Below are 66,153 nucleotides of genomic sequence, written 5' to 3'. Positions count from 1 at the left end.
AACTTTTGCCTCTAGATTCTTAAAATACAAAAAAAGGGTAGATAAAATTCCCATTTCATTTGTGAAAAAAGTGAGAAAATCTTTCAGGTAAGGAAAGGTGTAGCTCAATTTGTATATTAAAGGCAAAATACAGATACTTAAGCACCATCTGGAAAAGAGGACATAGCCAGTGCTCTGCAAAGTATCCAAGATACTGAAGACCACACTATAGACCACATCAGATTGGTCAGGCAAACTTCTTTGGCTGCAGTGGAGTTCTGCAAACAGGTTATCTTCCCCAGGTCACACATGGAGACCCACCACTTCCTAATCTGACCTCTGCTTTGCTGGCAGATGTGCATGTATCATAGCTCTCTAAAAGGATTCTGTTTAGACAATAAAAATAGTCTTGCATATTGAATAATAACAAGATTTTCCTGCTTTAGGTAGAACATGATCTTCTGAAGGAAAGGAAAAAAAATTAAGAAAAGAGATGAGTAGGACTAATGCCTTAAGTTGTTAGTTTAACCTGACACAAATGTCATGTGAGCAGCACGTCCAACTCCAGCTTCAGTCTCTAAAAATTCTCAATAGCAATACTTTTACAGAGAGTAATTCAGAATCACAGAATCACCAAGATTGGAAGAGACCATCAAAATCATTCAGTCTAGCTGTCAACCAAGTACTGCCATAATTACCCCTAAACCAGATCTCCAAGTGCCACACCCAGATACCACCTGAACACTTCCAGAGGTGGTGGCCCCATCACTGTCCTGTGCAGCCCATTCCAACACTTTGACAACTCTTTCAGTGAAAAAAAAAAAAACAACAACTTTTCAATATCAAATCTGAATTTCCTCTGGTACAAATTAAGGTCATTTTATCTCATCCTTTCACTTGAAACATAGCAGAAGAGATGAAGCTCACTACAATTTCCTTTCAGGTAGCTGTAGAGAGCAATGAAGTCTCCTCTGAGCCTCTTTTTCTTCACACCAAAGACCTGCCTCAACTGCTCCTCATAAGACTTGTGCTCCAGATTCTTCCCCAATTTGTTGTGCTGCTCTAGACACCAGCACCTCAATGTCCTCTTTGAAATGAGAGGCCCAAAACTAAACACAGTTCTAAAGTTGTTTCTTCACCAGTGCTGAGTACAGCAATGGCTTCCCTAGCTCTGCTGGTCATACTAGTCTTCTCAGTAGCCCAATGAAGAGACAATAAAGGAATGGATATCTACAATATACACATCTGGCAGAAAAGGTTGCTATTTTCTAAATAGGTACAGGAAAAGGAAAGCATTCCTGATCATTGTTAAATGTTCAACCTGTAACAGTTAAATTTCTGAAACTATGCCAGTAATTCTAAGTAAAGAACATCTAATAAATCTTAGGGGTTTCACTTTTATTTTGAGCCTTAATTACTTCCTTCAAGCTGCTATGCTTTCTTTTCTTTAGAATGAGCATAAACCAGACAGCTCCTGTCTTTATCCCAGTCTGTACCTCATGTTAGCTGAAGCCATTAATATCATTGTCTAGACGAGGCTCATACACGCATAAGTTTTATGCAGGTATCACTGAGGCGTGTAAAAGTCGTTTCTTATTAAAACAGTCACACAAATTCTGTCAAATGCTGGCATAGCATATTCATGTTCCTTTGTCAAAATTATTGCATCACACTATTAATATTCTCATTAAACTATGTCCTTTCTTTTCTTGCATTATTCCACAGATAGTAACAAAACAATCAAATGTCATGGTGTGACATTATTTATATAATATATTCTATTATATATTTTTGCTTAGGTAGTTTGTTTCAGAATTCCATTGAATTTTTTTACTATATATCCTAAAACCTGATATGGATCCAGTGGAGTGCACTGAAAATAAAAATAAGAGTTCAATGCATAAACCTGACATCATAGCATATTTTCTCATCTAATTCTGGCCAAGGGCAGTATTATATTGTACAGCTTAGATGTGACTCAGCCTACAGCTAAGAAAATTGATGATTTTTTTTAACTGCTCCTGTGTCATCCAAATGTAGGAAAACTACACTGCAAAACCCTATCTGAACACATAAAGCATAATCTGTACAAGTATATGTTATTTTCATTCTGTATACTTGCAGTCACACTAGCCAGCCTGTACAGCTTTACCTTTGCTCAGCTGGCAATGGCAGTGCAACTTGAATACAAATAAATCCTCCCAATAAATGTGAGGATGCATACTGGAAGCATAATATCATATGCTCTCTCATTAGATTTCTGAATTACCTTCCTTATATGACAGAGTTAAAGTAATAGAAAAATAACTAACATAACTTCCCTTGAGAAACTAAATGAAAGACAAACAATTTCTTCACTGTTTCTTTGAAATAAAAGAACTGCTCTTGAGTTCAAGCAAGGCCCATATTAGAGAACATCCTCTCTCAAGACAGAGAACAAGCTTGATGAAATTTCACTTGTGTCAAAGTGAAGGCAGAAATTAAAAATAAAATGTGAAAATATTAAGCAAGCACTAAACCCAAGAAATTATTGAGAGCATTGAATTGGTACATAAAAATTAAGGCAGCACACTAAAACCTTGGGTCCCAGGACTAAGAAAACATAAGGTCTATCATTCAGGAGAAAATTCCCATCCAAAAGCCCTACCAAAGAATACAATCTTAAAGTTGTATTAGTAAACAGACATGAGGGAATATAGTTAAAAGGTAAATCTAATTGAAATTCTAAAAGAAACAGGGACATTCTTTATATCATAGAAATAAAATAATTGTAGAATATGTTGCCATTTCCTGGTTGATCCTGCCCCTGCACTACACTTTCTGTATTTTTTCAGTGTGTTCTTCTGTGAGCAAGTGATGAGAAAAGTTATCATGTTAAAAAATATTACTTTTTTCTATGGTAGGGCCCTTTTAATAAGTGGTTTAATACCCTATTTCAAGTCCATAGCTACACCAGGTCTACAAAAGCATTGGTGAAATAGCACGAAGCTGAAGTCTGGAGGATAAGCAAGTGGATGAGAAAAGACAAAGGAAAGGATACAATCCAAACTGCTATTGCATGGAAAACCAAATTTCTGATTTTCCCAGACTGCAGCCACATGATGCAAGGCTACCTCATCAAAGGAGCTGAGTTGAGCTTCCTCATGTGCCTGAAAAGTCACTGAAATTGAAGCATGGGAGTTATTTGGCTCACCACTTGGATTGACACTGTTTCTGAAAAGTCAGAGAGGAACATAATTGTAAGTGCAGACTAGACAAACCGTGTGACATAGCACCCATCACCTGGTGAGCTTTCTTGTTCAATCATCCAAGCACAGGTCATATGCATAGGATAAAGTAATGCCAATGGACTGCCCAGACTGAAAGAGTTAATAATTCAGCAGTGAGGGCAAATAAGCACCCGGGAAAAAAAGAGCACTGAATCCTCTCCCTTTCTCCATCAAAAACATGCATTTCAGAATCTTGAGATTTTTGTTCCTTACAAGAAGCAGAACACAACTCCATCCAGTCATAACTATGAGGTAGTTACATAATTGTGCCTACAGTAATTGTGATCAGAGAGAACAAAGGTATCTAGATCTTCCAAAGGCTGGTTTGATTAACTCTATCCATATCCATAGTAAAAATTATAAATTGATATCTTAGAGAACTTGTATCAGTATTATTAATTTGGACAAGAGTTAATCAAAGCTTGTAATACTCCTTCAGTAAAAACTGTTTATGTAGTCTGTTCTAGGGCAGGCATTTTGTATAAATAAAAAATCCCACTAAATTTTATTTCCTATTGATCTGAATGTCTAGTACATCTTATTTTTTTCAGAGAACAAAACTGTTGAAACTGACAAAGGGATAAAAAATTAAATACTTACAGCAAAAATAGAAAAGGGTCCAAAGAGGTAAAAAGAGTAATGATGGTAATAACCTACAAGTTGTAGGAAAGAAATATTCTAGATTGGAAGATTTGGATGGAAAAATCTTCTGACTTAATACATATTTTATATAATATTATATAAGATCACTGCTGTATCAAAATGAAAAGGAAGAAGCTGAAAGCTACAGAATACTGAAAAAATACTTTGAAGATACTGATATAGATGGATAATATAAATCTTTTACTAAATGTGTCTCTCATAGCATAGACAATATCTTTTTGAATTTCATAACACAGCAAATTAAAGCCCAATGACAGTCACTGAGGTTTTTGAATCATTGTACTATGCCGTGGTGCAGTAATGATCTTACTATCATAAAATATAACTAAGTTAAAATACTCTTATTAACTCAAAAGCATTAAAATTCTGTTAAATCACGTTCAAAAGACAAAATTAAGATTTGTGTCTATGGATGTCAATAACGTATCTGAAATTCCCAAAAATATTTACTTATTCGGTATTTGAAATAAGAAATACTAGTTTAAGAAAACTATGTATGTGTGTCTTTAAATTGTCATTGGAATGAAGAATCAGGAAGGAAATGCCAAACTGTGTTTTTTAATGAACACACTTTAACTGTTTCTCTGCACAAAACCTGCTATTTAGATTTTAATGTATCCCTGATATTTAGATGATCAAAGCTATAGAACTGTACTGCTGTCAGAACAGCATAACATTACTAGAATCCTTAGAAAAACAGTTTTTCCAACAGTAGTTAAAAAAACCCAGTGTATTTTAATGATTTTGTATTCTTTTTCAAAACCATTGTACTTCAAAATGAATTTTAGCTCTCTTATTTTTTTCCCAAATTGTTTTTAATGAAGATTAATTTTAGGGAGACTTTCCTACTATTAGCAATGTCTCTGATAGGTACAATTCTTCCCTTCCAGAGCCATTTCCATTCAAACTCCTCTATGGAGCAGCAGGCTGCAATTTCTGCATCTGTGCTGTAATTCTACTGTAATTCTTGCACAGAAGCCTAGTCAATCAACCCTGTCCTCCCCATGCTAGCCAACTGTCCCTTTAATACATCCATAGAATTCAATATGAATTGAATGAATAGAATTGCAGTGCTAGGGAGACAGTCAGCTACTACAGAGAGACAGGATTGATTGACATTAAAGCATCTGTGGAAGAGTTATAGAAGAATTACAGCAGAGTCACTGAAATTGCACCCTCCACACCTCAGGAGAGGGAAGAGAAGCTACAAGAGACACTATTAATAAATAAATCTGCCTTCCAACTAAAGCTGCATCAAAACCTTTTTTTTTTTTTCTTTTTTGTATCCCCAACTTCAATTTGTGAGCAGCTTTTATTAACTATGTGAAAATTGGGTGCAACTTCAATTCTACAGTGGTTACAATTCTAGTTTTAATTCAAAGTCAGATAACTTTTTTTTTTAAGCCAAGTTGTAGCTTTTCCAGTTCATTCTTCACTTTCCTCACTATTGATAGAGTTGGAAATATATGGGACTTACCCATTGAATTTTAGATATTTTTTAGTATCAGAACAGGAATACACACAGTATTGTTGCAAGGTAAACAGAGTTTCTACTTTTTGGTTGTAATATTCTATACAATTCTGTGATATGGTATTACTTATTGAAACAGCCTGATTCTATTTTGTTTCAATCAAAAGGTGAATATGTTGAATTTAACTAAACACAAGTTCCTTCTTTATAGTGAGTCTCACTCCAAATTTTGCAAACTTCATAATGAAGTTAAATTTAACAAAAAATTATTATTTGGTCTTTCATTCTAGTTGCATATAGGTTATTTAGAGACACTGATATGAGACTTAATGTACGTGTGTCTTGTTAGTTTTATTTTGAAGATTTTCATAGTTGTGCCTAAAGATTAAATTCTTCTTGGTGTAATGCACTGGCAAAAGATGGTCTAAGTACATAATTTTTAAAAGTAAACTATATTTTGTATGTTTTCAGATGTACAAATATGTTCTCTTGCCTTTGTCTTGTTTTTCTGCCACCCACCAATATGTTTCATCATCAGTAAAACCTTAACACGTATAAAACAATTTCTTTAAGTATTGGTTTCCTCGAAAATACTTTTTGAAAGTTTTTATAGACTGAGACAGATAATGCAATGCACATTTCTCCAGATCTACCTCTACTACTACTTCTAGAAGTATTTTCAATGAAATCATCAGATGTTGAAAAAGAAATTCATGGGAATTCAACTAGGCAGGATGGATAGTGGGCCAGCCTTCAGCATCAACTTAGGGCCTTGGGAAGCAGAATGCTAAGAAGGGAGACACCACTGGGTTAAGTTAGGGTGAGAAACGTGGAATTATGGGTACAGTTATGCTAATAAGGTAGTTCTGCATAAGGGACCCATCCCAATTATTTCATTTGCTGCTCCTGGCTCACCCAGTCCTGAGTCGTGGAGCTGAACCGCAACAGAAATTGAAACATTTTATTCCATTGTGAAGGCTGATGTTGGTAACTTGTCCATGTTAAATCATTTGGAGAGAATGTTTGGGCTTACTTTTATATTTTTTATTTTTTTATAATATCTGTAATAATAAATCATTACCAAAAAACAGATCTTTTGAAGTAACAGGATGTTTTGAATGGTCTTGAATAAATCCACTTAACAATTTTGCAGTATTCCAAAACAAAAATAGACACAGAAACTGTTTTACTGAAGTCAGTTACCATAGAAAGGAAGTATAATAATAAAATCCTTCATGAGCTCATACTTTATTGATCTAATCAGCTTAAAAATGTATGGATTTTTATGTGGCTACATTTCTATTTTATTTAACTGAAACAAATGTCTAAAAAATGTATGAATTATTAATGCTTAATTTTAACATTGTTTGGGGTTTTTTTTTCTTATACTGATGTCAATGAAACAAATCATCCATTGCAGGCACACAAATTACATAAATGAAAGGTACAATAATTTATATGAATAATGTAGCTCAAAAAATATTTTGAGCATGCTAAGGAAACCCTTACACTGCTTATACTCTTCCAAGTGCTAAGTGCAAAAGGAAGTGGACCAAAAGGAGAACAGTTAAGGTAATCGGTTAGCTTGTCAAGAGAACAGTTTGTTAGAGATGACAAGACTAATCTCTCCTTGCTCTTGTGTCCAAAGAGAAGAGGAATAAGGAACATCACAAAATTGCTCCTATTTGCCACAGAAAACGAAGGATGATTAAGAATGGATCAACATTGAAGACCAAAGAGAGTGAATGGCATCTTTTTCCATTGTTTGCTTGTTTGGGTATTTTTTGTTCAGTTAAAATGAAAATACTTAGTGCTGCAAGAAGTGTACTGATAATTTTCTCTTCCTTCCCAGTTGCCACAAAGTAAGAACTGTGTTCTGTCCTTGACACACAATAGACAAGGCATCATCAAGGTATTCCCAAATCTCATACTCTTGCTATTAAAAAGAAAACCAAACTGAGAGGTAGATGAAAACTTCTTGCTTAGGAAAACTCGGGTATGCAGCATATATTCTCATTTGCTATATTTGCTAAAGCACATCAGGATATTCAGACTGAACATCCATGCTGCCTGCAACAATCTTCTTATAATGCTGGTTCTGTAATTGTCTCTCTCTGCATCTCTTTTCCTTGGATATCCTTCATTAGACAGTGAGATAAAGTAAGATAAACACAACTTAAAGAACAGTGAAATAGTTTATTGGCTAATGCTCAAAGAACAAGTGACTGGAACTAATACCTTCTAGGCCAAGCATTTATTTGCTTACAAAGCCCAAAGAGACAACCAACAAATCTCTGTGACCAGGCAGTCATCTGCCAGATGGGGAAAGGTCAATCTTCATTGCTGCTAGTATGACATTAATCATCATCACCATAAGGTTCTTTGAGGAGCTTTATAATAGTTTATATTTTTTCAGATAACTCATAAAATCATAGAATATCCTGAGTTGGAAGGGATCCACAAGTATTTCTCTTATTTAATCCCTGAACTGTTAACGACTGCTGTCTGAAGAATAATACTATTGTATTTTTTTACCTTTTTCAGTATACTTCTTTCCTGGTTAGAGAGTATGGATATGCCTAGTGATATATGAACTTGTATTATGGGAAGGCTGGAATACATTTAACGACTTTTTTTCTCTATCATGAAATTTGTTCAGTTACAGGAAGAGATTGACCCTATTCCTTGGAGATACCCTTGGAAATCTTTATCTAAAGTTTTTCTGGATGCAGTCTTTAGCAATCAGCTGTCATTGAAACTCTTTGAGCAGTTACTTGGACTACATGACTTCCAGAGGTCTCATTAAACCTAAATTAATTTATGATTCTATGACATTTTCCAGAAAGGAATGCCCTGGAATAAATGTCTGTTGAAGAAGACAAAATACAGTTCACAGGTATAGGGAAAGGCAGTGAGAGAAGTCCTATAAAAATTTTACAGAGAGAAAGGAATTTGCAGAGGAAACTCACAGAAACAGACAAAGGTTTGGGTTGGAAAAGACCTTAAAGAGCATCTAGTTCCAATGCCCCCAACATGGTCTGGGACACCTTTCAGTACACCAGGTTTCTTAAGCCCCATCCAATCTGACCTTGAACGTTTCCAGGGATAGGGCATCCAAAACTTCTCCACTCCTGGAGCAACTTGTTCCAGAATCTCCCCACCCAATTTCAATAAGTTTAAAACAATCTATTTCTGATGTCCAATCTAAGCCTAACCTCTTTCATCTTAAAGCCATTACTCCTTGTCCTATGAGCATATGCCCTTGTAAAAAGTCTCTTTGCAGCTGCTACAGGAAGTAGTCATAAAGATAAAGCTATGAGAGATGTGGAGAAAAAAAGGCATTAAACGTTATTCTTTTCAGATGAATTCCAGACATAATTTCCCCGTGAAACCCCATTATTTTTGGAACCTCCTAGATGTATTCATCAGTCTTTATTTAATTCTATGCTTTGCTTGTTCAGATGAATGTTTCCTTCTTCAAACCTGGATGAGCCTTATGTAGAGGGAAAGACCTCAGCTGAGAGAAATAATATATACCTGAACAGGTCCACAAGATCTTGAAATCTGGATTTCTGTGCTGTTGGAAACTATAAACAAGTTCAATGTTGTCATCCATGTTCTCCCTCTAAAGAAAGTTGTTAATGAACAATTTGTTTAAAATCATGCCAAAAACATATTCAGGAAGTTGCTCAGTTCTGATCTTGATGGTAAAAATAATGTCATTTGGAGTAGATCTCATTGTCACTTAGGCTAGAAAGGAACATTAGCCTTGCTCTTTATTAAACTTGATGTTATGATATTTTTGCTATTGCAGCTTTGGAAAATGCTCAAAGGCAGAAATAATATTTCTTTCAAAGGGAGTACCAGAAATCTTATGTTCCCTGTATCACTATTTTCTTTCTTTTTTACTTTATTTATATTTTTAACTCATTCTCAGCCTAGAATATAGCTGTTTGGTTTTTCTTTGCACTTTAACACTGTATCAAGCAAATGGAAGCTTTCCTGGCACAAATAATAAAATAAAGAAATATTCTATAGAAAGAAAATATTCTTAAATTGCCCTTGTCAGTGTAAAATATTATTCCCTAAAATTTGACTGGTGTTCCCAGTCACCAAATTAAGCGACTTTTATTCCCAGTCCAGTAACATGAGGGTGAGTATACACAACTGAAGTAGAGATTCTATATTTTTTTTGTTCTAGTCATCCTTCTGATATCATATTTCTTTTTCTTAACTTCTGAGGCTGACCAGTGTATTGCATGGTAGAGAATAACAGCACAACTTTAACAGCAACTGTTGAGCTTTTCCATGTATATATGAAATAAGAACCTATCAGATGTGAAGATAATGAACAGTAGGTGTCTCGTGGCTGTTACCCATACAACAAAAAGGCTGGCTGGTGCAACACAGCCCAGCACTAACTGTCCATAAAGTTCTCTTTATCATAAACTTTAATAAAAGTCCATAAACAATGTAGAATATTATTAGAGATAATCAAACAAGGGTTAAGTACATCAATCTTGGATTTAGAACATGTTCAGCTATATTTATACAATGCTTCATTCAACTTCAGTGCTGAGAAAAAAAATCTCATTAGCTCAGGCACAGCACTGCATCAACAAATCTGTATTGGCTGTGGGAATCTGAGCTGGCATTGCTATTCACTGTTTTGCCACAGTACATCAATGTATGAGTTCTGGTTGCCTGCTTCAAGCTGTACTGAAAATACGGACCTCATGAATTCCTGAGAGTCATCATGCACTAGGAGATCAACAGATCACAAAAGGAAAAAATTAGTTCTAAGCATACTACAAAAAATAAACCTCTGTCAATTACCTCTGGACCTGCAGATGCATCTCACCAGGTCTCATGGACTTGAGCACATTCAAATTCCTTAAATGGTCTCAAACATGGTCTCCTATTGCTGACAGTTTTTCATTTTCCCAATCCCTGCTTTTGTCTTTTGTGGCTCAGGTGGTGCTGCTGAAACACTTCCTGGTGAAGACAAAGACTAGAAGGCCATTAAGTACCTCAGCCTTCTCCATATCCTGCCTAACCAGGTCTCCTGTTTCCTTCTGGAGAGGGTTCATGTTTTCTCTAGCCTTCCTCTTATCACTGATGCTTCTACAGAAGCTTTTCTTGTTACCATTAGTGCCCCATGCCAGGTTTAATTTTATCAGGGCTTTAGCTTTCTTAACCTGATCTCTAGCTGCTTGGATAATCTCTCTGTATTCCTCCTAGGCTACTTGACCCTGTTTCCACTCTCTCTAGGTGTCCATTTTTGTGTTTGAAGTTGTTCGGGAATTCCTTGGTTATCCACACAAGCCTCCTAATGTGATCCTTCAATATTAAGAAGCTTTCTTGATCCCCTCTTCTCTCCAAGGCTTTATCAAACTCTATCAAGCAGACCCCTGAAAAACCCAGAGTTTGTTTTCTAGAAGTCCAGGGTAGTGAGCTTGCTGTGTTCTCTTCCCACTTTGCTAAGGATCTCAAAGTCCACCATTTCGTTGTCACAGCAGCCGAGGCTGCCCTTGAACATTATACTCCCCACCTCAACAGCTCCTCCTTGTTGGTAAGAAAAAGTTTCAGCACAACGTCTCCTTATTGTACTTGGAGAGGGACATTGCCACCAACGCATTCCAGAAACTTGCTTATGCCTTTTTGTGTTTTCCCTCTGACACAGGAAAAATTGATGTGATATTGGGGTGGTTGAACTCCCCCAGAGGTGCTTGTGAACATGAGGCTGCTCCTATTTGTCTGTAAAGGGCCTCATCAGCTCTGTCTTCTGTTCAGTGGCTACCCCACACCCCCACTATAATGTCACTTGTCCCTGCTCTCCCTTTAATCCTCACCCATAAACTCTCAGGCTGCTGCTCATCCACCCCTAGGTGGAACTCTGTGCACTCCAGCTGGTCATTGACATGGAGGGCCACACCACCTCTTTGTCTCCTGTCTCCCTATCCTTCCTAAAGAGCCTGTATCCTTCCATTCCACAGCAGCCATTCCACCTCATCTCCATGACAATGAGATCATAGCCCTGCAAGTGAACGTGCTTTTGCAACTCCTCTTGTTTGTTCCCCTTCTATGTGTTAGAGGCATTTCAGTTGGGCCCGGGACAAAGCTGACGTCCCAGCTTCATTTGCAATTATTATTTTCAGGAAGCATTTTTAAGCAGGTATTTATTTCATGAAGTTGTACAGAGAAAAACACCTTACCTGTCACAGAACAGACTCTAAGCAAATAAAAAAGCTAAAGAATAAAGTCTTTACATATCTAAGATGACATGACAAAAGAAGCAATATTAAAGTGGCAAGAGAGATAAAGGGTAATAACCCAAATATTCTATATTTGAAATAAAGCATAGGAGGAATTTGGAAGAAATGCATGTACAATTCTCTCTCTAAAAATAATGTAGAGATGAAGGAAAAATTCAAGCACCCAAACCCATTTGAAAATACCAGAGGTCAGTTGTTCTCAGACTTACATTAATGATACATTTGTGTTTGTATCTCATTTTGCCCTCCTGCTCCTACTTTTTGTGTTCTAATCATATATTCACCTTCAAAATAGATTGATATCTTTTTAAAATTAGCAGTGAAGGATATATTTTCTTCTTTTCCTTCAGAGGTATATCTCTAGAGGGATACTGGCCTGAAGCTCAGGAGTAGTGCTACAGGCTTAGACTAATAAATCATTTTTAATCAGATTGTTTGTATCACTGTAGTAGTGTTAATTTCCTTTTAATATCTTTGTGTCCAAAGAACTCACAGTAGTTTCTTTCAGCTTCCACAGTTTCATCTTCTGAATTCAAAAGATAAATACATAAAGAAGAATCCTCCACATATGCAAAATTTTAGGTACTAATGGATTATTATTTGATTGAGCTTTCATTTCTAGATTCAAAGTGAGAGCACCACATTTTGCAAAAGAAAATTTAAAAGTATACCAAAAAAATCACTTATTTTGTATAGATACAACTAAAAACGCCATTGCCTGATATCCTCTTTGTTCATCATTATCTTAAAAATACTGAGTTTTACTAATGCTGAAAATATTAGTAGGAATTTGTATCTTCTCAGGTCCTTGTCCTTGTTTCTATTTGTGTGCATGCATAATCTAAAAATATTTTTTGCAATTTTTTGTCCTCAAAATATGTATAATATGTTCCCTCCTACAATAAAATAAATGAACTAGACAACAAAAGGGTATATGAAATCCCTGAAGAAGGTATATTCTAAAATAAATCAGAACATTTTAAGAATAAAGTAATGAATCCATTTCATTATTTCTTGCAATGAGAACAGCAATCTGAACATTAGGAAGTTCAGAATGTAATGCATCATGAACTTCCATATAGAGAGCAGAAAAGCAATTCTAATAAATAGGCAGATCATATAAAAATGATTTGTATCAATATCTATCAGTCTGAACTCTGACAGTAGTGCACCCACTGTTTCCCCCAAAGTAGGCAATAATGAAAAAGTGTCTCTTCCATTTATGCATTAATTTCAGGACTGATTGCACCTAACCACATTGAATCTGTCCACATCCTTTTCAAGCATGGCAACTAATGATCACCATTCCTGTCATGTAGATCAGTGCTTCAACATCCGGTTGGAAATTGTCAACTCTGCATACTACAAATCTATGTTCTGTCAATATTACAAATGGATAAGCAGACAGGTGCCATTTCAGAACTCCTCTCATACTCTTTTAAGCTATGCTGAGCCATTTTGTCAAATAAAGCTCAAAGATGTATTTCCCTGGGCTCAAAAAAATGTTTCTCTTCATTTGCTTTTTAATACACAATATTCCATATGTCCATTTCCAGTTTTTTACTCTGATTCAATTTTTACTTTTCAGCATGGTACAACTTTAAGGTATAATGTCCCAAAATAAAGCACTGAGAAATATCGTAACAATTTTCTATGCTAGCTTTTCAGTTAGGCAATAAGTCATACCCAGAGGACGTCTAATAGATCTTATGCAGATCAAATTTAATCATTTTACAGGCTGGAGAATTGAGAACAGTTCTACTGAGAAGGACTTGTGGGTCTCGATGCACGAAAGGGTGAACCTGAGCCAGCAATGTGCATTTGCAGTTCAGAAAACCAACCATGTCCTGGGCTGACCAGGAGGAGAGGTGGCCAGTAAATCTATGGAGGTGATTCTTCCCCTTCATTCTTGTGAGACCCCACCTGGAATACTGAATCCAGCTCTGATATCCTCAGCACAGGAATGACATGTACCTGTTGGAGTGAATCCAGAGGAGAGCCATGAGGATGATTGGAGGGATGAAATATCTCTTGTATGAGAAAAGTCTGAGAGAGTTGGGGTTGTCTAACCTGCAGAAGAGAAGGCTCTGGGGAAATTCTATTGTAGTCTTTGAGTAATTAAAGAACTTTATGAGACAGATGTGGACAAAGGTTTTCTCAGGGTCTGTTGCAATAGGAGAAGAGGTAATGTTTTTAAACACATAGAAGGTCAACTTAGATTTGATATAAGGAAAGAGTATTTTACAATGAGGGTGGTGCAACCCTGGAGCAGGTTGCCCAGAAGGGTAGTGTATTTCCCATCCCTGAAAACATTACTGGTCAGACTGGACTGGAGTCTTAGCAACCTCTGGTAGATCAAGATGCCCCTGCTCATTGCAATGGAAGTATGAACTAGATGACCTGTAAAAAGATGTCTTCAAACTCAAACTGTTCCATGATTCTATGGTTCTATGATTTTCATATTTATGTCTCTTGCCGTCTTCTTTAATGACTTCCTAATGCCAAAAAAAAAAAAAAAAAAAAAAAGAAATTAGAGTGAGGGGGGAAAAAAAGAAAGAAGCATACATCAGGGATAAATCGTTGTGAGAGAAAAATTATATTTACAACATAAGCTTCACTTTAATTATTATGCAGTAGTTAAAAGCTACAATGAAATAAAATAAAATATGATCAATAAATTGCATAGTGTTAATCATGTCAAATAAGGGACATTGCAGACAATCTAGAAAAGGTCAGTGATGATTTACCTACTACGGTAAAAATCTACTTGACAACAGAATGCTAGCTTTTCTGAAGGAATAGACATTTTAAAAGTTAGAGAAGAAGAAAGAATGCTGTCAAATTAGGAAAAAAGAGTACTTACAAACTAGGAATGACAAAGAGATAATCATGCTGACATCAAAACATGTGCATAAAATAACATCTACTGTTAAAAAGTGTGAAGAGTTTTGTTTGTAATGAATATTTTGACAGATATGTCATACAGGTTTCACCTCCCCTCCAAATTTACATTCTATTAACACAAAAGAACAAATCAAAGAAAAACATTTTTGGTAGTATAGTAAATGCACATATATATGCATACATATTTTAAGATATATATGTGCTCTGATGGTCAAGGAGTATGGGGTCTGACTTTTCAAGTACTTGCTGATTTGTTGCTTTCTTAATCTACTTATTTTTTAAAGTTAAACCCTACAGGAAACTTCCATTGGATTCCTATTTCCAAAAGATTTGAGGTATTCTCTAGCTACTTAAAAGATGTTGATCTAAGCCTCATAACAACAGTGTGAACAAGCGCCCTTTTCAGATTACAGACTTTTTTTATGCAGAGGAGAGATCTATAAATATTTTTAATTTTTTTTTCTAGACGGAAAAAATGTGTTTTCATTTCTATGCATATTAATTTATTATGTGACTTGTTTCACACCATGCTATTGAAAACCCATTTCAAAAACTGTAGAATAAACTCAACACCAATCCATTTATCCATATCTATGTGTGTTTGTGTTTGTCTACTCACACTTAGGCAGTCTCCCTGTCTGATCTTTTAGTCTGTGGTGGGTTAATCCCTCCCAGACACTATGCCTGGCTCTGGCTCCTCCCCATCTTCCACAGATTGGGATCAAAACAGAAGGAAGGCAAGAAGGCTTGTGGATCAAGATAATGACAGCTCAATAAATTAAGCAAAAGCCACATAAGTAATCAAAGCAGAAAAAAATAATTCTGTTAGTTCTTCCATTAGTAGGCAGATGTCCATCTACTTCCTGGGAAGTAGGGCCCTTAGCATGTATGACAGTTGGTTGAACAAAGACCACAAACACAAGCTTCCCTCTTCCTACTTTTTCCCTGAGCTTCTTACTGCTGAGCATGACAGCTGACAGTATGGAATATCCATCTGGTCAGTTTGGTTAAGTTCTATGTTCACTCACAAATTCTTGTCCACCCCAAGCCTACTTATTCTAACAGAATATAAGTTGGAGAAAGCAAGCCTTGGTGCTGTGCATTGCTGAGCAATAGATAAATGATTGCTGTGTTATCAACACTCTTTTAGCCTCATGCAAATCACATCATTGTATGGATTGCTGTGAAGAAAGTTAATTTCATTCAACCCAGACTCAGTTCAAAACCTCATTTCCTATTTGCAGATGTAAGGAAAGAGGTAGATTTTATGCTTCCTCCGTCTTTCTACTTTTTAGCCATATTTCAGAAAGAGAAAATTATGAGAATATAACAAGAGTGAACCTAAAGATAGTAGTGGACCAAGAAAAATTTGACAGCTCTAATCAGTTTTGTTTTTTTTTTTTTAAGTAAACAAGTTATGGAAACCAGAAAAGAGCCAGAGATCACAGAAGGAGCAAAGCATGAATTCTATTTGGTGAGGGCATTGGGACAACCTAATCAGGTCTTACTGTCTTAACGACCTTAACTTATATATAACTAGAAGATAGAACTAGAACCACGGAAATATATATATATATATATATATATATATATATATATATATATGTATGTATGTATTTCTAAGTATTATATTCAATTGTACTATTAATATAAATAGTTTAGATATGGAGAACACATCAGTCTTTAACAATATAATGGTCTTTCTGGGCATGTTGAAAAACAGATAGATATTGCACATTAGCATAAAGGGATGCACAGATGAGTTTTCAGTACAGCTTCACAATGAATTTTGAGGCTTTTTCTGTTCTACACCATCTGAAATGGTGAGTTATGTAGTTGGTAAAAAAATATTTCCATATCACTTAAATTTAATGTACTTGTCTGTGACTCTGGAAAGACTTCAGAACAGCTGGAGCAATTGACATTGTGACAACTACCTAAGAATTATCATTATATAGTAGAGCATAAAACTTTAAAACCACTTCTAGAATCAGAAGGATTTACACCTGCAAAACCTCGAACTTGCAACAACAGAATAGATAGCCTTGTGCACTTTAATGTCAAAGACAGGAGAAGAATTAAACTTTCCAAACAAATCAGGTACAAGTACCTATCAAGTACATCCTTCTACTATACAAAACACAATGGCAATTCTGTACCTTACTGCCAAGCCCCAAAGCTTGGTGGAGAGCTAGTACCTTAAAATCAACAACAAAAACAACATCAAAAGAGTTTTGAGCATACAGATAAATTATTAAAAGAGTCTTCATTATAGCATGAGTTTGTATTTTCCTCTCTGACAAAATGGAATCCCTTCCAAATCCCAGCTGTAGGTCTATAGAGCAGCTGAGTTTCTACGAATGTTTTAAGGGAAAAAATAATGAATTAGTCAAACCAAGTGAGAAAGTATTTTTTTTACAAGCCAGTTATTCAAAATCTAAATCAAGGGGATTTTATCTCAGTTTAGACTACTTGTAACAATAAATATATTTCAAGACAATAAATAAAACATCCAGACTGAACACAAACCCTTCATAAACAAAAGAATAACCAATATAAGAATATCAGAATGTCATTGGAAAGTTATGTGATGCTTAAGCACATTTGCAGAATGTTTCTATAATTAGGTTTAGCAATTTAAAACATATTTTCTTTAATAATGAACACTTAATAACAGAAAAAAGTAATAAATTTTGAAAAAAGAAGATAGGATTTTGTAAATAGGGGTAAAGTAAATTATTCTACTCGTGCTTCTTCGTTTCTTCTAACACTCAAATATCAAAACCTGAAACAGAGCAAATAGCTCATCCCTTTCCCTTGAAAGTAATTAAAGATAAAATAAAATATGCTCTACAGCTGTCACACAAATGAAAGAATGGAAACACAATTTCCAATAACAGAAAGAAGAAATAAGTTTTTCTATTATTAGAATTATGTCAAACATACATAGTACTTTCTTCTAATATGGAAAAGTCAACATCAGTAGCAAATTTATTTTCACTCCCTTTAAATACAGAGCCTAAAAGCTACATAGAGACTTAGTTATAGTGAGACTTGGAAAGCCTCTGGAATTTTTTTTTTTTTATGTCCTATAGTCTCCAGTGCCCTTATTTCTGTCATGGGAATGGAGTATTCATTCAGTTGATTCATTGTTACAGAATTCAGTGTCTGAGCCTTCTAGTGTTGAGAAGAGGAGATAAAATTTATATGTGCACAGCAAGAAGTAGAGCTTGAGTAGAAGAAAACAAAGGTTGTGTTATTGTGCAGAAATTCTGGCATCTTTGGTTAGAGCAGACAACAAGAGATCTCTTCCTTTACTTACAAAGATGTTGCAGGTGGTGAAACTATTTTCATTGCACGGATGCGAGCCATCAGCCTAAAAACCAAACTTCTTGGAGCAGAACCAGAGAATTCATAACATTAATTTTTAGGCTTATCAACATTCAGATAAAACAATGTCTAATGTAGCTCTGAGGGATAGTTTGCTGAGCTTTAAATCCAATTGTTTGGGTTCCAGTCACAGGTTAGCAGTTGAAACACAAAATAAAATTCAAGAACTTTCTCCACACATTTTTTTTTCAGAGGGTATGAGTTATGATTTACAGCTACTACTGAACTGAAAAAAATTCTGTATAGGCTGCAGTTAGAAATGGAATAATTAATTCAGTAAAAACATAACTCAAATCTTTCTGTACTATACTTTAACACTGCCATATCTTCAAATAAGTTATTAAATACACTGTGCAAGGCAAATCCGTGGTAGACATGCAGAAGTAAGGAAGACCAGGAAAAATCCAGTGAAAGATTTGGAGAGAAAGACTGCATGAAGGGAAGTGTAACACAGAAAACAGAACAGAGAAATTGATTAAAAAGTGTTGAAGAAAGGACAAATGTTTGCTGCAAATCTGTAGCTAAACTATTAGTGTAGTGTAGAATATGATATTATAGTAGAGATATCTTGATGGACCTGTTAAGAAACATCTAATGGCTTTTGTCTCTACTGATTCAGGAGCACTGACAAAGACTTTCCTTTGACTGATTTTTCCAGAAAACTACAGTTTGAGTAACAGAAAATATCTTGTGACCTGCAGACCTACCATAAAATTTTGAATTTTTTTCAAATCATGATTTGTGCCTGCTAAATTTGGTAGGCAAAAATTGTGAATGGCTCAGTAAAAAATAAAAAGCTTCATTTTTATCCCTGCTTTCATACTGTCATTTGGTATAGATGACTACAAGGCTACTTAAGATATACATAGCATATTCAGAATGGGGACTATAGCCCAAACTTCTTTGCAGCACTCCATGATACTCCTTGTATCACACATGCCTCAGAGAATTTTCACCCTGACACTCTAACCAGAAAGATGTGAAACAGTTGGAACTGGGAAAGTTGGAAACACTGGAAATCTGAAACTAAATAATCACATAATAGAAAATGTCACAAGTTGTCTTAAAAGGGGAAAATGAGAAAGGGTCATGGATAATGGAGAAGAAAACAGAAATTATTTAGAGGAAAAGTCCGTAGAATTGCTGGGCATTCAAAGAGAATGGATTTTGTATCAAAAACATTTTAACCTTTTCTTTTACTAAACAGATAATCTTCTACTCCTCTCTCTCTCTTTCTTTTTCTCTCTCTCTCTTTATATATAAAGGGTCATAGCAATGACACATATATTTCATGGGTTTTCCTAATTGCAATTTATATTAAATATGAAGTCAGCAGTGGTATTGAGAATACTTTTATTAGTGACTATGTGCAACATTTTACATTAAATGATTACACAGTGCTATAGGATGAAAAAAGCATTACCTTGTCAACATGTAGCACATATAGCACAGGAATAACATTGACCTGTTGGAGCCAGTCCAGAGGAGGACCACCAGGATGACTAGATGGATGGAAACACCTCTCCTATGAGGAAAGCCTGAGAGTCTTGGGTTTGTTCAGTCTGGAAAAGAAAAGGCTCCAGGGTGACCTAATTCTGGCCTTCCAGTACCTAATGGGGATCTACAAGAAAAATGGAGAAGGACATTTTGCAAGGGCATGTAGTGACAGGATATGGGGAAAAGGCTTCAAACTGAAATACAGTAGTTTTAGATTATGCATTAAGGGAAAAATCCTTACTGTGTGAAGCACTGGAACAAGTTAACCAGAAAAGTTGTGGTTGCCCCATCCCTAAAAGGGTTCAAGGTCAGGCTGGATGGGGCTTGGAGCAACCTGTCTAGTGGAAGGTGTCCCTGTCTACAACAGGGGGTTGGAAGTAAGTGATCTTTAAGGTGTCTTCCAACCCAAACCATTCTGTGATTCTATGACTCTATAAACATGCAGTTACCTTCCCAAAAATCTTTAAAGTCCTGAATAATCTTTTCCAAAGGAATTCAAGATTCTTCATGCTGTATTTTGTGTATATATGCATATAAAAAATTGCTCCTTGCAGCCTTTTTAATAATTATTCATAAAATTCAGTCCTTAAACAATGTTTCTTTGAAAAAAAAGAATGAAGCTGCATGCAGCAAATCTCAGTGCATCTTAACTGATCTTTTTTGCAGGAGGTCCATTTCCTCATTATTTGATGACTAAATAGATTATTCACACTAAAATAGACACAAGGTCATACTCTGTAATTTCAAAAATACACACAAGGTCACAGTCTGTAATTTCTGACCTGTAAAATATCATAATTTTACTGTTTCTTATGGATATCTTGAGGTGCTTGAATATCACTATATGCCATTTCCTTCTCTCCTGCTAATTGAATATTTCAGTAATTTCAACACACCTTGGATGTCAAATGTGAATACTAATGCACATTTTCTTCTGCAGGAAAGGTACATAAACATTATATATATACATATGCATGATTATTTCAATCTTTCTTTTTAAAGAAAGGTCTTTTCCTAAATCTAGTTGAATGCAAGAACTAGACTAGTTTGGGGGTGTTTCTGCATCAGCACACATAGCATGAAATCATAATGTTTTCTCAATAAACATTTTCTCATCCTCTACTCTCCTCCATTTGCAAGCATGACCTAATATTCCCCAAAAATATAAAGACTGTCAAATTCACTGGATATTTTATTGGCAAATATATTCAAAGAAAGGAAATTAAAAAGCAGACATATGGATAAAATATATTTGAAAATTTAGGGCTTTTTCCCTTCTATAAAATCTTATCTGGCTGCCATTTATAAGTAAATTTAATATGGATGGTGAAAAATGAAATAGACATTGTATACTCAAAATTTTGTATTTTCACAATAGTTGTGGAATGTTCCAGCAGCTGTAACCTTACTGGAGTGTGATCTTTTCTAAATACATAAGTGTAACAGAAATTGTGTGCACACCTTGACAGCATAGAAAGAGGTAAGAGGTACTAGCCTACATGGTTTCCCTCTCAAGTTCTAAGATGTAGGGTGTTATTTATTTCAAAGTAGTTTCTCTATCACTAATTCAACTTCTCATATATGAAAAGGCTAGCATTCCTCTCATATCATACTATTTTCTCCAAATTAACATTACTTCATGGCATAGTTACCTTTTGTAATTTTGTTGTAAAGTCTATTTAGCAAGACTGATATTTTCCAATTATATTTGACCTAGAAGATAAAAGTCATGAAGTGATATAACATAAAACACATCAACTATTCTATATCCAAATTTACTTAAGCATAAATTGTTGTAGAGTAGATACAGTACATAGAATGTCAGGTGTCTGTAAGTATATAATGGCTATAATTCCAGAAATTTCCATTTTGAAGCAAGGCATTTGCATGTAGCTGTCTAGAGATTTTCTAAAATCAACCCAGAAGAGGACAATTATTCACGAATTAAGGGGAAAAGATATTAAATGGAAATATAATTTCTAAAGTATTTTAGAGATAGAAGTTAAAATTTATGTAAGCAGAAATGGTGGAGCAGCAGCATGCATCCACATATACTCAAACCTCTCATTGAGGTTGCTACTAAGCAGTATACATCATGTGGGTTTCCTAAATGACTCCTGAGATTTTACCAAATCAGGAGTAAATTATTCATTGGCATGCATTTTGGAGATTGGTCTCACGTGACTTACAAGCAATAGTTCTGATTAAAGAATAATAAGGAGAAATGAAAGGATGAGTCTTCACAGACATGACTCTCAGACTCTTTTTTTGGGTACTCACTCAGAAGCGTCTTTATAAATCTAAATTGCCCAACAATACTAAGCATGCAATGAAACAAAACTGGATCATATATCCTTAATTCCACTTTGTACAGGTAGTGATAGCGCCTCGACTAGAATTCATTTTAGCCTACAGCCAGCTTACTGGTGTAACTAAGGTATATTATCATTTCAAAGGATAAAAGCTGTAGTTCAAAGAAATAGAGTTGTTAGAAGATGTTTCAAACTTATGGTCTTACAGCAGCAAAAAGGTTACAATCTAATAGCTATTGTTAGAGCAACAGTAACACTAAATACCAACAAGGAAGCCATTGAAACTTTTTATTAGATATTGCTTATTCTGTATTAAAACAATATGTAATTCAATGTCTGGCTTTTTCACGTTTTATTTCCCTTTTCTTATTTTCAGTTTGGTTTTTCCTATACTGGTTGCTAGAAACACTCTACTATATGCAAAAATGAAGAAATCATGAAGTCTGAATGGAGTTAAACTTTGGTACAGCAAAGAAAATGTTTATACAATGCTTACTTACCCGTCAGCTGAAGTTTGACTAAATCCAGCAGAAGCCCAGGCAAATATGTTCCTAAAACTTTAATATATGCCACAAGGAAATTGAGTATGCCATTCTCCCCATCTTCTAGACACCTGCCTCTACTTATTTTGTAATAAAATATGAAATTGCTTACTTATGAATCCATAACAATAGGAGAAATGAAAAGGAATTCCACTAGAAAAGTAAAGATCTTTTCACATTTGACAGCAGCTTTTTGTTCAAGGGAAACAAAATAAAAAAAATAATTTGATACATATTGCTTATTTTAGATAGATGTAGTCCATACAGTTTAAAAACAGAAGTTACTTCTAAGATTTCTTTGAGTAACTTATAGACAGAAGTTTACTAATAACACTGCTGACAGAAAATTACTTATAAATTCAAATGGAATACTAACACTATGAAATGTTGTTATCATAATCACTATACCAGTTAATCATTGTTGCCAGGAACAAACAAACAAATAAACAAATGAGCTATTTGAGTAATTTGATCTGCTTAGAAACATTTTATATTTTAATGCTACTGACTTAGAAGTATTTATTGGAACAGTGTTCTCAAAAACATGACAAGCAAAATCTGGTGTAAGGTAAGTTAAGCTATTTTAAATTACCAAACTTCTGAACATTTAAAATTAACTTTGTGAAGACTTTTAAAACAAGGAATTTAGAACTATACTTGGAGGAAAAAAATTGAGCTCTCCTCAGAAGCTTCAGAGAAAATTAGTGTATTTCAGATGCTAAACTATGCTTACCAAAATATTCCTTACCTTGAAACATTTTAAAAAACACCCCCATAGATAAACTAAACCAATTATGAAAATAATTTTAAAATTAATATTGATTCTATTTTGATTTATTCTATCAATTTAAAACACATGAGTAGAAATTAATTACAAAACTAGAAGTTAGTAATTCTTCTGGCAAGAGGAATCTTGAACAAGTCATATCCTAAAGTTGTTATAAATTTCATGTGACAACTTGCATATAGACATAACCATGGACATTGACATTGATTTGCATGTATACACTCACATGTCACTGTGCATGTGCACAAACAGTATCTTAAGAGAAAAAAACCCACAAAAAATTAGTGAGTGGAATGTAATTAATCAAAGGAAATTGAACATAAAAATAATATCCTTTCTGTTATTTGTTCAATGGCATTATATACATCTGCATCTCTCCCCTCTTTAAAAAAGAAGGCATTTAAGAAATCAAAAGCAACAATGAAATTCACAGCACTTAGTTTAGGATAAAAACTATTGCGGTCACAGAAGTACATATAATATTTTATTTTCCTATGTAGAATTCCTAAGAATTTTTTAAGAGCCATTAGAAAAAAAATTCTAGACCATTTTTAGGCTGTATGGTCTTAGAAACTGTAAAAGGTTTTTTAAAAAGTAGAAACTAATACTATAATGCTCTACTAATTCTCTGATAATATTTTTTTGTGTCTAACTGTGAGATTCAAATAATTCTGCCCTGGCATTTACTAATTTATTCCACTCAAACTATTGAAGGTCTGATATCATAAATCCATACTAATTTGCATTGACTGTAGATATAAAGAACACATGCAGATTAATATAATTAGATTAATATAAATACTAAAAGTTACCATGTCTGTACTGTAAACACAGTTTGTCCTACTATGTGTTGTATTGGCTTTCAGAGATTTAGAGCACCGTTGATTAAGATGAAAAGATAATATACTTTAGTTCTATATTAAATTTCATGTGACATTTTGAGTAAGAGGTTAAAATGATAGAGAATCAACACATTGCATATTTTCAAAAGCTGGATTTATTGAGAGAACCTATGAAGGATTTTCACGAATTCTGTTTCAGTGGCTTTTTAAAGTCAAGAATGTATTAAAAAAATGTATGCTGTATTTTAATATGCTCCATTTCAGTCACATTTACTTAGACATGACGTACCACTTAATTCACTGAAGTCCTATGGCCTGTATTGTGTCACATATGAGACTCGATTACACTGTTTCTTCTGGCTTTATGACATATGAATCCATTAATATCCACAGAATTAAGCAGTTTTATGTCTGGTAGTTAAAGACGCGTGACTGCATTAAAGGAAGCTAAAAAGTTACCATATTTCAATGTAAAATTCTTTCTAATGAACTCTTTACATAAGTAAAGATAATAAATAGAGTCTTTAGAAAGATGAAACCTTCAGTGTACCTTCCCAAGCTACTTAGCTGGAGAACTGAATCATTGGGAAGCTTAATGGCACCAGTTGCTCCCAGTGGCAATCTGCCTCTATTGGGGAAGAATCAGCATGCATAAAAATATTACTGTGATGACACGGTGATAATCCAAGTGTTAGCATGATTAACTATTTCCTTGCTTGATTTGATTTTTATTGCATATTTATCTCTGCATTTAATCTTTCTTTTCTCTCAAATCTCCTTATTATTAAATACTTATTCAAGTAAACAACTACAAATTTACTGAATTTTAAATTTTTTTAATATCCTGATGGGTATATGTCAGAAACACTGGAAATGCAAAACGTCATATAAATAAGTGAAAAATTTACCTCAAATTTTGTGTAGTTATTCGTCAACTACAATTTCCATTGAAATTGTATGTAGTGAAACCTTCAAAAACGAAAATATTTTACCCAACCTGTACCTTTAATTTTTTGCCTCTGAAAGTTTAAGTATTTTCAATGGAAATATTTTGCAACCATCTGGTTCACAGGTGGCAACAAATTTCAATTAAATAAGCATTGTTATATGTTTTCTGTTCAAGGTTCAGTCAAACTCCAGAATTAATACACTTCTTTAGTGAAATAAAACAGCAAATAATCAATCTATATTGGATATGGTCTGGTAACAGTAGGGTGGAAAAGAATAATAGTCATTCTACTGTTTCTTCTATTTGCCTATTTTCTCATTTCCCACTTTCTCCAATTTTTTTTCCCATTAAAAAAAATACACTGCCAACAACCAACCAAACAAGTCCAAATACAAGAGAAAAAATGACCCTAAATATGAACAATAAAAGACAGACACAGGAAAGTTCATCAATTATTTTAATTTTTTTTTCTTCTATGTCATAAGTCACTTTCTTTTATTTCAGAGCAATGACCTGTATTAATGCCTGTGAAACACTTAGTAATAACAAACAAATAAATAAATAATCTGTAGCATTTAATGAATTATTGGGAAAAAGTAACTCACCAGGTCATTAATTTCTACATCTGTATTTAGTTGATTATGTGTGACTGCATACATATTCTTCCATTACATTGAGTGGAGGCCTGGTTGAATGTTTATCTGGAGACTTTTTTAGATTGGTCAGAAAACACAATTTATCACTTGATTGGCTCAGTGTTTGCTCCGGTCTTGATTCCACTCTGTGAATTGATTAAGTCTACAACAACCATAATGGGAACTTAGGGATCTCCCTCCTGTATTTCCACCTGAAGAGGAAATCCAAAGTTAGGCAAGATGAGTCCCACCCAAAAGAGTTTAAAAGGAAGTAATGTTCTTTTATGTTAACTAAATATTTTCGGTAATAACTTTCACATATTGAAAGTGAATATTGCAGGTAATATTATTTAAATAATATTTCCTTTTCTAGTGGAAAAATACGCTAGGAACATTCATTTACATTACTTCAAATATTAAGCTTCAATTTCACATACAGTACCAAGGCTGTTACCTGAGTACTGTAGTATTTTATCAGTTTTTTCACTGTGCCCTAGTCCAGCTGGAGAATTCTCACCTGAATGCTCTTCTAAAAGCTCCTCCTGCACATGGCAGGGTTTTTCTTGTGTCCAGCCAACCTCTTCTTCCAGTTTTTTTATGATTTGCTTGCTTTTTAAGCTTAAAACCAGTTTAGATTACATGGTATAATTTAGATGGAAAAGCTTTCATTCCTGAAAAATATTTCTTTTTCTAGAAGTATCACATTTGAACCAAAATTTTATTCTATTGTTCCACTTATCTCAATGCTTTATTTCCTGTGTATTAATTACAGGGATGAAAAGTATAAGCACTCAAATTACACTGTTTTTTACACAGCTGTGTTGAGTCTCATGTAAAAATAAGTAGACAAACAAAAAGATATATCTCTATATAAATACATATGCAAGAGAAGAGGAGGCAGAGAAAACTAGTTTTCTTGAGTTTATACAGCTTTAGCAATAGAAAATGAATTTAATCCAAACTTCCAGAGTGGACAAGAAAATTACAGTAGAGTAAAACAGAATGCTAATATTGACAGATTGTGTGCATTTTTTTCCGTTTAATAAACACCAAGTAGCCTATTCCCTTTCTCACTGAAAGAAAAATGAAAAAAAAAAGGCTTTATTTTTTTCCCATGGACTCTCAGTTCGTACATAAAAAGGTGGCTCCTGTGAGTTCCCATGCTAATTTACTGTCATAAACTGGTGTTTTTCATGTTCCTTTATTCAAATGGTACTGTTCTTTTTATCTTTGCTGATACCTAAGACAAGACACTTTGCTATCTTGTGCTCCAAAGTCCTAATCTATAAAAATCAGTTTTATTCCCGTACATTTTTCCCATACAGTTTTATTCCAATACATTCAGAAATACACACCCATCTATACAAAATCTTAGTATTCTTTTAAAAATTGAATTAAATTACACATCGTTAGCAAAATATAACATCTCTGAATGTAAACTGCTAGATAAGAGTTAGATGGTATCATCAGAGCAATTGTTCATGCATTCTTTAAAATTCTTAATTTTTTTCATCCAGCAGGAATATCATTAGGTACTAAATAATGCAACTACTTTTCTCACTCCAAACTGAAGGCTTCCTCCACCCCTGGTGGATCAAGATTGCAACATCACTTTGACCAAGAGACCTCAAAATTTCAACAATCAGGTCTCATTTCTGGATCCACATGTGGTGATTTTCTACCTTTCTACTCTTACATTTTCTTTCAATTTTTTTTCCTTTCCTCTTATACATTTTCTCAAGTTAATTTTATGGTTTTTATTAATGTTTTTCTTACCAAAATGGCGACATTTACAATTTGACAAGTACCTTATTTTACCTTAAATGTTCTAAAGTTTGCAAGATATTGAACCTCCTGAGAATTCTGTTGTTTTTCCTGTGCACCACTCAGAGTAAATCAAGCAACTTTCCCCTTAACCCACTAAGTGGACCAGGCCACAACAGCTGAAAACAAACAAACAAACAAACAAACAAACAAACAAACAAACAAACAAACAAACACCCCACCAAAACAAAACAAAATCAACCAGCCACTCAGACAAATTCCATTCATTTGTGATAGGAATCGAGTGGGATACAGGAGTCAACACTACAATCTACAAGAGAACACTCAAGTCTGGTGAAAAATCTATAATGAAAAGGATGGACTCTATATTGTCATGCCTGCTGATAAGTTTATACTTCAAAACATTCAAGTGTTTTTTTGCAGGCCTAAGGTTCTTTTAGCCTTAAGAAGGGCTCTCATGTAATCTTAAGGGTTACCAGACTTAGAAAGAGAATGTATATTGCCTTTATGAAATTCTGACAACTGAAATATCTATCTGAAAGGGAAGTCCAAATGAATGTAAATCAATAAACATAAAATCAAAGGTTAAATCAAACAGAACCATGACACTCTCTCAACCCTTTTCTTGGTTCTAGAAGAAGGTACTGGCTGTTGTAGATTATAATGAAGATGACAAATTAATTTCCATTCCTTGTAAATGTCTGACTACAATTTTGAAAAAATTCAAGAAAAAGAACAAGATTATTTCCTAGCTTAAAAAATTATTTTGAGTTTGTGCATAATATTGATTATGCTTATCCTTACAGGGCTAATATAAAATTCTGAAAACGATAAGCACGGCAGTATTACGTTTACATCAAGGTTAAATTTCTTTCATTAGAGTTTGTTACTTTCAGTTTCATTTGATGTCTATGAGCAAAAAGTCCTTTGCACACTCATCAGTTTCAGCAAGATGATGTCATTTTAAAAACCCAGTTGTTGTAGCCTCATTGATTGCCAGTTTGCCATTACAGTTGTGCATCATTCTTCCACCTGCAACAAAATTTTCCATTAGACACACTTCTGAGTTTCCCAGAGCTTTGCCCAGCTTCATTTGTTTGGATTGAAATTTGTCTTGCTGAGTTTTTGCTCAAGACCAAATTACCTTGAAAAGTGTAACTGAAAATTACATGGATATTTCTAAGGAAGCTATTAACAAATAAATATGTGAGAGAATGTGCATGTAGGGAGAGTGAGCTATCATCTATCTAATTTCTACATGCATTCTGTTGAAAAGTTTTTGTGTCCTAGAGAAGGTCAGTGCTGTGCTATGCCCCTTACTTATCCTTGGGGTTTTTGCTACCTTGTTACTTCGCTATTAGAGAAACTGCTTGCCAAATCTCTGATCTCAAGTCAAACAATATAGAACAGCAAACAAGGAACCCCTTCACTGGTGTTACTTCTGAAAAATACCTATATAAAAAAGGTGAATCCAGTTTTACATTTAAGATGGATATCACTTGAAATCTCTTTTACTTGGAAGCAGGCTCTAATGCTGATTTTACTTGAAAACATTACTATGGCTAATTCAAATATTCAGCATTCCCAATACATCAGAATTAATGTTGCCAAGTATAATTTCAACCTATGCAAGCATATTTGCATGTTTTTAGATTTATCACTTGGTAATATCCCTTCATTTAAGCATCTAGCTTGTATGATATCTTTTATCATTTAGCAGACAAATACTTAAACATTTTGATTTCTTATAATTTATCTTTTAGTATATAAAGTACAATATTCAAGTGCTGATATGAATGAAAAATATCTTTCACTCTATCCGAGTTTCCAAAACCTACAAATTAATACTTATGTAATTCTTTTTAAAAATCATGGACACTGCACAAAACAGTTAAATCCAAAGCAAGATCCTGTAACAAACTTCTAGTCAGTTCAATGGCAAAGTCTGAATTTGAAACCTACAGATAATGCCTGTATACACCAACTTACATGACTTAAAGTGAGAAACACAGCTCACATTGTGACACAACAAAGAAGACCAAATAAATAAAGCCGTTGATTTTCAACACAATGGTGTCTGAGTGTTTCATAAATATCAGCATCCATGATATGAGAATACATCTCTATCATCATTTTCTACATAGTCAGCTGAAGTAAACAGAATTGGGAACATAGAGTAAAAGAAGATAAGGAGGGTCACATTAGGCAAAAAGAAATGTGAAATGCTTTCTATCAGAGCTCTCATTTGGGATATAGGAGAACAGAGATTAATTTCTCTTTTATTTTGAACTAACAGTTTGAACTAACATTATTATATGTTGATCTAAGAGGAATTGCTCTCTAGCCTGTCTTGTAGAGCTTTCCCCTTTCCACAGGCAAGTTTAGCAGTTCTTGAAAAACTGAGGGACAGAAAAACTTGTATGTGCTCAGGAGCTATTGTCCTACACTGCAATGAGAATGACCTTGGCACAAACTCCCAGTCAGACAGGACACAAATGAATATTGTTTTCTCATGTATTTTGTAAATCTTCTTTGTGAGGACCTTTAATTGTTCAAAGCAAATTAACATTGGCTACAGTTCTTCTTGGCAAAGTTGAGTCTGCCACAGATCAGACAGCAGCGTCTCACACTGGTTATTCAGAAAAATTTAGAGGTATTATCTTCATTATGTCTGAAGTAAAGGACGGGAAAGTGTCTAATTCTCCAGTTGTCTTCATCACACAACAAAATTTCCTAGAGTTTTCTTCTTATTCATAAACTATAAAACTTCCTATTAAAAAAAAACACAAAAACCCAACAAAACAAAACAGGAGCAAAGATTCAACTTACTTCAGTGTATGTCCTTGATCACTGCTTTTCCTGTGGTTCTAAGAAAGCATCATGGTAAATGACAGAATTTTGGCATAAAAATCAGACATTTTTAGAATTTGAAAAAAAAAAGCTGCTCATCTGAAGTTGTAAAGGTCGAGGGTTTTTTTATCTATTAATTATGAAGAATGGAAAGAATTAACTTTGAAAGAAAACTGTATTCCCCTACAAAACCATAGGGTTCTGAAAATTTTTGGCCCAGCTAAAACACAAAGCAAAATAAAATGTTTAAACCACATGCACAGAATCACAGGTTTAAAAACTTTGCAGTATTTTTAAGTCATAAGTCATAACCTATTTTTATTTTCTTAATATGCTGCGTCTTTTAAATATATGCTTCATTTCTTAGTCATCTGGCCCTGTCCCATGTTGGAATTGCTCCCTGCTGTTAATTAGAGGTGACCATGATTTGATTAATCTCAAACATGTGTTATATATGCACACTATGGAAAACTGTATTCTATATTTTCTACTTTAAACATTTTTGAATGTAATGGAAAGAAGCCAAACATTTTTTAAGGACCTAATCTTATCTTAATGAACAATATGGATACGATCAAATAAGACATTCTAATCCATTTAAAGTGTTAAAAGTTCACAGAAATATGCACTAATCATGTACAGTATTTATCAATGTAATACAAACAAGGTTTCAAATGCATACCACCTGAGCATCATTGCTATCTGTAAATCAGAAGTTCTCTCAATTTAGACAAAGGTTTGTTACAGTTTGAAAATGTGCTTTACCTGACCCCACATTGTTGGATGTTACCTATGCAGACTTTTTTAAAGATATTAACCATATTTTTTTATACCTAAAGAGCCAGCAGTCAAGGATAGCTATAACATTTCCTTATGATTTTATATAGCTCTTGGTCTTGAAATGTCTTTAATGACTAGAGTACAAACGTAAGATTATTTTTTAGGACAGGATAGTCCATATATTTAAATTACATTTTAGGGTTAGTAATTATACCGTCATATAAGAAAAATTCACTGTATAAGGAAAGCTAAGCATATGATTAAATATTGTATTGGTTTATAAGCATCTATAAAGACCACAACTAAACAGGAAGTTTTGAATATTTTATGTCACATTAATATAAACGCCTATGTATTTTTGTCCAAGTAAAAGTCCTGCAAGTATTAACAAAAGTTCACAATTTCCTCCAGCTATTCGAAAGAGATTATTTCTAAAAAGTTAAGTATAACAATTTTAATTTTTAAAAATGACAACTATTTAATTTGCTGGCTCTAATTTTTTTTTTGATGTACAACTCTGTTTTTATTAATATACAACCTCCGGTGGTAAGTGAAATATAATTCCAACTAATTTTTCCTACAGCTGTATACAAATCAATAACCATAAGAATCCCAAAGGAAAAGAATACTGTATGGCCCTCCAAGTTCCTAATGAATGCAAATAAGCTGACCTTTCTTTGACAACTATGAATATGGTTTTTCACAATTTTACCACTGAAATTGCTGTAATCAGCAATTCATACCGAGAAAATGGAGCCAATAGTAGTTGTAAATAATTATGCATTACAAGAGAGTGTATGGCACAGTTACCATAGTGAACAAACTTAATAATTTTGGGAATCAGTTGCTCTAACATATTTTGTCAAAAAAAGATCTTCAAAGACAACACAAATACACACTTTACTTTTTCTTTTTTTAATATATTTTTAATATACTTGAAACATTCTAGTTTTAGTGGTCCTTTTCTATTATTTAAAATGCAAATACCATCATATCTTGAAATATTAATTTCTAACAATAACACCATTTTTATAGGTAGGGTAATGAGCCTGAAAGTAAAGGAAGATTACGGTCAAAAATAAAGAAAAAAGAAGTATTCTCCATTTTAAAGGGGCAATATATCCATGAAAATGCAGTGTTTCTCATACAATGATATAATAAAACAGTGAATGAAAACAATGTATTAGAAACAATGAGCTACTGTAGTACTTCCACCTCTAGTGTTTCTTTCTCATAAATACTCTTTGAATAGTGCTGGAAAAATTAATGTATAAATGAAAGCTATGGCATATTTTTAACATCTATTTTAAAATGAAAAGCTTATACAGGTTTAGGAAAAAATGAAATTTGAAGCACTTGTATTACAGCATTGTATTTTCTACAGAATATTTAAAATGTCTGTGAAAATGTTATTTCGCGTAGATCTGAAGAAACAGCATTCACATTAAACTTGTTAATTTCAGGTGCATGTTGATCTTTGAAAACACCAAAAAGGTCAGAAAAGAGAAACAACACGAGATTCTGGTTCATCGTTCCTATTCAGCAAAAACTTGAAATACATATGGCTGGAAAGTAGGAACACTATACTAATTAAGATAATTTAAATTTCCCTTGTTTCAAAGACACAGTTGACTAAATTCTTAGAACTAATTTCATTAAAATAATTCGTACTTTTTTTCCTATTTTTATGTTTTTCAATAAATAAATTTCTGATTTAATAAGCTTTGAATGCTCAAAAATCATAACAGGATCTCAACTAAAACTATGTTCATATAATACGTGTGATATTTAAAAAAACAGCCCTTCCTTGATGACATTTTCTCAGGATCTCTATGCTATACTTGTAAGTCTTTCATGTTCAGAATGAATCCCTGCTACCTCTCACTCAATATTGATCTTCAAGGCATTTCTTCCAATCCTCTCCCCAGTGTGGTCACTGAACAGTATAAAAGTTCAATAGGAAGATCAGCTGCTCATCCACTTTTTGCTAAAGCAATTTGTATTATGGATTTATTTTAGTAGTCTACAGTGGCAGTTGCTGTTTTTACTATTTAAATGCTTTGATTATCTGACCTTGCTTACTTTATCTTTTTAAGTGCTGTGCATGGGCTTTAAAGTTGATCAATAAGTGGGGATTCCTCCACCACATTATGTTGAAATCAATCCTGATTCAGACTATTTGTATTTCACTCTTATGAGTCCATCTGTCTTTCTTAATTTTATATTCTCTTTTCTTAAATAATTTTGTCTGCCACTGCAAATACATACTGTCAGGTAGATTTCCATTGCAATCAATTCAGCTATTCTCAGTCATAACTATAGTGTCTGGGAATACACAAATGTAAAGGATCATATCCTATACTTGAACAGATAATAATTTTTTGAGGTTTTTAAAAATATTTATGTCATAGATAATGTGAAAGTCAATGAACACAAATTTTTAGTTACTTAATGTCTTACTTTTTCCAGTTATAGTTCAAAATTAAAAATCAAACTAAATGGCACAAGCTTATTAAAATACTTCAGATTTGCAAATTCTCTTAGAGAAAAAAATAAAGCACTGGAGTCAAGCAGCCTTCAGCTGTGTCGCGATAAACCTTAGAATTTTCTGATTAAAATTGCGAACTATAATTAGTCCTGAATTTGTGCAGTGAAAAAAAAATGCTCTAAGAAACATTTTGTTATATTTTGCATTTTATTTATTTAATAAACATTTAAAACATTTCAAATTTTTACTTCTTAAAAGTTTTAAAATTTACCTTGCTTAATTCATGATGAAAAGGTTACCACAACTGTAAGAAGCCTTAGCAGAGATATGTCAAAACAGAAAAGGAGAAAGAAACTAAATAGAAAATCTAGAAATCCAGTTAACACGCTATGCACGGAGTCCTAAGCATTTAGGGGATTCTCTACCTAGAACATATGAAACTTACTGAAATACTACTTTGATCTTATTTAATATCTCCACAAAAGTTCAGAAGAAGTAATACCATTTCCCTGTTCTTTAAGTAAATCATACACACAACCATTAATTTGGATTTCCATTAAATTAATCTAAATTAGAATACAGTCAGATATTTCAGAGATTTCCTGTAATTTTTACATCATAATTCATGACTTTTATAATAAAACATCACAACTACAAAACAAAATCATAAGTGATCCTTAAAACAGTTTTCATCTTCAATCTTGTAAGCTTGTGAACAGCTTTTCACATGTTTATAGGGTAATTGGTTTCAGAAAACTGTGAAACTGTGACTTGCATACACATATGTTTGAAAGATTGGGGCCCAGGATGCCATTAAAATCTGATATTACTATTAATCAGTTTGCTAAATAATATTTTATTTTTTGTTGAAAATTAATAGGAAGAAACTTACCTACTTCTTCAAATTTTCTAGTTCTTCACCTGATTGAGACTATTTCTACTTATTCTAGGACCAGTGGACACTGAGGTCTTGAGAAAGTAGCTACTTATCCTCTTTTTTTGATGTTGCTATTCTTACCTTTAAGCCCTCCACACTTTTCCTGATTCTTTTAAACGAAATAGGAATTATTCAGTCATAAGTTTGACAATGGTAAACAAAGTAAACCTTTAGTGATGGATGGGAGAGCTTCTGCCTCAGTTGTAGCTCCATATGGTGCACACCATCATGTCTCTGATGAGAGGGGAAGGACAAAAGGAAACATGACCACGAATATCTTAAGCATTGTTGTAATTAGAAGATGTTAATAGCAACACAGCATAGAAAAAGTAGTGGGATGACAGACGTTTAAATCATATTAGGACTAGTGATGATGGGGTGGTGAATATTTAGCCTACGAGGCATTATTAAACTTATGTTAAAAACATGGTTGACATGAAAGTAAGCACATAAAAAACTAATAATAAACAGCCACTAAAAGAATAAAAGTGGATGAGGATTGTCACTGGTAATTTTCTAAGTGCATGAAAGAGAAATGGCTTAGGAATCTAATGCACAATGTAACCCGTACTCAAGAAACCAGCAAATATACTACAGTCTTTTCCACAATGGCACAATGCCATTTTTGTTCTTTTCTGGAAATTAATAGTACCAGAAATGAAAAAAGAGAAATGTTTTTTGGGATTTGTTTGTATAAGACTTCAGTACATCTATAGATTTTTTAAAAAATTGTTTGTAACTGTACTGAAATCTGGTCCTCTCAGTAATCTCATAAGCAATTTTAGTTAATGCAGGATGTCACTCCTGAAAATGAATCAGATTTTACTGATAATTACTTTCAGATTTGCAAGTGAACATTTTGTCTTCTCCTTTAAAAATTTCACTAACTAATAAAAACATCTATTTCATTATGGGGCTGTTCTGGTTTTCCTTTTAAGCACTTCTGGAATCTGTGGATGTAAAGAAGCGGGTTGCTTTTGCCAGAATATTATCCATTTAAAAAGTAAGAATGAAAATGCAAAGGAGAAATAGAATTACTAGAAGATGTTACAAATAGCATCTAATGGGGGGGGTAGAGAGGATGTGGAACTAGTTCAATACTTGCTAACATCACTTGTGAAGATTTTCATTTTATTGTGACAGCAGAGGCGAAATTTAAAAGAATTCACTACACCAAATATTATGCATTTCTGCAGAGCACAGCTTAAAAAAGACAAGTCTGTACTGTTTCTCTCAAGTGGGTAAATGTTAAGAGAGAAGAATCCAAGTTTCATGATGCAGCAGCACAAAGCTGGGAAGTGAAAATTATGTTGCAGCAGAGTCCTGAAAATATGACTGTAAAAGTTAATCAATAAAATGTCTATTCCTGTCTATTCACTAGAGGCCCCAGCTGCATAGCTTCACACAATCGATACTACAAATTATTACGATTTCCAGGTTCCCACTGGACATTCCAAACAAATCTTTCAGGTGTAACAGGCTTATAGTGGGGGGAGGCAAGTAGGGTGGAGGGCCGGGGAGTGGGACTAGGGTTGTGTTACCTTGGGTTTATTTCATCCAGGATAAGTATACAGCAAACAAAGCCTTGGACTTCTAACAACTTTCAGTTGTTTCCCTACGAAATAAGTGTACTTGGGACACCCTGTGAAATTAGCAGACAATGTTTTTACCCTGTTATAAAAATAAATATTTTTATTTTGGTTAATTAATGAATATAAGGGATGTTTATTGTTTTTAAATCCTAGTCAACCATTTCCCTTTTTTCATCACTTCCATGAAAAATAATTTATAACAAGGACTTCACAACAAGGACATAAAAGCATACAGAAATGAACCTTTCCCCTCAAAGGCCTCACAACAGCTATAGCAGAATCTCAGGACTCAGTGTAATTTTAAGTGACCAATTTATGCTGTGCTGTATTTTTCTTTGTATAGTCCTGTGCTCTCGCTTTGATACCAGCTGCATTTTCCAGATTCACTGAGGAGGAGGGTAGGAATAGTCCAGGATTGTATGACTTTGAATAAGTCAGCACCAAAGGGATGTTGCTTTATGACACATGCAGTACCCTTCCTAGTGACTAAATATAACCCTTATGACATTCCCTGTCCCAAAAGACCCAGGGGAGAGAGATCCATTGTTCTTGCTGTCTCCCAAGGAACAGAACAGGGCAGATTCTGGCTGGCACAGCATTACTGCATATACAGTATGTTGTTTTAAAGGCAAATTTCAATATTTAAATGACTTTGTTGTTAATTTCTTAGACTTATCAGTTCCACTTTATTAAACCTATTGTTCTGAATTAGCAGTTTTAATTTTCCAGATTCAACAAATAATCTGGTTACTGAAATTCTGCAGCAATCCGTCACAGTACATTTGGAAAGCAATGGCATCAAAAATCGAAGTAAAAGTTTTACATAAGATTAAATAGAAAACAATTTTGATAAGCTATAGAGCTAAGAAAAGGTTTTCCTTACTCGAAGTTTATTATGTTCATATGCTGAAGCAACAAACTTCCAAAGTCACTGAACAAGTGTAGAAAACAGAACAGAAAAAGGTCGGTTAGTTAATAATTTTTGCATGTGAAGAGATTCATTCAAGTTTTATTTGTTCATATAAAAGTATAAAAAAAAACTATGTAAAAGTTCTTCTGAAAAGTCTTTTAATGATTATCGTTTGGCCTTCTATTCAACCTTAGTGAAACTCATTTCAGTGAACTTTTGCAAAATTCCTGCTTTCTCAAAAGCTATATTTCATGACACAATCAATCAGTTACAGCTGGGAGTTTCAATTCCACTTCCCCCCTCCTTCCCCATCTCACACTAAGTTACCACAATCAGTAGTCCTAGAAGTTTGTATCTTTTTTATTTACAAAGAACTATCTACAAGATTAGGCATAACATGGCATTTTGTAAACTGAGGAATAACTTCAAATGGTTAAGAAAACCTACTATGGCAAAAGATTCAAGCTGTGTTAGGAAAGTAAATCAGTGACAGTGTTTTCCCTAGAGAAGTACTAGTAATGTCTTTAGAGATATTACTACAGGTTGAAAACCACCAAGCTATTTTATTTAAAGAAATGAAGACACATTACTGAAGACTGTGTTTCTTCCATGAAGCTTTTCCCAGCTTTCAGCATAAATATTAACTTAAAACATTTGAGCTGAAGAACAGATCAGTTCCAGTCTAAAAGTCATTTACACTGAGCATATATAATATTTTGCTTTAGATGCGTGATGTTTGTTGCATCTGAATTTAACAAGTCTTCCTAAGACAACATTTGCTGAGGTAATATTTGATTCTTGCCACAAATCTGAGATAAAACATTTAGCTCTAAATGTTCCATCCACCTCCAAATGAACAGACTTTATTTTTGCAGCCAAATTATCTTGTATAAAGTGTTCATCATGCTCTATGACATTACAAAAGAGCTTGAAATTCAGTCTGTATATATAGGGATTGCTTAATGCAACATAACTTTAATAAGAAGAGAATGACTGCGTGAAAAAAGCATCAACTGAAGTGAGTAATTTTTAGCAGTCTGAATCTCAAGAATTCTAAATAATGAATCACTTTGTGGCTTAATATAAAAGATAGTTAATATTAAGCTAAACTATAAAATTTAATTTTTAACATTGTTACTTTTTGATTAAATCCTAAGAGTTAGCCTTCAATCTAACATACTAAATTTGACTGATTAGAGCAAAAGTACTTTTTTCAGTGTAAACTCTTCTACAGCATACAGTTTGCTTTTTTTTGTTTATATGAACAACTTCATATATGCCTTGCTATTGTGACTAAAAGTTCAAACACTAAATTTTCTTTAATTTGGTAGCCTCTTGCTTAGAGGCAGCTTCTCTAACAAAAAAAAAGGAAAGACAATAAGACCCATATGTAACCTTTGGTCTCTAAAAAGACGAAGATGAAAATACCATTAACAGATAGGTAATAAACAATTACACATACTATTCTACTTCAACACTACAGAATATTAATTTTTAAAATAAACCAGACTCCTAATCATAGAATTTTTCAACATTTAATTTTTTAAGTGCAGAACGTGTTTTAAAACATACATTAATCAATCATTTAGATTTAATAGTTTATTCAATAGTTACAGAACACATTTACACTACATCTTACCTGAGAGAAATGATTAATACAGTACATATTAAAAGGATTTACTGCTGACTTAAATGTCTTTTGTTTCTCAAATACCGAAAAAGAAGTAACTCACTTGTAATCACTAATTTCTTCTTCAGAAGTTAGAATATGTTTTCTCAGGGTCTTCAGCTCTCCGTCTGTGATTTTCTACTGTTCTGTTCTTGGTGAACTGTTTCTGCTATTTGCTCACTTAGCTGCTCTTGAGTTGCTTTCAAGCTGGATTCCATTAGAAGAAGTTTTTCATCTTGACTGGCAAGTTCTTGGGCTGTAAGTTAAAAAAAAAAAAAAAAAAAAAAGGAAAGCTTTACATTTTAAGCTCAAGCCGAGTGACATTTTTGTTTTAAATGCAATGCAGTGCAACCCTCTGCAAGAGCTGGGCAAATACTGTTTTCAGGAGAAGAACATCATTCCGTTCCCAAAGCTTGAGAGGAAAATATAATATAAATACATTAATACCTCGCTTAAGTCTCTTTCATTGTATTACAGTAAACTTAAATAAAGAAACTTGGATTCAATATTCTGCAAACATTTAAACTGCTACCAGAGCTTACTGTATACATGCACATCCAGTATTTCGTTCCTTCTAAAGCAAACACCTACTGCCTTTGTATTTTGCAGCATAAGTCAATCTAGAATTCAAAATCACAGTTTCGAAAATAAACCATCTTTTATACCATTTAACAATAGTAACATGCACAATTTAAGCTTGAATTCTTCAATTTCATTATATTTTTTTCAAGAATTACAGAGCACATGCATAGTAAAAACCCGTTCTTTTCCAAGGTCATCCAATAGATGGCAATCTTTCCTTAGACCAAAAGGAACCATAGCCTTGCACTGCCAGCTCTCAGAAAAATAAGTGATTTAAGACAAAGACATTTTTCCTTTGTTCTTTGTTGACCATTTTCCTAAAAGATATATGTACTTAGGCTTTGATTTAAATATTTAGCCCTTAGTATGTGCACACATGAGTTTGTGTTAGTGTGCAGGTGCATGTGTTTCTGTGCAGACACAAATCCACACACATGTATTTGTTTTTATACTCTTTCATAAATATATGGCTTTAGATGTATAGGCACATGTACTTTACAGGTCCAGGATGTCGTGGAATAAAACTAAACATTAAAACAAGTGCTTCAAAACAAGCATTTTATAGCACGCAATTCCTTTATTATGCAGTATTCAAATTATTTTGAAATTTGACACCAGAAAAAGATAAGAAATTAGAAATTTTTTTGTGATAGCAGTTCAATAAGTATAATAACACAGGGATTTATCTGATCATAAATTTAAACCCCTGTTTTTAATGTGGGCTAATATAATATTAGAGTGAAAATACACCAGACTTCAATGAAGTCAGGAAACAGTATTTTCCAGGCTTAGATTGATAGAATCCCTTAAAGAAAAACGTTTGTGCTCTGTTAACATGATTCTGCATTTATTGTCTTTAATGTCTGACAACGTTCACCATATGCACAGGATCTAAATTCAGCTATCATATCTTCCTTTATGAATTCAGAATATTCAGAAGATCAATTTCCTTATATAAAAAAAATTGCTTTGTTCTTTTCTAATTGACAGTAACATAACCCGACTTCTCACAAAACACAACAGCAGCCACCATTTCCATGAGTAAAAGTACAGTATATAAACTGCTTATATTTAAATTTGTGCCTGAGAAAGGTACACAGCTAACATTAACAGCTAAATGTTTAACAAGCAGTAGATATCACACAGAGCTCATCCTTACTGAATATCAAGTAATTGGAATCTTTGTGAACTAATGAGTTAAACAGTTATTAGTGTCAACACGTGTTTAAAAAAATGTACAGCTTAAAAAACAATGTATAACTGACTTTTCTTTCATAGCTAAAAAATAAGCAGTACTGCTAAAGTCAAACCTAAGCTGCAATCATTCAATAAGAATTATAATATATAAAAAATTATATTTGCCAGTGCATTTCGAACCAATTTTTGCAATATATTTTAAAATAACTTTAGTGTGGTAGATGGTCTCACTGCAAACAATACGACTATTTATTTGAATAACCTTATTTATCTGTGGGGTCCTAGTGTTCAGGATTTGAAATCCAAAGAAGGGTAAATATTTCACATGTAATATAAACCTCTGCCATTAAAAGTTCTCCAGTTGTTGATCTGTTTAATTGTTTTTCCAGAAGACAATCCTTTATATAAAAAATGAAGCTTATTTGAATTTTAGAACTTATTAAGTTCTTGTCAATTTTATAAGATGGGATTGCATGTATTATCCAGAAGCAGGTCTTTAACAACGCTTTAGAAGTTCTTAGAAGTAGTTTAGAGCTATGATCTGTTGTGTGGAGACAGACTAATCTTCCAAAATTTATTTCATTTCTATCTGCTTTGATTTGTAAACAGATCTAACGACATATTTTTTTGTAATTGCATAGCTATTTAAACATATAAGAACTGATTTATCACTGCTTTTAATAATCAGGTTTAACTCACAATGTGTCCTGGTAAAAAGGGGTTAAATTATTTTAAGTTTACCTATGCCTTGGACTTGAGCCTTGGTTGATCCCAAGCCAGAGGCGCTAGCAGCTGCATGCTTTATTTACAATCCCTTTGTCAGACTTACAACTGCCCCAGGCTATAACATAGTGTACCTAATGTTCAAACTGGCAGGTAATCTTATGTCAAACATACTTCTTTGATTTAAAGTGATCAATAGATTCTTGTAAAGAGGTAATTTCTCTGATGTTTCCACCTTGCCTTTCTTACAGGTGATTCACACAAAAGCCTGCTTATATGATGTACGAACAATAACCAGAAAGCTATAATCATGTTTTTTCAGATGTTTCCGGTGCACAACGATTTTGGATCAATACCCTGTGTAATACAATTATCTGCAATGATCTGGTTGTATTGAAAAAGAATTTGCAGCAGACCTCTAGGGGGTTTTATCCAGAAACACGTATCTGGCAATGTTGTGAATAGTGGAAGAGAAAATTAAGGGGTTGACACAGGCTGTCTATTATGTTCCAAATGACTTCATTAATATTTTATTTGGTAAAAGTAGTATATTTCAAGCTCTACTATACTGTGACTTCAAAATATTAATAATGCAATTTCCTTGTTGCATTTGCTTATTTTGAAAACTAGTTCTAGCACACATGTTCAGTGTGAAAACCAAAAGTACGGCCAAAAATTATTTAAAGCAGTTTATTGCCCATAATGAAATGATTCCTTGTTTTTTCCATCGTGTTTTGCTTTTGTGTACACTACTCTCCTGAAAAAAAATCAGTATGCATCAATGCACTATTGCTAAAGCTGTTAACTTATCTTTATAGGAATAAGTCATATCGGTTTAAAAAGTCACCTAAAATATTAAGAATTATATCAAACTTGTTAAGTTCAAATTACATTTTGCATTGCCAATGAATGAACAGGTGTTCTGTGCGAGAAATAGATGCTTCACCAAATCAATACAAGGATTATAGAAATAGAACGACCAAAAAAAAAAAAAATCAAACTGGTTGTGGTTTATTTTGACTTGATGAAGTCACAGTCTGTATCTGTAAATTTATCCTAGAGCTGAACACGGAACCTTTTATATTCATTTGATTGCAACAATCACATGCCTATATGATTGAAAATTCTATTCAATTAGACTGTAAAAAATTCATATTTCTGTAATATTACTATTTTTGTACATTATTACCCGTCTTTCTGCACTGCTTATGCACACCCTGCAGTTACTGATTTAGCTGCTGAATCTCAGTTCTCAGTATGGTGGTTTCTGTCTCTGTCTGATTCTTTTCTTTCTGTGTGTCCTGGATACTGGCTTTCAGTTTCTTGACCACACTGTCAAGGTGCTCCACCTCAGCCACTTTTGCTTTGATACCTTCCCTTGTCTGCAGGAAATCGGCTTCCGACTTTCTCAGAAGGTCATCTCTTTTGCGTATTGCCTGTGAAGACAAAAAGCATTCCAAGAGGGCCTTTTATGATGTACTTTTTATACTGCATCCTGCTATTTTTGAGCTATAGGATACATGAGATTATACAGAGCCTCATTAGCAATTGGGTCAAGTACCTGCATCTCCTCTAGGATCAAAAAGTTATGAGGACTTTAATTTAGAAAAGTCTGTTGAAGGAAAGATTCAGTATTACAATAAATACATCATTAATCAATACTTATAAGTTCAAAGGCAAGAAGAAATATTCCATCTAATTCTGAGAGAAAAATGGGAAATGCAGTTTGATCTAAATGAATACTTTTCCTTTAAAAAAAAGGAAAATGTTTGATGAATAAAAAAAAAAGGAGGAGGGTACTTAATCTCCTGGTTTCAACTGCTACAGACCTCTTTCATTTGGCACTCTGGCGAATGCTGAAGGTAGATATAGCCATAAGGATATCCCAAAGCATAGGGATATCCCAAAGGAAAAAAACTACCATGCTGTCTTTTTTCACCCCTTTCATTGTTTGAACATATTATTTGTGTAAAAATATATTATTAGGCTCTGTTTTGTTATTGTTTGAAGATGTCACACACTTTAGACTTTGGATTTAGAAGAGCCCTTTTCTTTTAGACCCAGTGCCATGATTTTAATTTTTATCTCCACAGTTGTTAAGTACATGCTACAAGTTTATAGGTATAAGTTTCATATCAATCACTATTGAGCATTCATGACTGACTGTGCTTTATTGGCTTGATGCCACACCTTGATTCTCTATCATGCTCCATCATGCTTCTTTTAATCTGAATATTTAGTACTCTTTCATGTCTTAATTACAGCAAATTGCGCACAGTTGGCACCATTTCTTGAAATTAATCCCAGAGTACTTTGTTTCTGTCAAGCACAGTCAAAGCCTTAGAGAATAATAGTAAATGTTATTGCAGATCTAAATTTAAATGACTGTCTATGTATTTAACTTAAGCCTTTAATTATTCGTGCTGCACTGTTTTTAGTTCAAATGTTAAATATTCCTTATTGAGAATGTAAAATTGTTTCAGACAGCTTGAAAACAGTGATGCTAACATGACAACAATTATTTGTATTAACATATTTTTTCAGGTGTGCAAAACATAATAGACAGGGTATAATATCCTGCCACAGTAATATGTTTCTATTTCTTTGTGTTTATTTGGTAAATAATAAAAAGGTTCTAATTACAAGGAAAAGATTGCTGGGAAGTTAATTCCCTTCTGTTGTTCTTTTTGTTTAACAAAAGATTAGACATTAAACAATCAGCACTACTTCCTCATTAGTTGATTTCAAAGCTGTCTGCAGATGTCTTATACCTTGTACATCTCTTTCATAAACCAAATAGAAAATTAAGGGCTTGTTAATTTTTATTGTTTTCAGGATATTAGTAAAAAATCCCAAAATATTAGCAGAAACAGAGTATCCTAAATGCTGTCAGTGCTAATTGAAATTATATATTTGGCAAAGTTCCCAAATAAGTAGAAATCATTTCTGCTCATTGTTCATTTTATTGATAAAGATATCAAGATATTAATAAAGCCCAAACCTTTCCATCTTAAGAACATTTCTTGTGCAGGAAGCATTCACAGAAAAAAGTGAAAAGAGTAAATAAAACTCCTATGTACATTTCATCCCAAGAAAAAGTATGACAAGATAGATTTCTGACATTGAAAATGTATATGAATGGGTTTTACAGTTAAAACTGGCAAATGCACTTATAAAAATAGCTGGAAACATAATGGAAGAAGTCATATTACTGTACTCATTTTATTTTTATCAGTATTCATTTTGTCAGCACTGCTATCACAAACTAACATATCTTGAATTTAGAGACAAAACCCAGAGAAATACCTACTTACAAAATTAGTAATAAAGTATTTTTTCCACAGAATTCATAACAAATGTGTATGAGGTATTGCCCAGCTCCTTCACATTTGCAATGTGATTTCTGAAGAGATAGCTGTTTTGCTCATTCTCATAGCAAAAGCATACCTGATCTTTTTGACAATAAAGTTCCTGGCATCTCTAAGGTCTCTTTCAAGCTGTGTTATCTGCTGTTCTAGCTGAGCAAGTTCCACTTTGTGTTTCTGCTAGGAAGCTATTACATCCAGATGCAGAGACTGTAAGGTCTTGTCTAGTTTTTCAATTTCAAGAACAGACTTTTTTTTTTTTTCTTTTGGTATCAAGTATATTAGCAGCTTCAGCTTTTTGTTCCTGTATGATCTACTCACATTCTTCAGCTCTGGAGGATTTTTCATTGTATTGATTTTTCAACATCACAAGCTCATGTTTTATATTAGAAATTATTGTGCATTATACCAGATGTCCTGATTCGGTTATCTATCATTTAACAAACATAAATTATAGCTCTATTTCCAGATTTCAAATGTTGAACATGTCTCTACTTTTGATTTGTATTTTATTTTCAGTGAACAGAATATTTGGAAAGATTTATTAAATTTATATGTAAAAGAAATTTCTCATTGTAATCCTAAAAAGCAGAGTTATATCTTCATTATCTGCAAAGACACAATTAGATAATGGTACTATTATTCTGACTCCAAAAAGTCTATATAACTACTTGATTAATTTTATTTAATTCTTGTTGGGTTAATTAATTTCTGTAATTATGCAATGTATTTACTTATCTTTTTTTTAAAAGTCAAGTGCATAAATTTTACATGAGATATCCACTGAATGGGTATCTGCCAAATCAGACTGAAGTTGAAATGCAATATTCTCTTTCTCAGAAATCTTTTAAAAGTACAGGATATATTCTGATAAATACAATTCAGAAGATAAACTATTAATTAAATATGGTTAAAAATCACAATGTCGACTTCTGGTTTAAAAAATAAAACTAAATAAGTTGCCTTTTGAAGATATTCCTCGAGCTTTTGCATTTTTAGGTATATTGTTTGTAGCATTCTTTAGGAATGCTTGTTTCTTAGGGTTTTTTTATGATCCCTCTGTGATAAAGACAGATCTTCAGTCAGCTGGTCAATCAGTTTCAAATGTCTGGTGTTACTAGGTGAGTTCAGTTATCAGGATGCCAGTGTTGTTCAATTTTACTGGTTTGGTAGTTAAAAACATGTCCAGTCATATATAGCAAAACATACATAAGCACAGTTGCAGGTATTTCATCCTCATGTTTAGCCTTGCTCCTAATCAAACTCCAGTTACTATGAATGTAAATAAAACTTTGGATGCACCAGTTGTCGGCTCCTTAGATAAGCAATAATATTTTTTTTCTAAATCTTCAGTGATTAAATATTAAGAAGGACTGGTTTTATTATCCTGGATACTACTTTCTCTAAAATGTGTATTTTTTTCATTATTTAGTAAATGCAATAGGAAAAATATTAACCAAATATGTAAATGCTGTATCTTTGCAAAATGTTTTGCCATTTCACAGCTCTGTAGTTATGACTGAGTTATTGCTAAAAAGGGCAACATTAAAAGAAACTCAACTAGCCATCAAATTAGCTATCCCAGTGGGCTGATTTTTATGCAATTTAGAGAAGACAACAAGTTTAAAGACAACCAGAAATTACTCTAAGACTGTTTTGCTAAGTTCAACAATTGATTTTTTGGACAAAGGATGGATATAATTTCTATTACTTCCCTGGATTTTGGATCTTTCAATCTGGGAACACAACACTACAGAGTTTCTTAAAGTTCAGAATTACCTCAGTTTGGCTATTTAATCAAAAACCTGTGTCACAAACACCCCTCACGCTGCAATTTCGAGATAGAGACAGACAGAAATAGATACAGAGAGAGAAGTTTCAAGTTATTTGGCCATTTCTTTGAGATGTCATTTCTTTGAATTCTTTTGAAATCTTACTCACTGAATTCTCTTTGTTCAAAGAACACAGAGAGCTATGTGACAGAGAGTTTAAAAAAATAAATTTTAAGGCTAATTCCCATTTATTGTTTATTCTTCAGAAGTGAAAACGTGTTAGGATCTAAGACAGCATGTGGTATTCATTTAGCCCTCTAAGGTAGCTTGAACTTGCTTTCTGTAGCCTTAAAAAAAATTCAAAACCTGCTCATGTGTATTCAAAAGATGCCCAGTTATTCCTAAAAAGTATAAAATCCTATTCTTCATGTTCAAGATCATAAACTAGTATTTTTAAACTAAGAATGGCAATTGTATCTGTTTTATACAGAGCAATGAATTCCGTAAAGCACTTATTTTGTCCTATAGCTTTTCTTCTGGGTTATGTTCATTATTTAGAAACATATGGAATTTAGAACTAAACAATTTAGGTACATGAAGAATCTGCTCTAGCATCTGGTAAGCTTATTCAACAAGAAAAAAGAAAATGCCTGATTTCTGATACTCATTTTTCTAGCCTTCTCTCTTCAACATTCTTGAAACACATTGCCTTCTGCTACATTAAGAGGGCCTCTAGTACTAACTTTCTACTTCTATAGTTGCTAGAGATTGTGTAAAAATGAACTCTTCTTATATTTCCACAAAGATTAATGTGACCAGATTTTTCTTATGTCTCTCAATAAGTTACTTCTCAGGCTTCAAATATTTCCAATAACTCTTCTGAAACAGTGAACATTTGCTGTTCTATTCTTCAAAGTATCAGACAATCAATAAATAAACAATATTGAACTAACAGCATCCTCTCTCTTAATACAAAAACTGGCAACCTCTCTGTAACCGTATTAAAAATTTTCCATAGATTAAAAATCTTGCCAGTACTGTATCCCAACAAAAGTAAATATTAAACTACATAAAATCCAGCATATTTTCTTTCTACTATAATTTTCTAAAATTCACAACTCTGCAAGCATATTTTTGAGATCTCAACAAAATTCAAAAAAATCAGTCAACAAAAAAAATCTAAAAATTGCCATTTAGCACTTCAGCATTTTTATTTCATCTACACATTGTATCAGCAATATTCTTGTTGTCTTCCGCACAACTGACAATGTACAAAAATAGGTCCTTCTGAAAATTCACTAATGCTTCATTAAATTATATTTGCAAGTTTATCATATTTGATTTCTCAGGTCACTGTTACTGTACTTGGTGCATTCTACTATGACTGTGCATAGTCAAAATAAAGGTCGTATTGAAAGGCTGAAAAGAATTTTTTTGGTCTCTCTCATCTGAAGTCCTTTTTAATGCATGGTGAAGTGTCCTCATCTCCCCACCAATCTGCCAAGAGATTTTTATGAAACACATATTTTTGTCTGCTTCGTAGTTTCCTCACACAGATGCTTCTCTCATACTTACCAGAAGTACGAAAAACATTGTCCCAGTGGGTGGACAACTAGTTGTAACACAATTAATGCTGATGATCCATGAGTGTATTTCTGATAGCTTTTCAGTGATGATCTGACAAAGTGTCAGATGCTTGACAAGATGTCGAGCACCCTTTCCTGTACCAAATGCCCTTATCTAGATGGTATTTCAGTAAATTTGATTTTGACAGAAAACACAAAACAAAGTTTGGTTTGTATAAGGAAGATGACCCAGCTGAAAATTCCCCCTGCATTTTCTTTTTTTCCACTTCTGAGAGCTCTAAGTAGTCTCCTTGACCTGGTTTATCCTATGGTTGAAGAAACAGCAGTGTCTGAACAACACATGGAAGAAACTCAAGGAAATAAAGCTGCAAGAGAGATGAAGCAGCCTTGCCTAGAACATAACCACCACCTGGCTACTCAGAAAACCACAGCCCTATTCAGCTTCTTTTCAGATACAAACCAAATATATTTTAACACTTACAGCTATCTGTATAATAATGAATCTTACCTTCTTCATCAATTAAAAAAAAATATTACAGTTCGGGTTTTTCCCTCTTAAGTTAATTGTATTTTCACAACCTTATTTTTTTATTCTTCAAATTTAATCTTATTTTTCAGCTCTTTGTAGTCTCCTGTCTCTTATCACTAATTTCAATGCTTTTCATCTCTAACCAAGGTGCCTCCCAAAATAATAAATATGTCGTTTTTTATTTTAGAGGTGTGAATTTGGCACACATAGTAAAGTTTGATGAAAAAATTCCCACTTACTCTTTACTGTACCGGTCAGCCTCTGTCCCTGGTGAATCCAGTGACTAGATTGAAAAGAGCAGGGAAGGAAGCAATTTTGGTTTCTGAAATGGCTACAACAAATACATAATAAATAATTATGTGTTAAATGTGGTTTATGCTCTACACACAAACAAAACTAAAGGCAAAGAGGATTTGTAGCATCTCAGTTTGAGATGTCATAAGGAAAAAAGGAAAGAAAACATAAAAGAAAAAGCTAAATGCTTTTTTTTCAGATAGCTTCTTCAGGCAAAGTCAAGACAACTATTATCTTGCTTGCTATTGTCTATTGTGTCAGTGCAGCTATGCTTACTATGCAAGATGTAAATGTGGTAAAGGCTTAGTTTTTCACGCAATCTACTAAGAATTTTTAAAAACGAAAAATTAAGAAAGTATTAAAACTAAAATACTCAGATTAATTTTTAAATTATGTGTACTGAACTAGAACTATATTATTTATTCAAATTATCATCCACTAGTTTATAAATTAATAAGATAGAACTATTAGGTATGAACTATATCTTTATATATGAGACTTAAATTAGGTCGGGTTTTTTTGGAAGGGATTTCATATTCTAATGGTTAGTCTAAATTTTAGCATGTGAATGGTTTATCTGAAACAGAGTAGCAACGTAGTACTTATAGGAGCCTAAGGTTTTGGAATTATTACAACTAAATAATGGTAGCATTGGGAAATTGTGCTCCAGGTAATAATATTAGTTCTGATACAAAAGTTTTCTAAGAAATTCTGAATTTTTTTCAGAGAATTTAATGAGAAGCTTCAATCAAATTGGATTTGTCACAAATTTGGGACAGGGGATTCTGTTAGGTATATGCTTTGAAGAATTTTCACAAAGAAAATTCTTGTTAAGCATTTTCATTAACAATCTGGATAATGGGGCAGAATGTGCTCTCTGCGATTTTGCTGATAATACAAAACAGCAAGAAGTGTCTGCTACACTAGTGGGTCATGCTGCCATTCGGAGGCATCTTGACAGTCTGCAGAAATGGGATAACAAGGACACCACGAAGTTCAACCAGGGGAAGTACAAAGTCCTGCACTGAAGGAAAAAATAACCTCATTTACCAGTTTATATCAGATTGTGAACATCTGGAAACCAGTTTTGCAGAAACCTGGGGTTCCTGGTGAACACCACTCGAACATGAGCCAGCAATGTGTCCTTGCTGCAAGAAAGGGGAATGGATTAGGCAAAGGATTGCCAGCAGGTTGATGTAGGGGATCCTTCCATTTTAATCCATGCTGGCGAGGCCACACCTGAAGTGCTCCATCCAGTAAAAAAGAGCCATGGTGATACTGGAGTGAGTCTAAAAAAGGGCCACAGATATGATATAGGAACTGAAGCACCACTCCTATGATCAGGGACTGTTCATTCCAGAGAAGAGAAGGCTCAGGAGGTTCTTATCAATACCTGCAAATACTTGGGAGTGTAAAGCAGACTCTTCTCAGTAGCGTTCAGTGGCAGGACCAGAGGCAACAGGCACTGAGTGAAACACGAGAGGTTCCCTCTGAGCACCAGGACATTTCTTTTACTCTAAGCACTGGCACAGGTTGCCAAGGGATGTGCTAGAGTCTGCATCCTTGGAGATATTCAAAAGTTGTCTGGAGGTGGTGCAGTGCAACTGGCTCTAGGCAACCTTACTTGAGCAGAGGGGTTGGACCAGATGAACTTTGGAGGTCTCTTCCAACATCCATCATTCTGCTTTTGTATCTATTCTTCCCATATGTGAGTTACGTAGTGCTCGCACATGTTTGATGAAGTTTTCCATTCTTCATAGTGTCCTCAGAAGATTGCTCTGGACAGCAGTAAATTCCAATTTTTTGCCCTATGGAGCCATGAAATACTAGATTTAAAAGTAATAAATATTTTCACACTTTGTTATTGCAGAGCTAAAATTTTTCTGTTCTAGGTCTCAGAAGAAGGAAAACTTCCTCAGATTTTTGTCCTTGCTTCCCACAGAAAGCAAGTATGGAACAAGGAAGGCAGTTGTCTTCAAACCAAGAACAAGATCTAACTTATCAGGAAATGAGGATTTAATGTCATGGCTCAGGTTAAATTCAATTTAGAAGAGTTCATTATTTAATCACATTAACTAGGAGAATCCAGCTGATGAAGACAGTACTCATACAGAGTTATATGCATGTAGCTTACTAACATCTTTCACTTGTATGCCTTTGCAGTCACTTCCTGTCCACTTTGCACAGAAAACTCACGCATGAATGCGTGGGGATCAAATCACATTAAAGACACATACTATAAAGTGTCTTTATGAAAATATGTAGCATTTTTAAAATATATTTTCTAAAACTAAATATCTTTGGGATGACTGAACAGTCTACCTTTTTAGAAATTTAAGGGAAAAATTCCTGCATATCTCAGTGTTTCAGTGTACATAATTTGGGAATAAAATAAATTTCAAGTTCTGCCAATTAAAAATCAAAATATGTGCTCAGGATTCGATCAAAAAATATACATCCAGCCCCAAAAGAAATAATGATTTAGTCTAACCTTCTCTTGTTGTTAATGTTTGTTCTTCCTGAGAGTTATGTATTAATATATTTATGTAACTGTAGATGTTTTTCTTTCCAAATTAAACATTTCATTAAAGTATTTCTTGATTTCTCATCTTTTTATGTGTTCTACAATTTTCTTGTCCTTGAATTATGCTTTTGATAACATGGCACTTTGGTTAGAAGGTAGTAGAACTGCAGGTAGAAGCTTTGGTCCAATAATCATCCATCTTTAAACCTTTTTTTAAACACCAGACAGCTTTTTTAAAATGTGTTATATCCAAGTTTCCTCACATTGCTCAATCTACAAGAAAACATCTACATTGATAGCTTTATCAGCAACACTACCAGAGAAGAGGGCATGTACAAAACAATAAACTCATTGGTGTTTTTATAAGCTAGTTTGGAGGGGCAGGGGGGGATCTTATTGACAATTAAACAGTTTACTACTATGAGGAGATAGGTGGTCTGTTAGAGCAACAGTTCATTTAGGCCCTATTTCTCAGCAAAAATTTGATCCTTACTCTATGATAGATGTGTTGTTCTAATCACTGTGCCCAATTGCAGTCCCATGTCAGTTAATTAAAAAAACCCACCATGCTTCTGCCTCAGCACCCCAGAAAATCAAAGCTCTCGAGGCAAGATCAATGAACTTGCAATATAAGCTGTGTTGACAACATCTGTGAGGATTTCAATTTAAGAATAAGAAGACATTCATCCTTTTTCAAATGTGCCAGTGTAAGTTCCACTCACTCTAAGCGATTGTCCAGAAGTATTGTATACAAACTGCAGAACTGAGAAATATCATTAATGACGGTAAGGCACAGAAGTTAGCACTGTTTTCCAAGTGTCTGCTCTGCCTAATGTAAATTCACAGTAGCAGACAAATACAATAAGTTTGCTACAAGTAGCATTTCTGTGCACTAGCAGAGAGTGTTTATCCCAGCAGCGAGCAGAGATGTCCAGACATAGTAGCTCAGCATAAGTTTGGAGAAGAGATATTTTCAATAACATTGAAAACATCTGCAAAGTGCAGGGTGCAGGATGCAGGATGCACGAATACACCAGTTATGGGGGGAAAAGAAGTCTTTTAAGAAATGTATCTCTGGAACTATTGTACCTACAGGCATATCAGATTTGTTAATATTTGTGTGCACACACACATTGAATGCTGCTTCCTCTCAGGGAAGCAAGCACCCTTAAAAATATTTGGTTTGTATTGTAGAAACAGGCACTTTTAGAAGTAGTTCCAAAATTTCCTTTAATTGGAAAGCCTGTAAAAACACCAAAAGAGGACATTTTTAGAAGTCAATTAACATCTTGGTAAATCACATAGAAGCACATGCACTGAGAAAAACGTCCCATCTAAAGAAGATGAAGGATTTGGAATAGCATCAATGAGACGAAAACACTCATTAGTGATATTTACCCATGATCAACTGACCATCATCAGGTCAGATACTGGGAATCATCAGCAAAAATAAAACCAAATTAAACAAATAAAAGAGCCCAGGGAACAGAAAAGAGTAGTTCAAAATGCTTTTCAAGAGTGTATGTGGGGAAAATACACAAAAGCTCTGTATGGCAGTGCTATAGTTTTAGACTAGGAGTTATTAGTGTTGCAGAGTTTATACAGAGGATCTCTGGTGGCAATTTTGTGCCATTTTAGGGTCATCCAGAAATCTATCTCTATCAAGACCATAAGTCACAATCCATATTTATATACCCTACAAAGTGATGATATTATAAAACAATATGAGCAGAAGCATATTTATGAAAAACTGAGAAGGAAGATGCAAAAACGATTTTAACCCATGGTGGGTAAGTTGTTAGAATGATAATACTTTAGACAGCAAAAACATAACTTTGGTTTTCAAAGCTTATTACTTTAGGCGGTGTCATGTTTCATGAAGAAGTTATTCCCCTTTCTCAAAAATTTAATCAGAATTTCGTAGCAAACTGTTAAACTTACCTAACATGAAATATTTTTGGTTAGCAGAACGCATAACAATATCATAATGTGAAAACAACAGAAGATGTACTCTGTCCAGGGGAAGTCTCCAGCTGATTTGCTGTACAACAGATAATGAGCTGTGAAACTCTGAAGATCTGGTTCACTTTAATAAATATCTTTAGCTCTTCATGTTCAAAAGTATTAAAGTTTGTAAAAGATTTATTCACTCATTAAATTTTCTGTAATATCAACATTTTTTCAAACTTACAGCCTGAAAGCTTATAATTTTTAGGATCAAATAAAGGCAGAAATGAAGAAATATTCCCAAAAAACTACAGAATTTTTATTTTGATCTATCTTGACTATAAATGTAAATAATCTGTATTTATATTGTACATTTATTGTACATTTAATATAGTTTATATGTCTATTATGTATTTGACATCTCTTTGTTTAGAGTTACCTTTTGAAAAGAATTAGATCTAAAACAATACATATAAAACATAAATATAAGTTTCTGAATTTATTTCATGTGATAATTTACAGCATGAAATAAAATTGTTCTACAAAATGTACAAGTGCTAATTATTCTCAGTAACAAGAACTAATTCTATTTGGAATTTCAAAGACATGCTATTGCAATTACACATCTGTAATATAAATAATGAAACAACTCCAGCACTCTTAAGTGAACACTAAACTTCTGTTGCTTGTTCAGTAGTTCCAGTTTTCCAGCTCACTGCAGATGTTTTTCCTACTTATGTGTGTATGTGTATATGTGTGTGCCTTCATTAACTTTTCTCCAGTTATTTTGGGGCTTTTGGGTTTCACATTTTGAGTACAAAGTTACTGCAAGTTAGTAAATTGATTTTAGATATCTTTATTCCTATACCCTCATATCCATGGTTCTGAAGGATGGAACTGTAGCAGACTTCATTAACAATATTTCCTTATTTGAAGATATTTCCATCCATGAAATTATGCTCTCCTGTATAGTTGTGATTTGCTACATATAGTTTCTTTCAAGCTTTCTCACACACCTTTTTTTTGCTGTGTATTAAGGTTTCTTTAATTTTTTTAAGAATGAAAATGCACAGGAGTCTTAAAAAATAAAAGAATCTATGTCAACTGTGCTCTAAAAGCTCTTGCTGCAAGTTTGAATTTGCCATAGGTTTTCAGTCCTCTCTATTTGGGCAGTAATTAGACTTGGACATCATTTTTTCGGATAAAACATGCAACAAATGCACATCAGTAGCCATGCCAGCTATGCCTCAGTGCATTTTCCGACTTTATTGGCAGGACATCTGGTTTGAACAGTTGAATAAACAGTAAACAAACCCTATCACACCCTAAGCTATTTCCCTGCTTTTAAGACATAACAGAAGGTGCCAAAACAATGTGTAAGGAACAATAATGACGCCATCAGCCATTTCCAAGTAAGGACACTATAATCATTAAATTGTTATTACCTTCATTTTAATGCATAGTATAGCAGCATCGGTTTCAGATCAACTTTCGCTTCAAATCTCATTATGCTGCATGTATATATACTTGAAATTGAAACACATTGGAAACAAAACAACTTCAAAGGAAGTCCCACCCAAAACAGAGAAAGCTTCCTGAGCTGAAAAAGCCCTTTCTATGATAAGCATAATTTTTATATGAACCTATCAAAACATCTTTATATGCAAATAACCCATAGAATCATAGAGCTATAGAATGTTTGAGTTGGGAGGGACCTCAAAGATCATTCAGTTCCAAACCTCCTGCCACGGGCAGGGATATTTTCCACTGGACTAGCTTGCTCAAAATCCCATTGAAACGGGCCTTGAACACTTCCAAGGATGGGGCATCCATAACCTCCCTGGGAAGCCTGTTCCAGCATCTCACCACTCCCACAGCAATTAATTTCTTCGTAATCTTATAATTCTAATCTTCCTAAAACTATAGTCTAAACAACCCTCTTTCAGTGTTTGGTTTGGGGTTTTTTTCAGCCTTTGTCACATCAGTAAATGGTCCTGTAAAACACACCACTCCAGCTGCCTTCTAGGTGAATGTATGTTGTACATAAAGACCAAATGAAGAATATAATACCAGTTATGTATGAACCTGTTCATGCTCCAGTTGCTAATTCATTTGCTCAACTTGATTTAGTTGATCTTCCTGTTCATTGCATTTATCATGCTGCCTATGTATCTAACTAGATTTTTCCCCTTCTGGTCCAGTTTACTGACCTCAGCCTTTATAAATATTTAGATAATAAAAATGAAGATATTTGATTGCTGAGGTTCACTGGAGCAATGGGTACGTGCTTTCAAAATTTTTCCTTACTGTTTAATATTTATTCACTGTTACACAAGCATTTTTAAGATTAAATAAAATCTGGGACCTGCAAAACGTCTCTATTTAAAAACATTTAAATTTTTCATCCAGGTCTTTAGGCTGAAAATTTTCTTACAAAAAGAAATGTTGATATCAAGAAGGTCTCTGGCTTCCATTTGTTTCAAAACCAAAAGCTTATTCCTAGAACACATTGATATATTTTAGAAATTACAGTGAAATTAATGATGAAATGATTGTATTTTAATTGAAAAGTATGCATTTTAATTAAAAGAAATGAAAGAAAAATAATAAATGAAAGGAGAAACTGAATAATATTCTATTAAATAGCAAATGAATTAACATACTTCATTAATCAAATTCACCAAAAGTGCTTGCATCTTTTACTTGTTGCATCAACAGACAATCTGAGTGTCAATCTGTTTTATGTTGAGCTTCATGGCCAAATTCTAACTGATATAAGCTAAAGCCAGGATTTCACATGAATAATCAAAGTGTACAATGGTCAGACAGGAAAGACAGGGAAAGGGAAAGCAACTATTCTAAAGCAAAGGACAGCTCAAACCAACTTTATCTTTAATTTTACTGTCAGATTAAAATTTCAAGTCTAATAGTACTGAATTGTGCAACTGACAACCTAGGAAACATGTCACCATAAGAAGATAAATACAATGATGTTTAAGAGATGAGCAAGATGTCTGGATAAAACTGGAAAATACTGAACATAAATTAAGAAAATTGGGTTACAAAGTAAGACAAATTACCTCTTATTCTTGTATTTTGTAATATGTATTTAACTTCACTCTTCCACTCCTTAGAAGACAGTGATAGCTATTAAGCACAGCCCTCTCTTGCAAAATTTACTGGTAGTGAAATACAAATATTGCCTGTTTTGAAATAGCATTACAGTTTCACTATATATTCACAGCCAGATCAACCATTGGGAGACAATCAATATAGAGAGATACATGACATGGTTTGATTTCCTCATGAGGAAGTTATACTGTCCCCATAAGTAACCAGATAATGCTTCTAACTTCAGGTGCTTTTAACAAACTAACTGGATTGAGAGAGCTTTTCTTGCACGATGGTAGTATTGCTATAGGGATTATATAATCACTCAAAAGAAAATGACAGGAAAGGAATTTACTTCCTCTTTGTCTAATGACCAAATTCTGAGCAAGTTCTGTGAAGCAGATTTCTACAGCTGACTGAAAAACCCACCCGTTGGGTGGTTTTTGCTTACCTTTATACACACTGGACAAGAATTTTCCTCTGACAAAGGGATGAAAAGTAAAATTAATTAGCCTAGTGCCCAGCACATTAGTAGCAAAGGTGTTTCTTCTCTCTACTCCCATAAAAAACAAATTAGCTGGTAGGAAATAATTAATTTTAAAAGGAAGCTACAGTGGTTGGAAGGAAGAATATTTTAATACTTAGCTGGCATAATTCTGTTCTGTAAAAATGGATATGATTGAAGCATGTCATCAACTTTTATAACAGCCTTGGCATACCCTACTGAGAAATTAAGCACTGCCAGAGTCTGACGTACTGGTATACAGAAATATAGAAACTAAGAAAATAAATACATTCCAAAGAAATGAAATGTTCATCCAAATAATGACAGTGCTGTGTGCAAAGGCAGAAGATAATGCTTGAAAAGCACAAATTATTTCCCGGCAAAGGTAAATCCTCTTTTGCTTTCTTGCCATAGCTCCTCAAAGAATAAATCAGTAACACTGGGTCTTGACACTGTGTGCTTGAACACTGAAAACAGAAAAACAGACAAAACCATAGAAAAACAAATGTTTGTTTTCTTTCTCTTTCAAAAAAGTACAAGGCTATAAAAAAAGAGATGATAATAAGTTAACACAAATATCTACAAAAGTACACAAAACTAAAAAAGCTAATGCTTATGCAAAGCAAAATAAAATAACACACTTAGCACAAATTTAAATAGAACATTGATTATGAGGTTTTTAAACTATGTGGCTTTGAAAGAGCCTGTGCTGCCTGTTGGAAGTTCTCTCTATATATGCCATGTTCATCAAAACTGTAAAACCTGAAAGAGTTCACTAGAGACTACAAAAATGTAGCTTTTCCCAGGTATTTCCATGAAGCAGCAGAGATAATCATTGTTAAATCTGGGATTTCCTCATATAGGCTCAACTTGGTGTTGCCTGCACTTGATAGCCTCACCCAGATCACTGATAAAGATGTTAAACAGAACTGGCCCCAAGAGAGCCCTGGGGAACACCACTCATGACCACCACCAACCAGATGCCATTCCATCCACCACCACTCTCTGGGCCCAAATCCATCCAGTTTTGTACCCAGCAAACAGTGCACCCATCGTCACCAAGAGCAGAAGTTTCTCCAGCAGAATGCTCTGGGGAGTGGTGCCAAAGGCTTTATTAAGACCCAGACATACAACATGCATGGTATTTTCCTTCATCCACTGAGTGGGTCGCCCTGCCAGAGAAGGAGATCTGGTTTGTCAAGCAGGACCTGCCAAGGTCGACCAAGCCTGATGACCTGGTTGTCCTGTATATAGTGTGTGATGGTGCTCAAGACAATCTCCTCCATAACTTTCCCTGGCAGTAAGGTCAAAATGACAGGTCTGTAGTTCTCCAAACCTTCCTTTCATCCTTTCACGTAGATGGGCATCACATTTGCTAGTGTTCCAGTCCACTGAGATCTCCTTGGATAACAAGGTCTGTTGGAAAATGATCGAAAGAGGTTTCTGCCAGATCCCTCAGCACACTTGGGTGGGTCTCAAGGGAAAGCAGTCTTCCCATATTCACTGGCAAATGATAAGACATATGAATTAATATTTCTGTGAATATTTCTGAAATTTAAAATATTACTTCAGTAACTTCTAACAAACATATACAACAAATACATTTTCAAACCTTTTTTTGTGAGATTACTCTAATGAACTGTTTGCTTGAGAGTTACTCTGCGTGTTTATTCTCCTACTATAAAATCAAAATATTTGCATTCTTAGTTCAACATCCCCAAAGTTCAACTCTTGAAAGTTATTTCATTGTTGTATTTTAAAGATTTCATTGGTTGCTACTACCCAGCAAGTGATTTCTGAAAGAACTTTTGGTACTATTTCACTATAGTATCACCATAATGGTAGCCTTGTTTATTCACTTTTTTAATAAATTTAAAACTTCCTAGGAAAAAAAAAAAAAAAAAAAAACAAACAAAAAATAACACAACAGAAATAAATTCCAGATTTCAATTTCTTGACATTCTAAATTTAAAAGAATATTTATATGGCACTTTTAAAGAAAAATCTAGACAGATTTTAGCTAATATAATGCAAAAGTTTTCCCACATCTACTATAGTATGGGAAAAAACACAAGAGTTTTCAACTCCCAGCCTAATAGTTCTTGTGTCAAAAGACTGGACACACAATATTTGAGAAGCATGACAGATTAATTTTCACTATTTAATCTGATGGAAGTCTGACTTCAAACATCACTTTATAGAAACAAAGAAATTTTATACTTTTTTGACTCTCAATTAATACAATGTAAATAGGAGAATTTTAAAAGCAAAGAAATCAGAAATTACAAGGTTATTTCTTTCTAAGTCCTTACAATTAATTATTTTTGAGGAGAGACTCATCTGGGAGTTTACCTAATTATAATCCTTTTAAATTCTCCTTTTCATTCTTATTAAAAAGTAGAGCTCATTTCCAACACTGAAATGTTCCCTCAGTAATGTCTAAGAAAAAACATCTTAAAGAGTAAAAAAATTTAGAAAATTACTTAGTGATGAAAATTTTATATCAGCCTGAATCAGTAAAATAATTTTTTAATGTAAAGATGGGAAATTTGCTGCAATCAAATATGCAATTAAATTATATGTGTTTTTGGCTTTAGAACTTGATTTTAAATTGCTATTGAGTGATGAAACAGACGACATTGCCAGTGCCCAGTTGGCCAGCTAATAGGTGGTAACTCAATAACTTCTGATTGTCTGTTGAGATCCAAAAATTCATTATGTTGCATTTGTATTATCCAGTGTGGTTTAATTTAATTTCAAAACAAACTACTTGCACATTCTTGTTTTAGTTCAAGTTTGTATGTACAACTGGCTGAGCTCTCTGTGTACATTTACTATATGACACTGGAAAAAATAAAAGTAAAAAATATTCATATTATTTCAATCAAATTGGATTCTAATTTCTTTATTGATTTATTAAAGATTTAACTGTCAAGCAATAATCTGTACACTAGGATATCTATCAGAAACACAAGAGACAAACCACAATACTACAAAATGTTATCACACCCTTCCATGAAACGCAAGCTGGGTGCCTGCTGGCTGGCCTGGGGGCATCCACAGGGCTGTCGTGTGGCCAGGTCCAGTCAGAGCTCCAAGAGTCACTGGGTCACTCCTTTTTTTCCCCCCCCCATCATGTCTCAGAGCTTCTCTTCTCCTATATACTTATTTCTTTTCAAGCTGACTCTTCTGTTTCACAAGTCTCTGAAGTCCCTTAGTTAGCATTTATTCCAGCTGATGATCATCTTCCTCTTCAGAATTATCAGTCTGTGGTGAATAGCCTGACTGTCCCACTCACCCATCCTCTTACTTTCCAACCTTTTTCAGTTGCTGTTATCCCAGCATTTTGCCAAGGTTGGGCCATGCAGGCAAACCCAGTAACATGATGTATCCCCCAGATGGCAAATTTCTTGAACAGCCCACCTGAAACAGATCAGCTTTCAGCTAAACTTGAAAGAATTTGCTGTGATTGCTATTTACACATTGAGGCTGTAATGGTAACAGACAGCAGAACTGAAAATTAAGGATTGAAATGAAACTGTTTCTGGCACTTGGACAAAAATCAGAATGGAAACTGTCAGAGTTGTACACAAAGAAACAAGGAGAAGAAAAAGAATTATTAGAAATGAGTGGTACAGTATCTACCAATAACACATCATTAGTGGATTTTTAAGAAATACGGCTACCCCATAATGGTATTGTAATTAAGGGTGTTTTGACCATCATCATACAAGATAAAGACTGTTTAATTTTTGAGCTGGAAACTGATGGTTACCTAAGAATTCGTGATTATTAATCACCAACTTTCAATATGGTCAAAGAAAAAAAGAATCAAAAGGAGTAATAAATATAATTAGTACTTCAAGGAGATGCACTTCCATAACCTAATGGATAATTACAATATTTGAAAAATGGAAGGAAAAACTGGGATGGAAAATCACAGAATTAAGCATATACACAGAGATTACTTAGAAGTCCACAATTAAAAAAACAGCAAAAATCATTACATATTCCCTTGGCTGTAATTGTAAGGTGAATTACACTGTTAAGAAATATAATATCTAGATAGTCCTTGAGGTTTGCCAACAGTGCCATTCTCAATACCAGAGGTCTCAGGCAAAGATTGACAGGATACAGTGGAAAACAGATAAAACATTTATACTTTATATTTTCCCTGCTGACGAGCTTGCTTACTTCCCATAACTAGAAAATTCATCAGCAAATGCTCATCTGACTCAAGAGCAGGACTAGTACGAAGATTTCTGTCCCTAGAAATATGTGAAAGCTGACTGTAGGTAAGATGACTAGGAGAAATTTCTTGTGAGAGAGGAGTAAAATGATTCTCCTTTCTCAAGTGACAAAGAAAATGAAGACCTAGACCCCTCTCAGGGAGATCAGAGAATGAGAGTAGCTCAGAAAGCACTGTAGGAGGTTACTCCTTCACTGTAGGAGTCTTAGCTATGTTTTTTAACAAGAGTAAATATTTTTGGACATTATGTAAATTTATGCAATGCTGTCTAGGATGATGAGTACACAGTCTGTATGAGAGTGAAGTGGTGAGAAAGATCAATGAAGTCCGTAATAGATGCTGAGCCACTGGCAGGTCAGAAGTGGTAGGAGAGAAACTACAATACAGGCAGGAAAATGGAACAGAGTCTTAACTCAAATCAACATCTATAAGCCTTTCCCCAGAACAACCTCCAGGAAACAGAAAATATGAAATACAATACAGCTTGGAATACTACAGGCTTTCAAAGGTTCTGTGAAAGAATTAGGAGACAAACAGATGTAAGCTATCTAAGTTTTAATAGTAGCAGGTGAATAGAATGCACAAAAGAATATAGGAGTAACAGGTCACTAGGAGGCTTGCCAGTAGAAGCATAGAACCACTTAAGTTGGAAAAGGACCTTAAGACCATTGAGTCCAACCATTAACCTAACACTACCAAATCCACCAAGCTTGTTATCTCAATAAACCTAAAATTTTCGCACACACAAATAATGCACCAGGGAAATCTATGATTCCCTGTTCATCCTACCTCAGTGAACAATAATAATGGCCCATAGTCTGGTTATATACTTCATAGGACTCTGGCTCTGTTGGATCTCACATTTGTGTAGCTCTGTGAAAGGAAGAAAATACTTTTGCATGCAGGTGATGTAGTACCCTAATGCTTTCCTCAAACAGGTCTAAAATAAAAGAGAAATTAAAGGCATTCCCTTCCACTTAGACAAAATCTGTTATATTTATGTAACACATCCATAGAGTTGATTTTTAATGCATCCTATGTGTGATGTAAATCAAACTGGAGCCTACTATTTAATTACATCTTTCTTATCGTTTATCAAAGTGAAATGACAAACAATGCTAAGTATCTAATATCAACGAATTTATTTTCTGCCTCTACTGTGTTAAAAAAAGACATTTACTAGTTAATAGTTTACAAGCTTATAGTTAATGACTTCAAATCAGTGTAATGATAAAATATGGCATGGAGCATTGTATTCTTCATTCATAAAAAGATGCTTGCATCTTGATAAATATTTACGAGACTAGAAAACTGCATTCCAAAAAGGCAAAAATGCTCATGTTCAGCTTGTATAGTGTGGCTATGACAATCAGAAAGTCCCTTTTGGTACATAGTTCTGAATTAAGATAACATCAGAAGATGGAAGCCATTGCTGGTCATAGATACCACTCTCTCAATCAAGATGATATAGCTTCCTGCTCTTCCAGCTTTTGCAATCACACATAAGACACTGACAGGTTAAAAAAATGCTCTTCAGAGTGAGACCATCAAGTCCAGTTTTCTGTCTCCAACAGTGATAATAGGAGAAGCTATACGGGGAGAATGTACGAGACTGAACACCTTCTACAGTCCATCTCCTTCACCCACTTCTACAATTATTCTGCTAGAGATATGAGGTAGATCTATGCTGAGAGCTTTTAGTATCTATTTATGGACCTATTGTCCATGTATTACTTTTAATCCCTTTTTATAAATTTACTGATATTCTCTGCTTCTACACAGTCTCATGGCAGCAAACCCCATAAATTCACTATTTCCTTTTAACTGTTTTAAACTGGACACTTGCTGTTTGCACTGAGCAGTTTCTACTTGTGCTGAAGGATTTAATGAATAACAGTTCTGCATTCAGTTTATCCATTGTTTACAGTTGCATAAAACTCAGTTATAAACCATCACTCCTAAGTCATCCCCTCTCCAAACTGAAGAGCTAAGCCATTTTAGTCTCTCTTCACAAAGTACATTCTCCATCCCCCAAACCATTTTAGTTGCCTTTACATGTACTTTCTCTAATTCCACAATATTTTCTTACTGTGACCAGAACTGTACATAGTACTGTCTAACCTACAGCACTAAAAGGTTTTCTTTTAAAAAGATTGCTTCAGCAAAGAAGACAAAATCAAAAAATTGTTAAAAATAAAAGCATTTTTCAGCACTTCCTTTTAAAAATGCTTTACTGTCATTTTTCTCTCCATCTTTAGAAATAATTCAAAAAGGCTTTACTCAGTTGTGATCACTCACACAGGAATTTCTGCGAGGCAGACCAAAGTGTCTTTGTACTCAAAATCCCAGACCTTGTTTAATTGCTTATTATAAAAAGATGGGACCATGTTAACATCTTTTACTTGTACCATCTATTTACCATACTGATATTAACACATCCCGTTCAAGAAGGCCTGATGCAATGTTTAAAAGGTGGAAAAAAAAAAAAAAAAAAGAAGAAGGAAAAGGAGGAAGATATTTATTTCTCTTTCCTCAAACATCATTCCTGAAATGCTAAGATAAAGATTTAATACTCCTCTTTGCTAATGAGCTTTCATTTCAACGTCCCAATAAAAATGCTGTCAGTTAATTTAGACAAAATAATTATTCTGTTGGGGCCATTTCCATACTCCACATTATGTAATGTACCACTGAGACAAAGAGAGACAGCAGTTCAGATCTATTACATCAAACTTGGGTTTCGTAACACTGAGGGCTGTTCAGCCACCAGACTAAATGGTAAAAGAAGAAACTACACCTACAGAAACGTATATATTTAACACAGAAGAATGGAAAATATTTGGTGAATTCAAACTAAGTCCACTGTTAGCTGCAAGCCATATTTTTTGGCAAGTGAATTATGTCTTGATGCCGCACTCAGTACTAATGAGTTCCTTCTAGAAGGTTAAACTGCAATGAGAAATGTGGTGAAATGTCTATCTTTTGATAACTTCCAAGCCAAACCAAAAAATTTAAAATTAACTAAGGTTTAGAAATGTTCCAACTATATGTAGGGGGAAAGGAATGCCAGAGCAATTGATTTCTTGGCTGCTTAGAGGGAGAAAGAGACAGACTGACGTAAAAGAAATGGAAAAAAAAATAAAAAGAAAGCTGGGATGGAGAGAACAAAAAGATCTTTAGCATACTGCCTTGTAAAACCTGAACTACAGCCCAGGATTTCTTACTATGCTCAACAACTTTTCTAATTTAGGGGTTAAGCAGTTATATACCCCTAAACCATAGGGCCAAGTACCACTATATTGATCAATCTGCATAATGTGTCAAAATTCACTATTTATAATATTCTAGAGCTCCACTTGTTGAAAAGTCTTATTAACTCTAAAGATTCTAGTCCTGCTACAGTTGTTCAGAGTAGTCAATAAGACTCTAGCCTTCCTTGTTCATCTGTTTAGTGCTTTAATATTTGAGAATTGCATTGAAAAAAACTATGATTAAAAATATCATATTCAACTGTCTGAGTCTAGGAAATGCAGCAGCTAGATCTGGTTGTGTAATGTTCCTCTGCCTCTATATATACTTTTACTTTGAGTACATGACTGTCTTCCTCACACTTTTCATGCTTATTCCATGAGCAGCACGGACCCTTTGCACTGACTTGGTCCCTTTGAATGTATTCTTCCTTTCAGCATCTTATGAGAAATTTAATTGCAAACTAGAAAAGAATTCTGATCTGCATATATTTCTCATTAGAGAAAAAAAAAATTCTCACATTTCTGGGTGTTTTAAAGATTTTAAAGAAAAATTATAAACTTTTAGAAGATTACATTCATGTATTTTTGGGGAAAAATATTAAAAATTTTACTAGCTGTTACTAAAATACCTAATTCAGAGGCATGCACGGCTCCAGTCTACAAATAGGGAACACAAGTCAGTGATACAAATGTACCCTGTGATGCTGAAACATGTGGTCCTACGAACAACAATTCATTTATTTTTCACCCCAGTAAATTTTATCAGCAGAAGAGCATGAGATCCAGTTTTGAATTAGCTTTTAGGCAAAACTGTAACAGAAAACTATTGCATTAACAATAACACACAGAAATGTAAGCTGTGTAAAGAAAAATGTTAAATTCTGAAAGTGTTTAAAACAATCAATTCAAAATAAATAACTGTTTCTATAATGTTAGTATTATTAGAATGTTTAAAAATTACAATTTGTCCTTGTGACTTTTTCAGTTTAAATGCAGTGAGATCTGAAAAAACCTTCTATTTTAGACTAAAAAAATAGCGAACTTTAACATAAAATGGTAACTTTATTTAGACATTTTATCATTAGAATATTCTATCTTCCACTGTCATCTGCCTGACTGCTGTCCTACAGTGACTCAGTAAAGCTGAATGAATACAAATAGAACCACCTACTAGAAAACATAAAGATTGATCATAGAGAAAGACTCAAGAAACCTAAGAAAATGAGGAAACACTGAACAAGAATCAGAGAAAGAAATATAAAATATTAAGGATTTTTCTTCCCTTCTAATGGGCAATATGCAGTATAAAATATCATTCAAATTAGTTTTTCATTGACTAATGGTAGTGGCTAGTAACAAGAAAATTGAGTCTTCCATCCAACCCTTTCAGATTTAGTATTTTCAAGAGTTGATAATAATATTACTTATTTAACATTTGATTCTGCAAGGTGCTAAGCACTATGATCATCAGTGCACTTGCATTCTTAGATAATTTTAAGCAGGCAAGTAGCCCACATGAAAGCATCATCATGGCTTTCATAATCATATGATGAATCACATTATTGAATCCAGGCAAAAATGTTCAGAACCTTGTACAATCAAGTTAAGGGCTTTACATGAAGTGAAAAGACAATGAAGACACCCTGAAGAGTTTATAACTATCAGCTTAAGGAATATTAATGTTTTTATTCCAAAAAATTCGCCTGAATGTCTGTGAACACATTTTCTTCCATATATCATCATCTTCTGTTACTAATTCTTTGGATACTTTAGTGCTGTTATATATCTGACTTGCTCTATTTTTTATAGACCCATAAAGAAAGGCAGTTGGGTCTTGTGGGAGTGGGGGGAGAAAAGGGGGAGCAGAGGAGGAGAGGGGATGGTGGTGATAAAATGTAATTCCTCCGAACACCTGCTGAGTTTAATTGCACTACAGCTGCTGCTGATTGTAAGTGGGAAAGGGAGATATAAGGCAGAGGGGGAGGTGGTGGT

General features: G+C 33.9%; 1 long non-coding RNA gene across 3 annotated transcripts; it reads right to left on the bottom strand.

Annotated features, from left to right (window-relative positions):
• Positions 1-6,475: 6,475 nt before the first annotated feature.
• On the bottom strand, positions 6,476-39,317 carry LOC106849882 (uncharacterized). 3 transcript variants are annotated; one of them, XR_015807795.1, is made up of 4 exons: positions 38,974-39,317; positions 38,591-38,782; positions 14,058-14,152; positions 6,476-13,631 (listed from the first exon to the last, which is right to left on the bottom strand). It is a non-coding gene; the product is annotated as an uncharacterized LOC106849882 (long non-coding RNA). The 3 variants fall into 3 exon arrangements; XR_015807797.1 differs by having other exon boundaries at positions 39,069-39,317; XR_015807800.1 differs by having other exon boundaries at positions 39,192-39,305.
• Positions 39,318-66,153: the final 26,836 nt, after the last annotated feature.

This window comes from Sturnus vulgaris, chromosome 1 (genome assembly GCF_052056855.1).
Source record: "Sturnus vulgaris isolate bStuVul1 chromosome 1, bStuVul1.hap1, whole genome shotgun sequence".
In the NCBI taxonomy this organism is placed as follows: Eukaryota; Metazoa; Chordata; class Aves; order Passeriformes; family Sturnidae; genus Sturnus; species Sturnus vulgaris.
Note: the sequence above shows the minus strand (reverse complement) of the source record. Positions and strands in the feature narration are given on the sequence as shown.